General features: G+C 36.8%; 11 protein-coding genes across 11 annotated transcripts; 5 read left to right on the top strand and 6 right to left on the bottom strand.

The window, feature by feature from the left end:
* Positions 1 to 804: 804 nt before the first annotated feature.
* On the bottom strand, positions 805 to 2,397 carry BJY04DRAFT_196653 (putative zinc-containing alcohol dehydrogenase). The gene is made up of 3 exons (XM_073712372.1): positions 1,443 to 2,397; positions 1,289 to 1,384; positions 805 to 1,219 (listed from the first exon to the last, which is right to left on the bottom strand). Exons 1-3 carry the CDS (start codon positions 2,314 to 2,316, stop codon positions 1,056 to 1,058), a joined length of 1,134 nt encoding a protein of 377 aa, XP_073567872.1. The 5' UTR covers positions 2,317 to 2,397; the 3' UTR covers positions 805 to 1,055.
* A 3,812-nt stretch (positions 2,398 to 6,209) lies between these two features.
* On the bottom strand, positions 6,210 to 6,746 carry BJY04DRAFT_221414 (uncharacterized protein; the record flags this gene model as incomplete). The annotated part of the gene is made up of 2 exons (XM_073717111.1): positions 6,210 to 6,477; positions 6,571 to 6,746. The coding sequence occupies 2 exons, from the start codon at positions 6,744 to 6,746 to the stop codon at positions 6,210 to 6,212; spliced, it is 444 nt and encodes a 147-aa protein (XP_073567871.1).
* Positions 6,747 to 7,783: 1,037 nt separating this feature from the next.
* On the bottom strand, positions 7,784 to 10,595 carry BJY04DRAFT_229960 (P-loop containing nucleoside triphosphate hydrolase protein; the record flags this gene model as incomplete). The annotated part of the gene is made up of 6 exons (XM_073719171.1): positions 7,784 to 8,134; positions 8,194 to 8,667; positions 8,738 to 8,959; positions 9,019 to 9,340; positions 9,405 to 10,070; positions 10,110 to 10,595. The coding sequence occupies 6 exons, from the start codon at positions 10,593 to 10,595 to the stop codon at positions 7,971 to 7,973; spliced, it is 2,334 nt and encodes a 777-aa protein (XP_073567870.1). The 3' UTR covers positions 7,784 to 7,970.
* A 20,362-nt stretch (positions 10,596 to 30,957) lies between these two features.
* On the bottom strand, positions 30,958 to 34,534 carry BJY04DRAFT_221411 (cytochrome P450; the record flags this gene model as incomplete). Its single annotated transcript, XM_073717110.1, has 5 exons — positions 30,958 to 30,984; positions 32,759 to 32,914; positions 32,980 to 33,999; positions 34,069 to 34,134; positions 34,196 to 34,534. 5 exons carry the CDS (start codon positions 34,532 to 34,534, stop codon positions 30,958 to 30,960), a joined length of 1,608 nt encoding a protein of 535 aa, XP_073567869.1.
* A 2,675-nt stretch (positions 34,535 to 37,209) lies between these two features.
* Positions 37,210 to 38,790, top strand: BJY04DRAFT_221410 (fungal specific transcription factor domain-containing protein; the record flags this gene model as incomplete). Its single annotated transcript, XM_073717109.1, has 3 exons — positions 37,210 to 37,572; positions 37,634 to 37,885; positions 37,960 to 38,790. The coding sequence occupies 3 exons, from the start codon at positions 37,210 to 37,212 to the stop codon at positions 38,788 to 38,790; spliced, it is 1,446 nt and encodes a 481-aa protein (XP_073567868.1).
* A 579-nt stretch (positions 38,791 to 39,369) lies between these two features.
* BJY04DRAFT_229958 (carotenoid oxygenase family protein) lies at positions 39,370 to 41,025 on the top strand (the record flags this gene model as incomplete). The annotated part of the gene is made up of 1 exon (XM_073719170.1): positions 39,370 to 41,025. The coding sequence occupies one exon, from the start codon at positions 39,370 to 39,372 to the stop codon at positions 41,023 to 41,025; it is 1,656 nt and encodes a 551-aa protein (XP_073567867.1).
* Positions 41,026 to 44,540: 3,515 nt separating this feature from the next.
* Positions 44,541 to 46,289, bottom strand: BJY04DRAFT_209457 (cytochrome P450; the record flags this gene model as incomplete). The annotated part of the gene is made up of 4 exons (XM_073714130.1): positions 44,541 to 44,940; positions 45,011 to 45,809; positions 45,869 to 46,123; positions 46,187 to 46,289. 4 exons carry the CDS (start codon positions 46,287 to 46,289, stop codon positions 44,541 to 44,543), a joined length of 1,557 nt encoding a protein of 518 aa, XP_073567866.1.
* A 250-nt stretch (positions 46,290 to 46,539) lies between these two features.
* Positions 46,540 to 48,204, top strand: BJY04DRAFT_229954 (cytochrome P450; the record flags this gene model as incomplete). The annotated part of the gene is made up of 4 exons (XM_073719169.1): positions 46,540 to 46,744; positions 46,791 to 47,142; positions 47,193 to 48,042; positions 48,112 to 48,204. 4 exons carry the CDS (start codon positions 46,540 to 46,542, stop codon positions 48,202 to 48,204), a joined length of 1,500 nt encoding a protein of 499 aa, XP_073567865.1.
* Positions 48,205 to 51,365: 3,161 nt separating this feature from the next.
* BJY04DRAFT_115693 (CocE/NonD family hydrolase) lies at positions 51,366 to 53,570 on the bottom strand. The gene is made up of 3 exons (XM_073708242.1): positions 52,964 to 53,570; positions 52,773 to 52,896; positions 51,366 to 52,724 (listed from the first exon to the last, which is right to left on the bottom strand). Exons 1-3 carry the CDS (start codon positions 53,270 to 53,272, stop codon positions 51,439 to 51,441), a joined length of 1,719 nt encoding a protein of 572 aa, XP_073567864.1. The 5' UTR covers positions 53,273 to 53,570; the 3' UTR covers positions 51,366 to 51,438.
* A 17-nt stretch (positions 53,571 to 53,587) lies between these two features.
* On the top strand, positions 53,588 to 54,692 carry BJY04DRAFT_196639 (uncharacterized protein). The gene is made up of 2 exons (XM_073712371.1): positions 53,588 to 54,484; positions 54,567 to 54,692. The coding sequence occupies exon 1, from the start codon at positions 53,870 to 53,872 to the stop codon at positions 54,212 to 54,214; it is 345 nt and encodes a 114-aa protein (XP_073567863.1). The 5' UTR covers positions 53,588 to 53,869; the 3' UTR covers positions 54,215 to 54,484; positions 54,567 to 54,692.
* BJY04DRAFT_115697 (galactose-binding domain-like protein) lies at positions 54,658 to 56,049 on the top strand. Its single transcript, XM_073708243.1, has 2 exons — positions 54,658 to 54,947; positions 55,019 to 56,049. The coding sequence occupies exons 1-2, from the start codon at positions 54,862 to 54,864 to the stop codon at positions 55,893 to 55,895; spliced, it is 963 nt and encodes a 320-aa protein (XP_073567862.1). The 5' UTR covers positions 54,658 to 54,861; the 3' UTR covers positions 55,896 to 56,049.
* Positions 56,050 to 70,982: the final 14,933 nt, after the last annotated feature.

The following is a 70,982-nucleotide window of genomic DNA, read 5'->3' as shown; positions in this document are numbered from 1 at the left end:
GTCAAAGCTACTCACTCTATTGATTGATGTCAAACAGCCATATTACCTTGGAAATAGCAGGTCGAGGAATGAATCAGAAGAGGTCGGAACACAAGTCTATGTCCCCCGAGCGAGTTTTGGAAAAATATAATCCCATGTCATTGTCATTACCCAGTGTGAATAAAACTCCTTATAGCCCAAGCATGTACGGAGGGTGAATGAGGAATTCCAGAGTTTCATGATCAAGAAGCAGTGCGATACGCACGACCTCACATAATCTGGTGACTTTGGTGTCTTGTTGGCCTTTTGGCAGGATGGAAACTGCTGCACGTACAGCAAGGAGGAAACCAGTGTAGACAGGACTGGAGGGTGTCAGAACACGGAGAAGATATTCAACAGAGTCACTCAGGCTGTTGCGCAGCTTACATTCCGCATGATATCACATCAATGTTTAAGAGAAACAGAACTGCAAAGGAGCAATCAAAGAGTCTGATCTCACCAATAAGGAGGGATGGTGTAATGTTAGGGGCGTCACGGAGCAATATCAGAGTTGGAGCTTTACCATTAACTGTGGCTGGAAGGGCCTGTCAATAGCAAGGCGAATACCGTCATTATAAAGACATATACGGATGTCGGTTGCTGTACTTGAAAGAGCGAGACTGCAATTGGTATTGCAGACACTTGCCACAATGCTCCCGACAATGGAATTGCGAATTGGTGCTGGCTCCTCGCGGAATGGGGATATTCTAGCGCTCTATTTTGAGAAGGACTGCATGAGGGATCTAAACTACTTTGAACTGCCTGCAGTGCTTGTGGATTTATGTGCTGCTACTGGGGGCGTAATCACCAGCAGGCGCCTGGTTAAACCTTGAGTTGGCTACAACCCGAAAGGCACAAAATCGCTGCGGCCGGTAGACCGCATTGAAAGAATAGAGCGAAAGTGGGAGAATGGACTACTTCTCGACAATACAATCGTGCTGTCACAAATGTATAAATCAATATCGCAAAGCTTCCTCGCTCCGTAAGGCATAGGATAGTCTCGTTTTAACGTGAAATAAAAGGTTGCAGGTCAACAACTACGAATGCAAGTGCTGCGAGCATCCATTCACAGACGACCAATTCCCGTTCATACCAGACACAGAGTCCGAACCCGGCATGGAGACAACAACCTTTAAGCTGCCGTGTTTAGACGACTTTTCAAACGCCTCGTACGCGCTTTCGATATTATCAAAGGCAAAACCTGGAGGGAGAGGAAGTTAGCGCACGGCCAACATGTATACCTGGCAAAGTAAAACCAGTGGGAACGCACGATGTGTGACCAGGAAACTCGGGTCAATGCCTCCTTCCTCTACCATATGCAGTAGATCGATTGTCGACACGGCGTCTATGAGCCGTGTGCGTAGGCCTAAATGGGGGAGCACTCAACATCAGCAGCGATAGATGCAAACATAAAGACGACGTACAGATGTTGCGATGCCACAGTTTCTCCAAGCGCAGTTCGCACGAACACCCAAAGACTCCGAGCGAGGCAATCGTGCCACCGGGCCCAACAAGTCCCTGCGCCATCTCGAACGACTCTGTATTGCCCACGGCCTCAATAACAACATCGAATCCCCGACCGCCTGTAGAGACCGCCATGGCGTCTTCGACAACCTTCTCCGCGCCGCCCTCGCCCAGCACACTAAACGCATGGTCCGCACCCATCTCCTTCGCCATTTCAACCCTCCTCATCCCACGCCCAACAACAACGACAACACTCGGGCAAAACATCTTCCTGCTCATCTGCAAACACATCAGGCCGATCGGGCCTGTCCCGATAATAGCAACGTTAGAACCCGGCGCAATTTCCCCGTTCAGAATCCCGCACTCGTACGCCGTCGGCACCGTGTCGGACAGCGTGACCGCCACCCGCTCGTCGATCACACGGGGTAGCAGATGCAGCGAGAACGCCGCATGCGGAACGCGCACAAACTCCGCCTGCGTGCCGTCGATCGTGTTCCCAAGTATCCACCCCCCGTCAGCGCACTGCGACGGCATGCGCCTCTGCCGGCAGTAATAGCATGTCCCGCACGAGGTGATGCAGGAAATAAGGACCTTGTGCCCGACGGAGAAATTGTGCACGGCGGCGCCGAGCGAGTCGATAATCCCAACGCCCTCGTGGCCGAGGATTCGCCCCGGTGTTGCGGTTGCGACGTCACCGGCGAGGATGTGTAGGTCTGTTCCGCAGATTGTTGTGTGTAGGATGCGGATTATCGCGTCGGTCGGGTGTATGATTGTTGGCTTGGGCCGCTCCTCAATGGAGATTTGGTTTGGGGATCTGTAGATGACGGCTTTCATTGTGCTCGTAGACAATGGATTGAATGTAAGTGTATCAGGGGGGGAACTGGACGGATGAAAGGGGAAGACCAAAACTGGGGATGGGGGATAGACGTACGAGAGGAGACCTGGGTCAGGTTTGATTTATACACCGGCGGTCCTTGGATCAGATGCACAAGGAACCGAAAAGAGAGATACGACTTTGGCAGAGCGATAGTCCTGAGACAACTGAGCAGCGGAAAATAAAGCCGGTGGCAACAGGCCTGATTGGCGCTGTCGGTAGTACATGCAGCTAGGGCAAGGCCGACAAGGTTGAATGCGAATCAGGCAGTATTATCAGCGGCGGAGAGGCTGTCAGTATGCATGATAGTGGGCCGGGAGAAGCCTGTCATACTGTAGGCCGTATCCTAAGTAGTCCGCTAAGCAGTGGCTGCTAGATGAAGAATGGTTCAGCCTGTCTGTGATTTTCAGACGATCCTAGGGGTCCCTCGTGCAACTTGACTGCCATATCGCCTTCATGTTGTTCATCCTGTGCATTGCACTGGAGCTCCGAATCTGGATAGCCATGACAAGGTGCACTGGACATGTGGCCCAGCGACGGTGGAATCCAAATATTACCGAACATGTCTTTGCTTGCGAGTACCTATGGGAGAGCTTCTGCTCATGTTAGGCCGAGTACTATCCAAGCAAGACCCATTCATCCACCCGGCTCCTGCCATTATCAGCACTCTGCAGCTGCCGGCTATTTTGTCCTCTTTTGCATACCCTAGTTCGCTTCTGGTTTTCCACCAACCAGGTGTTTATTCTGCATGCCAAGAAACAGAGAAGGCAACGGAGCGTACATCCGCACTAGGGCGAAATGACAGAAAAGGGGTCGAGGCCCTGGCGGCTGCTGCGCCCCGATGAACTGTTCGCCGGGATTAGCCGGATCATCGAGCAGCCGCCAATGGATTGGGTAGAATCCAGCAAGACATGCATGCATATGCGTGTTTGTTCAGGTAGCCACTGCACTGCAATTTGTTGTCGGTAATTCCGCGGCTTTTCGACTTTGCTGGCTGGCTATTACAGTGGAAAAGTATTCAAATCTGGTACAGATACATCGACAAATCTTGGAGTCTTGAGCTTATCATGCGGTAACATGAAGCTAGTAACTAATACCATATCCCTTTCATCGAGCGCTTCATTTCCAATTCGCGCTTGCAAATTGCCCCTTTTCGAGTAGCTGATAGATCTTTGATTTGAAGAAGCCTCAGCTGCGCCTCAACCCCCGCGGTCCGCTAGGGAGACGTATCTACCCCGCAGCTGTGTTTGCCATCGTCTCCCCTTTCCTTTCGTGCTTGTAGACCTCTTGCAACGGAATATCATAGTGGGTACCAGAGAATAACAGCTACGCATCCCTATTCCTTGAGGTCAGACCTTTGTCAACACTATACTCTCTTGTTTTGGATTCAGCTGAATCACTCGGTGTTCCGGACCTGGGGAAACCAATATTAGTAACACTCGCATATTCGCATTATGAGGATAAAAAGCCTGAACTTCGGCTTGAAACTAAAAAGACAGGCTAGAGGTTGTTGGAAACAACATCTGCAAATAGGCACTGTACCTGTTTCTTATAATATTGAGCTGAAACTAGACCCTCTCTGCAGGGCTGACTCGTAGCTTTGCCCCAGTCTAAACCTCAGAGACCACTCATCATGAAGCCGGCCATGCGCGCCGGAGGTAACACGGACATTGCAAATTGTATGCAGGGATTAACCTATCTGATCATTATCGGCTGAATGTCACAAGAAAATTTACTCGTATATTATGAACCCGGCACTTACGGAATACCTGAACACCCTGTGCCACTGCATCGACTAACAGGAGCTACGGTACACAGGTCAAAACAAAGGTATACTGTCATGATAAAGTTCTATGGTCTCTTACACTACAGTAGACACACAGCATATTCATGTTTCCCTTAACCCGGAAAGTGAGGCCTGAGTCCTGGCGAATTGATGATAAGGGCTTGATTTCATCTACAGGGAGCTCACTAACGGTCAAACATTACTCAATTGCTACTGGGATGATCATAAGGACTCATAAAGATGAAATACGCAGGCAGCTATATGGCATTATTCTGTCTTTACGTCAATTGGTCCAGGGGTCCGACAAATACTCTGGTATGAATGCTGTTCAGCCGTACGCTTCGCTATGCTGTCACTTTCACGGCTCTAGAAATTGCCAGAAATTCCCAGAATACGTCTTCCAAACCCTATCCGAAGCGGAGCCATTTGAAAGTACCAAGGACTTCAATGACTGGTTCTCGTCCCTGCCGCAACCACGCCTTCTCAAATATCCAAAGTATCAATATTCTTACCAAAATTTAATAACTCGACGTTGGAGAATTTATATTGACCGACGCTGACCTGCACCGAGGCAACATCATGGTCTCCGAAAATGCACCTTACAGAATGTTTGGTATCGTAGACTGGGGCCAGGCCAGTAAAGTAGGTTGGCCAGCCCTCAACCCTGACGGCGTCCGGCAGGCTGCAATCCAATTTCATGGCATGGTGAGTCGCGCTTGGCCTGTGCGATGTTGATAGCATCCGTGCCACTCAACCTTTCTGTAACAATGTGGCAGACATGTTTCATAGTCCATTCTTGGCATCGTATACTAGTGGTCTATAAAAGGCTCCATGTTAATATCTAGTCAAAAGCACAGGGTGGCAATAGCTTTCTTTCTTACATCGTTCACGGGCGCCATAAGGTTCCCACTGTCCCTGGGAGGTTGGACCTAGCTAGCTGCAATCTCGATATTACCCATATGTACCCTGTCGATGGCCGGCTCGTTGGCTGTGGAATCGCGAATGCTGGCAGAGTCAACTTGGCCAATCGTAAATATCTGGTACTGCTGGCAGGTTACGGCAGGGCAGTGGTTGTGATTGAAGTCAAGAATGTATCCGGTCATGGGTGCACCAACAACATTGATCAAAGTGCCTTTTGTGTGGTCACCTCTGAGGGGACAAAGACAAAGAAGTGGGCACGCTCAGAGGGAGCATAGCGAGAAGAAATAAGATAGGTCCTTCTAGGAGCAATGGTGTTGTTGGTGTCTTTTGTTTAGAATTTGGTGTCAAACGCGAGGACATAGAATGTGAATTGATCATGGTCTTAAAGCTGAACCAGAGACGGTCATCCTTACATACTTAGAGAGCGTGCAAGGCACTTGCTCTGATCCCTTCCGGTATATTGCTTGATCATGACCGGTGATGGCAGGTAAGATCTGGAAAGGGCGTGCAAGTTAGCCTAACAAATCAACGTAGGTACCTTAATTTCCAGTGAACAGCTGAGAATAGCAACGTGTTTAGGTACAGATATATGTCACAAGGAGCTCGGCTGGCAGAGCGTAAATGAAAACATACAGCTGCCTGTGCAGCAGCTAGTGGCCACTGTCCACAAGGAGTACAGCCCGACTCATTTGTGTTCATTTAGTAGTGAGATCAGGGGTCGTTTTTTTCTTTTTTCTGTCTTTTGTGGTACCATTGAAGTCCACGAAACCCGGTTGCTAAATATGGCCACATAGACTAAAAGTTCAAAAAGAAGAAGAATGATTATTTGATTGCAAAAGGATTCATATTTTGGTGGAAGCGAATAACCATGAGGAAAAGGCATCATTGCCAGAATGTTGATGTTTAAAAGAAAGAAGAAGTTACTCTGTGCTGATTGCACCTCCAACTTTATTGCTTGCCTTACAAGTTCGGAATCAGTTCAGTAGTAAGGGTACACCCTATTTTCGGTTATTTGCAGCCTGGACGTGATTAACTTCACCACAGCTAGCAATCTTACAAATAGACACAGACATGGACCCTAGCCAACCCAAATCAACACCTACGCACTCGATCCGAAGCCCCACACAACCCCTTAGGCCCATCTATCTAGCAAATAGGTAGGTTGGGCCAGTAGTACTTGCTGAAGATAGGTCCCGCATTGCCACAGTCAGTACCACTGTAGTGGCAGACAGTGCTCGACCCACCGATGTCCTCCGCGGCCTGATTCCATGAAGACCCGCCCTCAACATCAACGTAGTCCAAGTGAGGTACACCATCGCCCCAGGAGAGGGCGACCGTATGTCCGCAAATGTCGTTCAAGATGCGTGGGCCGGTGTTTGTAAGGAGGTCCTCGAGGTCGGTGTATGTGCCGGTACTATGTTAGAAGAATATCGTTAGCTTGGCTCAGTGCTCATGGACCAAGTGCGAGCGGGCAATGTCTTAACGGCGGGGGGTGAAGGGTGCGTACCGGATTTCCGCTGTTCCGGGGCCACAGACGTCAACGCCAGGAGACCACATCTGGTACCAGCCGCATGATGCACCCTGGTCTGGAGGCGCGAGGGTGCAGGCCTCTGAGAGGCAGAGGTCTCCTGCCAGGGCAAGGGGAACGGTCGCAAGGAGGGCGCCGAGGATGGTGGTCATCATTTTGAGAATGAATCTTGTGAGTAGTCGAGCTGCTTGAAGAAGGAACTGATATGCGAGGATTTGTCTCTGCATTTATACATTTTCTTCTTGGTTTACAGTTTACACCGACACGGCGACACCGAGTATTTCCCCTCCGCAGGCTAGTTCATTGCTGGTAGTCGACCCTGTAGATCCGGAAATAACTTGGAAGATTGAGACAACTGACGACAGCCAAGTGTTGTGCACTTTTGACTTGGCTCTTGGTGCCTAACATCTGGGCAATCAGCTTTGTTCACATACTTCACTGGTGACTGCACTACTCCCGGCGATACCGTACTCAGTGCCTCACCAGGCTAGACGCCCCATTTTGGCCCCAGGGACTTGTACCTTGGCTACTTGGCTCTGTGGAGTTCAAATGGGGCAGAGGGTCTTTGCCGCGATCAAGCAGGGGTTGACAACAAGGGCAAGCGAAGTCCAAGCCTGGGGGCTAAAAGCTAATCACGGTGGCACCACGCCGCGCGACCCTGGTGGCGTACGGTTCTTTCAGTTTGGCTCTTTTGGAATTTGACTTCTTCAAGAAACAGCAAATTGCCTTGAGATTGACCTTGTGACGTACCCGACTGTGACGGCGGACACTAGAGAAGGTCGTCCACTGTGCACCACATACACGAGGCATCGATGGGCTATTGGTTAAACCAATTGAATCTGCACAAGACCCCTTCAGTCAGCAATCTCCTTAGCTTTAAGTTACATCTGCCTAGAGATTGATGCTGTCATGTTCACATCCATTGGGTAGTCAAACCCCCTTGCCACGCATTGGCAAGACAAGCATAGGGACGCTCTGCATATAACCCACTTACCCTCTTACATACACACTGTAGCTGAAATGGCTACTTTGAAACATCATCTAAAGTGTAGGCCAGGCTCTAATTATCTCTTCTACCTCACTGCACCATAGGCCTTGTCCCCGATGGCGTAACTAATTACAACTCCACGAGCTCCACTTGTTTACAGGAGCTCAAATGATGGCCAACATGACTACCAGAAGTTGTACATTGTCAACTATTGTACGATAAGACTGATAAAATGAAATCAACTCATTCTATGATGGTAACATTCTAGCCATCCCCGACAATCTGGGTTCCACGTCCCTAGCCATCTATCGAATGACGGGCTACCTGATCCAACGTCGTCCCCAACGCCATACACATGCACGATATACAACCAAGCGCCTTGATCAGACCGTCAGAGGTAGATCCAATCAATCCATTCGTTCTCTCTATGCATGTAGTTGTTAAAGTTCAGCGACATGCTCACCACCTGCCGGAGGTGCTCCTCGGTCAGTACAGGAATGTGATCCTCCTTGGGCCCAACCTGAGAGCATGCGAGGGTCAAGGCGGTTTCAAACGCTGTGATCGCAGTGTCAACGCCTCATAAATCATCTGAATCGATTCTGTAACAAACCCACCCTTTCGAATTTCATGACCATTCCATCTTAGACCTTGCAAGTCCGTGGACTTTCGCACGAACTCCTTGGCGCCGTCGGAGACACGGATCTCAAGGTCGTGAGTTTCCTTATTCCGCGATAGGTTCTCAAAGTGGTTATTCCAGATCTGTTGCCGCGAGTCCTCTTCTAGCGGGTCATATCCGATCCGGAGGTGAATCCGGGACATGAGTGCCCTGTCAAATTTTGCGATGCGGGTTGTGGTAATGATGAGCAGCCCTTCGAATGCGTCTAGGGCTTGCAGGAAGCCTGCCTGTTGGGAGCACCCGGTAGTAGCTTCGATGAGATCGTCAGCGTTGTCGAGCAGGACGATTGCGTTCCACCTCTTCGCGGTCCGGAAGTATCCAAGCAGATTTGTCTTTACTTCTTGTGACCCGTGGCCTAGCGATGCTGTGGTGAGTCTTAAGAGGGGCCGTGCCGTATACTCGGCTACCGATTCTGTTGAAAATAAATCAAAAGGGATCAGTACTGCGCAGATGGGGTCGTGTTTGGGGGGGGACTTAGGTACCGGCAGTGAGAGTCTTTCCCGATCCTGGCAGGCCATGGAGGAGTATGGTCTGCCCTTCCCCTTTGCCTCGGCCATAGTCCGAGGAGAAGGGCTGCGAGTACGATGCGCGGTAGAGGTCGCAGATTGCCTTGAGCATTTGCTTGTTTTCGGTCTTCATGACCAGCATGTCAATGAGATTTGCCTGGATCCGAGGCGGCTCCAGACGGTCAACCTCAAAGATATCTTCATGATAGTCAGCAAAACAACCTAAGGAACATGGGAAAGGGAAGGGGAACACCCACCCCAGATGTTGTCTTTCACAATGACCCCGTAGACATGCGATGGGCAGAGCATGTACTGGTGGTCGGTCAAAATGGCTGTGCGTTGCAGGTCAATCTCGTCGTAGTTGTCGAACATGCGACGTGCCAGGCCGGAGTCCTGTTTCCGCGCATCCTTCTCGTCGCATGTTTCGCACGCGCATCTCGGTATCCTGATATATTCATCTAACTCTACGCCGGGGACAGATGAGACAGGGGTGAAGACCACCCCTTCAGAGGCTTCCTGGACATTGTCCAAAGTCCACGGCTGGCTGGCATGGTCAACGACAGCCCGCGCTTTGTTGTACTGATGTAAACTCGTTTAGTACTTGCAAAATGGCTAAGGCAGGCAAGACGGAAGGCTCACTCACATCCCTTATACCATTCAACTTGCTCGGGCCAGTGTACTCGTGCAATGAAGGCTGTTTGACCATGTCAACGAATCTTTTGCCGCGGTCGACGAGTTTCTGGCCAAAGGACTTGTCGTCGTGGTATTCGACAGGGAAAACAGGCAGCGACCGAATGTCGCACTGTCCAGCAAATCCAGGAATGCTGATTTCCTTAACCGACCGCGTTAGATGCCGTCCGTCGAAGTTGAGATTCCACACATACACGCGGTACGGCGCGAGTGAGCCTTCATCCGAGTTCCACGAGAATGTACTGGAGTACCGGCTAGAATCGACCACATAGGCGTTGAGCTTTCCATCCTCTCGTGCATAGACATCGGATCCGGGCCTGAAGAGGTACCACAGCGTTCGTAAAGTGGTCTTGGGGCTGGCATGGCCCAACATGCGGGGCACGTCCTTCAGGATAGTCGCCGCCTGGTCGTCGAGATATTCAAGCAGGGTGTCGAGATGTTGCTGGCAGGTCTCACTGTAGACCGCATCATGGGATTCCCTGACTTCCCCCCGATATTCTCGCAATCTTTCCCGGATATGATACAGGTCTCTGAATGGGTAGACGAACTGTCCGTTTCTAAAACAGCTTTTTATAGAGCTTGCATTCCATTCCTTGCGCTCGAGCCGGTCCGGGCCGGACTGGAAGGTAATCAGTGCCTTGAGAGCATTCAGGAGGACTGGTGACAGGATGCGGAGCACTGGGAGCCCAGAGTCATCCACTCGGTCGCGCAGAGGCTGAGTGTCGTTGTCCTTGCTACAGCTGAGCTCGCGGTGCTCCTCGAGAACTGATGCCATATGGTTGGGAAGCCCTCTGTCCTTCAGGTTAGTGGCAACAGTTGGTCGCTCCTGGAACGCCTGCTCAGACTGGAATTTCAGGTCCCCGTCTTTGTCCGGGAGTAGAAACTTTGCGACATAGAGGATATTGCTCGTTTTGGGTATAGACTCCCCACTGGATTCGTCTTTGGGCTCTGTGATGGACTTTGCGGACTCCTCGACAGCCTCACCCGCAGGCTCTTTAGCAGATTCTTCAGCTGTCTCTTTAGTAGGCTCTTCAGCCGTCTCTCCAGCATTCCCTCCAGCATTCTCTCCAGCAGACCCCGCGACAGACAGACCTCTAAATAGATTCCTCGGTAGACTTCTCAGTATACTATCCATTAAACTCATTGACGGTGTTTTATTGTCGGTAGACTTCTCGGTAAACTGAGCAAGCGACTCATTGACGGGGTTTTGTTCGGCCCTTTCTGTCGAGACAATGTGTTCTTGGTCAATCTTCGTGTCTCCAGCATTCGAGGGGCTCTTGGGCTGAACAGGCGCATCATTCGAGGACAGATCCGGTTCTGCCCTAAGATCCCTCAGTTGACCGCCGCTCTCAGTCGGAGCGATTTGCAAGGCTTGGATGGTGGCTTCTCACTGCGGTTAGCTTGGCTCACTGGATTTACCCTTACAGGGGTACATACTACTACCACTACCCTTCTCCGCATTCTCCATCCGTGTTCGGGCAGTGAGTTCAGGATCCATGTTTCGACAGGTAATCCACCACGAGCGGAGGGAGAAGAAGAATAAGAAGAAGAAGAAAAAGTCGGGTCTTAACCATCTTACAGGCACTGACACGTCACGGTCGGGGCCCAGTCTTGTCGCCGCTTGAGTTTCTGCCGACGAGGCTGAAAATGCTTGTGGCGCCAATCATACTCGCGGCAGGCTGCATCATGCATGGATTGCACATTGACCAAAGGCTGACTTTCAGCTGCGGCGTCAGCCTGCGCTCCGCCTCGCAAGCAGGTGATGTTCTCGATCCAGAGGTGACTCACGTAGTCATCGCTCGCTGTCATCTGCCTACACACAAACTCCTGGTGGATCTATATCATGCTGCAGTCCAGTTCATCCCCGACGACATGACCTTAACTCCCAAATCATGATTGTTAACTAGTTATTGGTCCACTGCTGATTAAACCCCCTGAATGATGACTAACGAACTAACCTAGCCGACCAAGCAACATTACCAACTACCTAAAGCAGCGCTGAACCCCAACCTCACCCCGCATCAGTCATGGACCAGCATACAAGTAAAGCGCACAAACCGAGACGCCGCACGGCCAAGCAGCTAGAGCGAAAAAGGGTGCTCGACAAGGAGCTGCAGCGCTCCAAGCGCGAGTCCGACCGTGAGCGCCTGCAGCGGATGCAGAGCGAGATCGACCAGATACACGAGACAATGGATTATTTCAAGTCGACCAGCAAAGTGATCCTTAAGACGGTAACCGCATGTTCTGAGCGCCTCTCCTGGCCGTCAGGGGTAGTTGCCACGGACCAGCTGGAGTCGACTTCAAGTCCGAGTTCTGTCGCCGCCGCGAACTCGAGCCCCCCCCCCACTGTCCAAGCCGGCAGCCCACTGCCTCTGCCAACCGCGATTTCACGACACATATGCCGAATGCTTTGAGCAGACAGTCTACACGGCCCTGATCAGCGCGCACTACCCGTCGCCGCTCCCGACCTTCCCTTCTGGTCCCACTATTCCTCGACTCCCGTCTGTCTCGGACGTCCTGTTCCTCGGACCAGGAGAAAACCCTGTTTCACGCATTATTATCAAGATGCTGCAACGGCCGGGATTCAAAGATCTCGTCAATACGGTGGCTGCCTTCTCCTGGTCTACTGGGTCCTCCGCGTTCGTCTGGCCTTCCTTTTCCCCGCGCAATCACCCCGTATCTAAGCAGCTCTACTGACACCTAACTATATTCCGGCACGATAGGGGGGGGAGGGGTACTCACCAAAGAGAAGTCTTGGCAAGGGGGGGGGGTATTAAGTTTTAATAATACCCCCCTACAAAATCCTGAATCTTAAATATCTTTTAAGAATTTTTATATATTCAGAATCCTTAGGGTTTAAAGAGTAATGATATTTTAAAAAATTCTAAAATTTCCTAATAAGAAAGGAGATATAGTAGGGCTTGAAATAAGGGGAAATTTTTATTAAGGTTTAGCTTAGCAGGCTAATTATAGGTAGTCTAGTCCTAATTAAGCTAATCCACTGCCTAACTATATTCTAGCACGGACCTGGGGGGTGGTCTTATTAAAGAAAAAAGTCTTAGCAAGGGGGGGGAATCTAAGTTTAAATAGACCCCCCTAAAAATCCTAATAATTTAATATTTTCTAACTTTTTTAATATGTTTAGAATCCTTGAGCTTCAAAGAGTAATAATATTTTTAAAAATTTTAAGATTTTCTAATAAGGAAGAAGATATCATAAAGCTTAGGGTAAAAAGAAATTTTTTATTAGGGTTTAGCTTAGCAAGTTAATTATAAGTAATCTAGTTGTTATAGAAGAATAGACCTCTCTGTATCTTCCTAACCCTAGTAACTTCTTATAAGCTTGTAATACTTAACTTAACTTATTTAATCCTTTTTCTAAATAGCTTCTTATTTAATTAGTATAAAGACTAGTTATAGTTAGGGTTAAGCTTAGTTAAAATAAAAAGACTAAGTATCTTATATATAAAATACTTATAAAGTAGTTTATATAAGTATATTACTATCCTAAAGATAACTCTAAAATAATAATTTATATTAATTATAAAGAATAAGTAAGACTAGATATAGTAGTAATAAGTATTCTTAAATATTTATATTAGTATACTATCCCTCTACCTTCCTAGGGTATACTAAGTAATATACCTAATAGGGATACTTTTTTATTTATTATTTTTTTACTAGTTCCTAGTCCGCTAGATAATATATATACGTGATTTTCTTTATAAGTATATTACTAGGTAACTTTTATTATATAATATTTAGTATCTATCTATACTTATTAGTATTATTAGTTTTATTCTAATATTAAAGGTAGTTAATATATTAAGAGCCTAAATATTATAATAATATAATCTTCCGTGGCTAATAATATTTCTTCCTTAATAATAGTATCCTAGGATATTATTATCTTATTATAATATTACTAGCTTGTACTATTCTGCCGTGTAGATTATTTTAGCTAGGTTTGTAATATTATCTTCCTTTTTTCTTGCTTTTTATCCTAGAAAGTATAAGTATTATAGATTCCCTGCATACCCGTGAGTTTTAACTTTTTTTTCCTCTTTTTTTAAAATAGCTTATTATATTTTTTAAGTATAACTATCTTGCTAATTATATTACCTAGTCTAAAAATATTATCTAAAATAGCCTCCTTATCTTAAACTCTTATAAATACTACTTTACTTATAGTATTATATATATTATAAACTTAAAAAGTATGAGAAAGGGGTTTCTTATAGGCTTGGTTAAATCAGCGTATTTAAGACTCGGGAACCTAATAAGGAAATAAGGGCTGTTTTTAAGGATCGCGAAAATAGTATAGATTAACACTAAGGTTCAGAATCTTGCTTTATAAGAATTCTAAAGTTAGTATATACTTAGTTAGCCCGCGGCTAAGTTAGTACTAGTAGAATATTCGCGTGTTTTTATAATTACTCTCCCCCTTCGCAGGCCTTAGTCCCTAAAGCTAAGGGTTCTTATTATTTAATCTAGATATATATTTAGTAAGTACTAGTAAAAACCTTATATAGCTAGTAAAATTTCTTCGTGGAGGGAAAAGTTATTATAAAAAAAGAAAAGGCTTTCTCGCGGGTAACTAGCTACTATATAATAGTATATAAACTCCTATCCTTCACGGATAATATAGTTATATTAGTCTATTTCGCGAGCAGTCTTTATAACTAGTATAGCCCCGCGAAGTATTTATAAAGTAAAGTAAAGTATAAAGTAAATATTAGGTAAAGTATTACTTTATAAGGGTTTTATAAGGGTAGTATATACTTTATAAGTATATATATATAAGGTAAAGCTTGCTTAAGTATCTTTATTAAGTAATTATATAGGTGAAGTTTAACTTTACCTTATTTTTAGAAGGAATAATATTTATATAAAATCTTTTCCTCTCTAACTTTTCTTTTCTCTTCTTTTTTTTTATAACCTCGCGTACTAAACTAAATAGTAAGTACATGTTCTTTATTAATTCTTTTTATAATTTATTAATCTTTTATTAATTCTTTATCTTGTGTTGCTTGCCTGCTATATAAGTATTATTTTTATCGCTCGCGAGTAATACCTTACTTATTTCCTAGTAATCACCTTGCTTCTGCGATTACCCTGCCTGTTTCTTAGTAATCACCTCGCCTGTTTCTTAGTAATCACCTCGCCTGTTTCTTAGCGATCACCTCGCCTGTTTCTTAGCGATCACCTCGCTTCTGCGATTACCTTGCCTGTTTCTTGGCGATTACCTCGCCTGTTTCTCAGTGATCACCTCGCCTGTTTCTTAGCGATTACCTTGCCTGTTTCTTAGTGATTACCTTGCTTGTTTCTTGCTTTACAAAGGTATTAGCTAACTTTAAGTAATCCGCGAATATAATAATAGCTGCTCCTGCTCTTATCTTCCCTATCTTTAGTGTCTCTCCTACTATTTAATAAAGGCTAAATCTTTTAAATAGCCTGTTAACTCTTAAGTATAGCTATTTAGTAATATAACCGCGAGCTAATACTAATAATTACTTTTCTCCCTAGACTATAACGCGCGGGATACTTATAATTATTATAATAAGTATTTATTACTAGCCTGTAGCTCTAGTAAGTACTTTATTAGGCTTTATAAAGCTTTATAAAAAAAATTTTAATAAATAAAACTAACTTTTAACTAGCTACCTATTAATTTTCTTATTATAATTTTCTCTAGCCCCGCAGGCTTATTTCTAAGAATTACCTAGGATATACTACTTCTAATAGCTATATTTATTAATAACTAGGTTATAGCTTAGCTTATTAATTATTCTAGTATATAAGATAACTAGCTACAGGTTATACTACCTAGTTTAATACTTATTATTATAGTTATACTACTAGGTCTAGCTTCTTAAATAAGACTTAAGCCCTTATCTCTCTAGAAACACGCGTGGATTTTTGCCCTAGTATATGAATATATTTACTTTTATAGTAAATTATTTACTAACTAGCTTATTAAATAGTATTAAACTCGCGAGGCTATTCTTGATTTTATTATTCGCGGGTATTACAAGGCGTAAGCCTGTATTCGCGGAATATATTTTTAATAGGATTAGGTAGAAGTATAATAACTATTTTTATTATAGTACTCCCTGCTTGCTTGTATAGTAAGAACTAGGTATTAGTCTAACTTTGCCTAGGTATTATATAGGCTTATTAATATATTTTTAATTAAGAGTAGTTTAATAAGAGGAGCCTTGCTTCCACGGATAAAGCTTTATTATTAGATTTAGGTATCTTATATACTATACCTCTTATTAAAACACGCGATAGGCCTGTAATATTTCTTAAGCTTATAATAATACTAGCCGCTAACTTACTAGCATAATTATATATAATAATAATACCTTACCCTGCTTATGCTTTTTATTTTTAAGTATTTATTTATAGAGTTTATTTTAGGCTAGGTATATATATATCCTTAGCAGCCTAGTTTTTATTCTTTTATAATATTATTATTATAAAATTTAAAGGTTTTTCTACTACTTTAACTTTTTTTATAAATTTCTTAAATATTAATAAATATCTTAAGTAGCTCGCAGGCTCTTATATAATATTATTCTTACCTAGCTTATACTTTTTTTATTTAACTTAGTATAGCTATTTATAACTATTCTTATCTCTTTTCCTTGTAAGAATAGTTTTAGGTATATAGCAACCGCTATCTACCTTTATAAGGTATATAGGGAATTATTTTATAAAATTAATTCCTTCTATTTCCTAATACTTGTAAAATATTAAAATATAAAAGATATTATAAATATCTAGCCTCGCGGGTAAGTCTAAATAATACGTGTTTTATTTAATATATTTAATAACTTGCTAAGCTCTATAAAATAATATATTTAGCTTGCGAGATAGTTGTGCTAAAAACTAGTTTTTTATGCTAACTTATATATACTTGCTAATCTTAAAGGTTTTAGTAATACACTTCTTATTATAATACTTTTTTTAATACTCGCGGGCCTTTTCTAAAGCCTTAATAGCGCTTTTATAGATCTCTTATAACTAAGCTATATAATTTATAGTACTTTTTTCTATAATATCCTAGATATTTAGTTAGGTATCTAGTATAAGCACGTGAGGGTGCTTACCTATCTTTATATAAAATAAAATAGTATTTATTAATACTTGCGCCGAGTTATTATATATAAACTCTGCAAGTAATAAGAAATTAACTTAGTTATCCTAGTTAAAGTTAATATAATTTTATAAGTATTATTCTAAGATACTATTTAGGTATTCTGTTTAGCTATCTATTTATAGATAATATATAGTACTTAATAACTACTTAATCTTAAGATAGTATATTAAGTTAGATTAGAACCCTAGTACAAAAACTAATCTATAGTCTATTATAATATTTGCGGGTACTTTATACAAGTAAATTACCTCGCGAAGTATTATCTTTATAAGTTATACTCTTTTAATTATTTTGCGAATAAGGATAAAATAAGTTATCTTACTTAAATAATTAATAATAATAAGAATTATATTATATAGCTACTAGTTAGGATCTATAATCCTTATACTAGCTAGTAGATTAGTAATAAAATTTATACTAATTTATTTTTATATTCTTACAGGGACTAGTAAGGGCTATAATAAGCCTTATTACTTATTATACTTAATCCTCGCGCTTAAGTATATTATATAGCTCTAATAATATTTCTTAATAAACTTATATATATACGGCTACTAGAATTACTAATAAACAAGCTCTTAGGTTTTTTTTAAAATAAAATATCTTACTAAAGGATTATTATAGAGCTTTGCGAGTATTTTAAAATATAGGAAATACTAGTCTAGGATATATATTTTTCCTTTATAATAAAGTATATTATTCTTATTTAATTAGAGGCTTAGCTATAATCTACTTTTTTTAAGTATAATATACTTAATATTAGGATTTGCTAGGCCTTTACAGATATCTTATATAATAAGATTATTTTCTAGTAGTATTAGAAGCTTCTCTAGTAACTTAATAAAAAAATCCTTGTGAAATAATTTTTTATTATACAAGATATACTAGGCTATTACCCGCGTAGTCTAATATTACCTAGTATTAAATTTATTAATTATCGCGATCCTTATAACTAGTCCCTTACCTAACTTTTATAATATAAGTATTTATTCTAAAGCTAGTATTATAGTTATAGCCTGCTTCGCGGATAAGCTAAGCTAATTTTATAACTTATTAAAAGCACGCTCTTAGTACTCTAGCTTATCTTTATAATAAGTAGATTTTATATAATTTATTTTATATAATAGGTTATTTACTAGGTTAAGCTTACCTATATAGTAAACTATCCTAAATCTAAATCCTGCTAAGAACTAGGATTAATAAATTTATATTCGCGAGAGAGCTTTAGTCCGTGATTAAAAGTTCTATAATACTTTATAATTTATAATAATTTTTATTTCCTTGTAATTATCCTCTAGGTAGTACTACTACTCGCGAAATAATTTTATAATAGCTAGAAGTTCTTGCTTACTAATATTATAATTATACTTAATAGTAGTTATTTTCCTAGAAAAAAATATTACTAGATATTATATACTATTCTTTTATAGCTAGGTTAATATATTATAAACTACCTGGCTAGAAATATTACTTTCTAATTATATAAAAAGGAACTTATTCTAATAAGTTAGCTTTACTATCTTATAAAAAGCTTTCTTAATTTTCTAGAATAATTCGCGAGCTTTATTTATTATAATATTTTTAGGACTTTTAATAGATTATAAGGTATCTTACTTACTAGGCTTTCTTAATAAATTTATAAGTAAAGCTATAAGATAAGAGTATTTCTTTATAAAATATTAGTACTAATTCGCGAAACTAATAAATATAAGAATATTATAAATAGTCCTAGGTATAAGTTACTTTATAATAGTACTTACCCGCGAGGGTTTTATCTTAATATCTTCTAGTATAATTATATACTTAAGGAAGTTAATTTTAGTTATTATAAAGCTATATTTACTTTGCTTATAATATAAACTTACTTTATATAATTTACTAAGAACTTTTTTTACTTATTAATAATATTCCTTTAATATCTGTGAGAACATAATTATATTATGTAGGTACATAATAATATATATATCTAGGATATCACGGAATATCTAGTTTGCAAACCCTTAGAATATTATAAGGATGTTTATTAAACTAAATAATATTACCTAGTATTTATATAACCTGTATTTTATCTAGAAAGCTATTTTCTACTCGTGCCTATAAGTAATATAAATCTAATTAAATATATCACGGAGGTTAAATTAATTAAACTACTTAGCCCTACTAAATCTCCTAATTATCTTATTTATTAATAATAATAAATACCAATTCTTAATAGTAATAGTATTTAGCCTATAATAATCCGCGTATATATAAATACTATTATTTTTTTTTAGTATGTAAAGTAATAATACTCCTGTAGGCAACTTAAATAATTAGATTTACTTTTTTATAAGTATTATTAAGATATACTTGTAAATAGCTAGTACTTTATAGGGGGAGTAATTATATAAGGGGCTAAATAGTAGTTTCTTACCTTTTTCTAGTTTAATCTATAAGTTAACTCCTTTATAATATAAAGGTAATTTCTTTAATTCACGGTTTAAAGAAATATCTATAAATTTATAATATTACTTAAAAATATCTTTTACTAATAATTTATTTATTTAGATCGCGTTAACCTAGAGAACTTATATTTATAATAGATTATAAGTAGTACTTATCTCTTTCATAGTAACTATAAAAATATTTGAAAGTTTAGGATCTTGTCTACCTAGCAGGTCTTTAAATCGCGGAGTTTTATTTAAATAATACTTAAGAAAGGCTCTAAAATATCTAGTAAAAATATAACTAGCTTATAAAAGACTTTCTAAACTTTATAAAAATTCTTAAATTTTATCTTAGCTTTTATTATTTCTTTATTCTAGAGTTCCTAGTTATTTACTATTAATATATAAACCTATCACAGTAATATTTTCTAGCCTACTTACTTTACTAGCGTCGCGGGTATAGTATTTATTATATTACTACTATCTACAAATACTTGTATAATATAAATAATATTATTACTAAGCTTAACTAAGGTAGGAAGCTATTTTTACTCCGCGAATAGCTTAGTACTAGCAGGTAAAACTTTAGGTTTCTATATTAAGATATTAATTATAGCTACCTCTAGCAGAGAAGCCTAGTAAAAATATTTAATAAAAAAAGTACTAAAATACTTTTATAAAGGATTAATTATAGCTACCTTTAATAATAGAGCTTAGTAAAAATACTTGCTTAAGACTTTCTTAAACTTTTAGTCTTCCGCGTAAGTATAAATAATAAGATCTTTTTATATAAAGGATTAACTTTTTCTCTACGCGGGGTAATCCCTTGCCTAGTACCTACTCTTATAATACTTATAATAAGTATTTTAATCCTTAAACCTTTTTTTATAAGATCCTACCTAGTTAGCGAGTAATTTAAAATATTTATTTTATAAACCTTAGTTCCTAGTAAGACTATTAGATAGCCCTTGCAGATACTCTCCTAAGGAGTAAAAATTATTATATTTATAGTTATTATTCTACCCTCTCGCGGGGCTAGAACTACTATTATTTAATTTTTATAAGTTATTATTAATACTAGCACGGATTAGAGGTTAAAGCTTAATAACTATATTTATAAGATCTTATTATTTATATAATATTTCTAGTTATTTATAAAGTTACTATTAAGTCTTGTAAGGTAATAATTTATAGAATATATAAAGCTAAATTAGCTTAGAATCCTTTATATCCTTACTTAATTTACTAATTATCTTATTAAACTATTTAAAATATATAAATTTAGTTTTTTTTATTAGGCTTTATACAAGCGCGGAGAATAGTAAATTATAATTCCTGAAGTCTATTTTACGGGTTTCCTAGTTACTTTTTAAGAAAGTCGCATAAATTATCTTAACCTTTTTTATAGTATTCGCGCGAGTTTTTATCTTCTTATAAGATAGTAAGCATATTATCTAGGTAGAGTATTATATAATCTACCTTATTTTCTTTATTAAACTAGTTTATTTTCACGAGTATTTTTATCTAGTCGCGGAATATCTAGTAATTAGCATAATTAATAATTAAGTAAAATATATTTTTTAATAGTAGATAAACTCTAAGTAAATATTTTTTTATAAGGCCCTTATAAATTATCTTAGATAATTAATAAGTATACTTATAAGATTTAAGTATATTAAGCTTAGCAAGTTATTTACAAGTAGTAAGCTTATATTTAAGTATTATAATATATTATTTTTTAATAGTTAGCGGTTCCTCGCCGGCTATTTATAACTTAAGAATAAAAATCTTACTAGGTATAAGCCCCTCTACTAGGGAAGTACTTATAATAGAACTATCTTATTTTATAAGGGGTACTTAACTTATTTCCTTAGGGGTTTAAGCTAACTATAAAAATCTCCTTAATTTTTCTAATATTATAAATAAGCTAATTCGCGGGGGTAGAATATTAAAATTATAAGAAAAGGGTTTCTTATAGGCTTAGTTAAATTAGTATATTCAAGACTTAGAAACTTAATAAAGAAATAAGGGTTATTTTTAAGGATCACGGAAATAGTATAAATTAATACTAAGGTTCAGAATCTTGCTTCATAAAGATTCTGAAGTTAGTATACGCTTAGTCAGCCCGCGGCTAAGTCAGCACTAGCAGGATATTCGCGTGTCCTTACAAAAAGCTAGAATTATATATTATATACCTATCGCGGTTAAAAGTATAAGAAATAATTTTATAGTAAAAAATAATAGTCTAACTTAAAATATAATTAAAAATAAATAAAATATAAGATAGCTAAGGCTAAAGAGGCTTCTGCTTGTCTATTCACGAAACTATCTTATTTTTAAAAATAATAGAAATTCCTAAAAAAGTATAATATCAAGATATTAAATTATAATATAATAGTAATAGATTAGTTAGATAAGAAGGATCCCTTAACTACTAAGGATTATTCTAAGCTTAAGTACTTAGCTAATAAATATAATGTTATAATTACTTAGCTAGCTATAATATTAGACTAAACTAGTTTATCTTAAATAATTAGGTTCCTAATATTCTAGTAAAATATAAACTTTTTTATTTTTAAGATTTCTAGTAGTACTCCTAAACCTTCTTCTAGTAACTTATTAGGTTCTTAATAAGTTCTTAAGTATTTTTAGAAATATTATATTTTTTTTATTTTACTAGGTATCGCGTCTTGCTGCTAACTTGCTTGTAGTCCAGAATCTTTCTAACTTTATATTCTGCTTTATTTATTTCTTTAATTTCTATATATTTAGCAAGTTCGGCGTTATGTAAGGACACGCGAACGTCCTGCTAGTGCTGACTTAGCCGCGCGCTGACTAAGCGTACACTAACTTCAGAATCCTTATAGAGCGGGATTCTGAACCTTAACATTAATCTTCACTATTTCCGCGATCCTTGAAAACAGCCCTTATTTCCTTATTAGGTTCCCGAGTCTTAAATACGCCGATTCAACTAAGCCTATAAGAAACCCCTTTCTCACATGTTAACAGGTGCTAGTTCTAATAATAAGATATAAAAAACTAGGTATATGTGTTTTATAAAAGCTAGTAGCTTTAGTTAATAATTAACTAGTCCTAGTTATTTCTTAATTTTAAATAGTCCCAAGCAGACGTGGTCTAGCTTTATACTTAGTTATTTTATCTTAATATTTTATTATAAAAAAAAGATATTTCTCCCTTCTTCTAGATCTGGTCCCTTAGATTTTTTCCTATTATAATATACTATTATTTGCATGTTAATAAATTCTAAGTCTCTTAATAATTAAGCTTAGATTATTTTTAATTTATTTATAAAGAGTCTAGCATTTTTAGCTACTAGCTCTTTTTATATTAGTTCTTTATATATATTTAAGTAATATATATAATTAGCTTTAAAAAGTTTTATACTAATTATATTATAAACTAAATTATTATATATAAACTAGGCTATTAGCAAGTTTTCTTGCTAGTTATCCTACATATAGTTTATATAGTATTATAGATACTACTTAATAATTTGGTTTATTCTCTTGGTTTGTCTATTAGATTATAGTTAATATATAGTAGTTATTTATAACTTAATTCTTATTTAGTCTATAAGTAATTTCTAGAATTTTATAGTAAATAGTTTATCTTTATTTAATATAATATAAATTAGTATACTATAATTTATAATAATAATATTAATAAATAGGCGACCTATATCTCTTATAGTTATAATTATTATTATTAGTACTAGGTAGATATATTTTATAAGTTAATTTATAATAATTATAAGATAGTCCCTTCCTAATATTATAATTAGTAAAGGACTTATAAAGTTAACTATAATCTATTCTTATAGTTTTATTAGTACTTTAGGGTTTTATAATTTCTTATATAAAATATACCTTATAGGTTTATTCTTAATATAGCTTTTATATTTGCTATTATATTTTTTAACCTTTTTCTTTATATTTTTAATATAATAATTTCTTGTGATATTTGCGTATATCTTATTAATTCTGAAGTATCCTTCTATTAGACTATTATAATATAATAAAATAATCTTATTAATTAGTATTAGTAGGATATAGATTAGTCCCTTAATTTAAATTATATTCTTTTAATATTTAATACTGTGATTTAATACTTTTAAGATCTATTATATAAGTTTATTATTTTTTAAGACTTTTTTAACCTTATCTAGGACCTCTAGTCTACTAACTTTTATTATTATAGCTAGGATTATTAGATTATTTCTAAGTATTTTATTTTTATTAACTTATAGGATTACTAGTTTTAGACTTTTTTTCTTATTTTTATAGTCTAGTCTTTAGCTAAGAGTATCTGCTTGCGCGTTTTTAATCTTTTTATAATATATTATTTTATAATTAAACTATAATAGTAGTTTAGCTTATCTAGCCTGTTTTTTTATTAACTTTTTAATTATTATAAAATAAGTTAGATTCTTGTAGTTAGACCTGATTATAACTTAGTACCTTATATCTTCTAGATAAACTCTTTAATATTTAAATACTATTATAATAGCTAGCAGTTCCTTATTATTAATATTATAATTTACTTTTAATAATATAAACTTTTTTAAGTAACAAGCTACTAATCTTTTCTTATTATGTAAGGACACGCGAACGTCCTGCCAGTGCTGACTCAGCCGCGGGCTGACTAAGCGTACACTGACTTCAGAATCCTCGTGGAGCGAGATTCTGAACCTCAGCGTTAAATCTACACTATTTACGTGATCTTTGAAAACAGGCCTTATTTCCTTATTAAGCCTCTAAATCCTGAATACGCTGATTCCACTAAGCACACGAGAACCCCTGTTCTCACATATTATCAATTCTAGTTTAAGTTATAATAGTCCTTAAAGCATAGTCTAATATATTTATTTTTATTATTATATATAGAGTAGGATTATATTATTTCTAAATTAATAAGTTAGTTAGGTTTTCTTTAGCTCTCTTAAAAGCCTGTTATTACTTATTTATTTATTTATATAAAATATCTTTTTTTAATAGCTTAAATAAGGGTTTTATTTTATAGGTATACTTCTTATTATAATATTAGTAGTAGTTTAGTAGACTAATAAATTATTATAATTCTTTAAGATTCTTAGGCGTAGGCTATTCTTAGATTATTTTAACCTTTAATACTTCCGCCTAGATACTATCCTTAGTAATCTAGTACTCTAGGAACTCTTTCCTTGATATTAAACTTATATTTCTTAAGCTTATATTTAAGTTTTGCTTTTTATAGCTTTACTAATATTTCTTATATATTTAGTATATATTACTTAAAGGTTTTAAATAAATAATAATATTATTAATATATATATATGTATACCTTAGTAGAACCTTTTAGAGGACTTCTTTAATATATTATTAGAATAATACTAGTGTGTTAGTTAGCCTAAATAATATAACCTAGTATTTATAAAAACCTTATTTTATTTTAAAAATAGTTTTCTATTCTTCTCCTTCCTTAATCCTAATATAATAATACATATTAATTATATTAAGTTTTATAAACTATTTTACCCTGTATAATTTATCTTAGATATTATTAATTAAGGGTAAAAGATACTAATCTTTAATTATTATATTATTAAGTAGTTAGTAATTAATATAAAGTTACTTGTCTTCTCTTTTTTTTAGGATAAATAAAACCCCGTATCTTATTAAAGACTTTAATTTTTAGATACTCTTAATAGGTTCTTTAGTATTAATATATTCCTTTAGTAACCTATTATATTTATTATTTAGTAGGATTATTTATTAATAATTTAATACTTTTCCTTCCTAAATAAATATAGTATAATTATAAGGCCCGTGTGGTAGTAGTACCAGGTTCTTAGGTTTCCTAAAAATATCTAACTATATTCCGGCACGATAGGAGGGGGAGGTATTCACCAAAAAAAAGTCTTGGCAAGGGGGGAGGTATCGACTTTTTACGATACCACCCCCTAAAATCCTGAATATCTAATAAGTTTTAATATTCTTTATATATTCAGAATCCTTAGGGTTCAAAGAATAATAATATATTAGAATAGTTCGAAATTTCCTAATAGGGAAGAAGCTAGAGTAGGGCTTAGGGTAAGGGCAAAATTTTGTTAGGGTTTAGCTTAGCAAGCTAATTACGGGTAGTCTAGTCCTAATTAAGCTACCCTACTACATTAGGGTTTAATATAGATACCTGTATCATGCCTTGGGCAGGAATAGATGCTTAAAATCTTAGGTTTCTTATTTTTTTTATTAAATTTATTATGAGTTCTTATATATTTTTTATTACTAATTAGTATTCTAAGTAGAAGATAGTAATATTATCAATATTTTTTATTTTTTTCATAAATATATTATAATCACCAGGAACTATAGGGCAAGATATGTATATTTTAAAGATAATATTCAGGAAATTAAGAAAAATATATAAAAAATATATAAAAAATATATAAAAAATATATAAAAAATATATAAAAAATATATAAAAAATATATAAAAATGAAAAAATAAAAAAAATAGATAAGGTCTAATAACCTAACCCTAATACAGAGACTTTTAGGGCCAGGTGCTTTGAAAATATAAAAAATAATAAAGAACCCTGAATAATTTCAGTATCTAATTCCCATTGCCAATTCAGAAAGGCTGAATTTGTATAGGAACTAGATAAAAATTTAATTTTTAATAGTTTAGATTCCTGATTAGTAATTTCATGATGAAACTGTTTAATCAGCAACCAAAATCTCAAACTAAATTCTGATTTAAACAAGGTTCTAAATTATTCCCTAATTTTAAAACACCCCTGCAGACCCTAGTATTAAGAACCTAACAAAGCAGAGTCGCAAGGTAAAAATAGGGATAGCTATTCTAGCTAGGACAGCTAAGAAAAGAAGGATAGCAGGTTAGTCAGGACTATAGTCACAGGAGGATAATAATCTAGAAAGAATAAGAGCCCTAGAAAGATAATAATCTATAAAAAACTACTACTAAAAAAAGATAGCAGCCTGTAAAAGACTACTATTAAGAAAAGATAGTAATTATAAGATAATAGCTATTACCCTCGGATAGTAGTCTAGTATACTTTAATAATAAGTTACTAGGTAAGTAGAAGAGAGCTAAGATAAGCTGCAGGTTATATAAGACTATTATAGAAATTACTTAGGGTATAATAGTTAAGAAAATAATTACTAAGAACTACTATAGGAACTACTAGAGGGGTAAGTAGTTAAGATAATGATTAAAATAAAAAATATATAAGAATACTTATTATTATATCTAGTCTTACTTATTTTTCGTAATTAATATATAATTATTATCTTAGAATTACCTTTAGAATAGTAATATACTTGTACGAACTACTTTATAAGTATTTTATATATAGGATACTTAGCTTTGCTTACTTTAACTAAGCTTAACTTTAATTATAACTAGTTTTTATACTAGTTAAATATAAAGCTATTTAAAGAAAAGATTAAGTAAGTTAAGTTAAGTATTATAAGCTTATAAGAGGTTACTAGGGTAAGGAAGAAGCTAGAGATTAGTTCTTTTATAATATATTAATTAATAGTTAACACGAGTATCTTGCCTTAACTTAAAATAACTATTATTATAGCTTTTATTAGAAATTAGCAAGCTAAGTAACCCTTTATTAATATAAAGTAACTTTAGTCTATTATTTATATTATATAAGAGTAGCTTAATAACTAAGCTATAATTATTAATAGCTTAACTAATAACCTTAATTAATATAATACTTGTTAAGAACCCAGCCAAAGCAGTCTACACGGCAGAATAACACGAACCAGTAACGTTACAACAAGATAATAGTATCCCAGGACACTATTATCAAGGAAGAAATATTATTAGCCACGGAAGATTATATTATTATAATATTCGGGCTTTTAATATATTAACTACCTTTAGTATTAAAATAGACCTAGTAATATTAACAGGCGCGGACAGATACAAACTATTATATAATAGAAGTTACCTAGTAATACGCCCACAAAGGAAATCACGTATGTATATTATCCAGCAGACCAGGAACTAGTAAAGAAATAATAAATAAGAAAGTATCCTTATTAAGTATACTACTTAGTATACCTTAAAAAGGTATACAAGTAATATATAACGCGAAGGATATTTAAGAACGCTTGTTACTACTATATCTAGTCTTACTTATTCTTTATAATTAATAATCTATTATTATTTAGAGTTACCTTTAGAAATAATAATATACTTGTACGAACTACTCTATAGGTATTTTATATATAAGATACTTAGCCTTGCCTACTTTAACTAAGCTTAACCTTAATTATAACTAGTCCTTATACTAGTTAGATATAAAACTATTAGGAGAAAAGAATTAAGCAAGTTAAGTTAAGTATTACGAGCTTATAAGAGGTTACTAGGGTCAGGAAGACGCAGAGAGGTCTGTTCTTCCGTAACAATACTATTCTTACTAGTAATATATAAGGAATAATTAAATAGCTCTAGGAGCAGATCCTTAAACTTAATAATAAACTTACTATAAAAATTATAAAGCTTAAAATCCTTAAATTTTTTAATAGTACTTAATCTAAGCTTAAGTACTAGTAAACCTAGATAAATACTTATTTTAATATTAATAAGGATAAGTTTATAGGATAAAAAGATAAAATCGTTTTTATTTTTACTTATCTTACTAAGGCAGCTTATAAATAGTTTAAACCCTTTATAAGGGAATACTAAACTACTAATATAGATAATATAATTAATAATACTAAGAAAATCTTTGCAGACTATAGTATTTTTAAAAATTATTTAAAAAATACTTTTAGTAATATTAATACTACTTAAAATATTAAAAGGGAGATAAGATAACTAAGGTAAATAAGTAATATATTTTATTATATATCTAAGTTCGCGTAATTATAATCACGTATATTTTAGGATAATAAGGCCTTTATAGGATAATTTAAAAAAGAACTTAAGTAAGAAATCCTTAAGAAAATAGCTATTATAGATAAACCTAAGATTATTAAAAAAATAATTAAGTAAGTAATATAAATTAATAACTAACTCTAAGACTTATAAGTAAGGAAAAAAGACTATTATTAGTACTAGTATAATAAATACTAAGTACTATATTTTTTATTAATCTAGTAGGACCAGGGGAAACCATGCTAATACTAGATAATAATTTTAATTAAGAAATTAGGGATATAATAATCCTTATAAACCTTAATTAATAAATCTTAATATAATACTTTTTAAGAAGGAAAGGGAATAGTACTAAAAAAAGAATTTATATTTTACTTATAATAGATTAGGCTATAAAATAATAGATTACTTTTAGAGAAAAAAGCAGGGCTAGAAAAATTATAAAAATTTAAGATAAAGAAAATAACTAAATACTACTGTAGAGCTAATAATATTTAATATAACTAAGGAAGAAAATCTTTTTACTATATTACTAGAAGAAGTAAAGTATGTAGAAAATATAAGTATACCTCTAGCTTATAAAAAAGCTATAAGAATTACCCGGGAAATAGAAGAACTAGTTAGGTATATATTATACTAATCTAGGGAGTTAAGAATAAGGGAACGCCTAAGTAACTTATACTTAAATTAGAGTAAATAAAATAAATAGGCCCTTAATATTATAATTAATATAAAGCTAGAAGCTTATATATATATCTAGGCTAGAAAATATAATATTAATTATAATAGCAAGGCCTATAGGTTCACACGTAAGTATTATATAAAAGAATATTAACTTTAATAAATCTTATAAAATAACTAAGTTAAGAAGTTAGATAGGACTTATAAAAATAAATTTATTATTAAACTAGTTTAAGAAAAAGAGCACAGAAAATTCCTAGCTATTATATAAGACTTTAATCCCTTTAATAAATAATTTAATACTTAAGTAAAAAGCCCTAAGCCTAATAAGAAAAAACTTATTAAGGTACTTAAAACCTTAATAAAAAACCTTATTAAAAAAGGATTTAAGGACCTTTTTAGACTACTAGGTAATAGAAAAAGGCCTGACTTTATAAAATAAAATTACTAAGAATATAGGAAAATTAAATATAAGTAAGAATAATAATAATAACTTGAATAATAAATTATATTTTAGTATTATTATATCTAGCTAATATACTAGAAAGTAACATACGAGGATTAGGCAGAATATAATAAGTATATAATAAATACCTAAGATTCTGCGAAACATGCGGGCGAGATAACCAGGACTATTATAATAGCCTAAAAATATTAGAGAAAAATAACTAAGTACTTCTAACTATAAATACTACTATTATAAATAATATAATTATAACTATTATACTAAGTACCTAGAGCATGAATAATAATTATAAGTAACCTATTATAATTAGACATGCCTAGTACTATAGTATAATATCTTAAAAAAAATAATAGGCTATAAACTAACTATACTTAAATATATTTATTATAATATTAAATACCTATGCTACTAGATAAAGTATTTATATAAAAGGTATAAATAATACCTAGGCCATGCGCTTAAGCCTTAGATTAGATATTTTAAGATGTCTTGTATTTACTATAATATAAAGAAGAAAGAAGTAAGAATAGTACTCATATTTATACTATATTAAATAATACCTAAGTAAGAGCTAGAATTACTAGATAGTAATAAACTAGCTTTGCTAGAATTCCTAGTAATAATATAGTAAGGATAATACCTTAAATTATTAATCTAGGTTAATAAATAGCCAGCAAATACTATAATTAACTTAAGAGTAACTAGTAACTTTATAAATCCGGTTAATAAATAGCCAGCAAATACTATAATTAACTTAAGAGTAACAAGTAACTTTATAAATCCTAGATTTATAAACTTTTATAAATTACTAAGTATAAGAAAAAAAGTACTTATACTAATTAATAGATTAAATAGCAAGAACCTAGGAATTCTCGAACTAATAATTAAATTAATACTACTACTTATAGTAGTATATAAGAAATACTATAAACTAAGTTTTAATATAACCTCTTTAGGTAAGTATAATATAATATTAGGGATCCCGTAGCTTGAGGATTATAACCTAGATATTAACTAGAATAAGAAAATATTTTAATAAAGAATTAGGAAGGAAAAGTACTAGATTATTAATAGATAATCTTATTAAATAATAAATATAATAGGTTACTAAAAGAATATATTAATACTAAAGAACTTATTAGGATTATTTAGAAATTAAAATCTCTAATAAGATATAAGGTCTTATTTATCTTAAAAAAAGGGGAAAAATAACTTTATATTAATTATTAACTACTTAGTAATATAATAATTAAGGATTAGTACTGTTTACTCTTAATTAATAATATTTAAAACTAATTACGCAGAGTAAAATAGTTTATAAAACTTAATATAACTAATATATATTATTATATTAGGATTAAAAAGAGAGAAAAATAAAAGACTACTTTTAAAATACTAGGTTATATTATTCAGGCTAACTAACGCACTAGTATTATTCTAGTAATATATTAAAAAAGTATTATAAAAAGTTCTACTAAGGTATACATGTGTGTATATTAATAATATTATTATTTATTTAGAAACCTTTAAGTAATATATACTAGATATATAAGAAGTACTAGTAGAACTATAAAAAGTAAATCTTAAATATAAGTTTAAGAAATATAAGTTCTATATTAAGGAAACGGAATTCTTAGGGTACTAGATTACTAATGATAGTATCTAGGCAGAAGTATTAAAAATTAAGATAATTTAGGAATAGCCTATGCCTAAGAACCTTAAAAAACTATAATAATTTATTAGTTTATTAAACTATTACTAATACTTGTTAAGACACAGCCAGCCTCGGGAGCCTGACAGCCTATCAAGTCCACTGCTAACAGGAAAGGCCCCGACCACACCAACAAAAACTAATTAGAAGAAAGAACCTTTGTCGCCCTGCTAAGATATTTAGTATATAGGGTAGTATATGGATAGTAGGGCCAGGAGTAGATAGTATACCAAACCATCTACCACTAATATACTAAATAATATATTATAAAAGATATTTAAAGATGCTTATTACTACTATATCTAGTTTTACTTGTTCTTCGTGATTAATTATAATTATTATCTTAGAGTTACCTTTAAAATAGTAATATACTCATACAAACTACTTTACAAGTATTTTATATATAAGATACTTAGCCTTGCCTACTTTAACTAAGCTCAACCCGACCGTGGCTAGTCTTTATACTAGTCGGGCGATAAGCTAAGGAGAAAGGATTAAGTAAGTTAAGTCAAACACTGCGAGCTTACAAGAGGTTACCAGGGTTAGGAAGAAGCCAGAGGTTGGTTCTTCCGTAACAATAATCTTATTAATTAGTATTAATAGGGTATAGATTAATCCCTAGCTTTAAATATATTATCTTAATATTTAATCCTATTATTTAATAGTTTTAATAGTTTTAATATTATTATATAAGTTTATTATTTTTTAAGACTTTTTTAGCCTTGTCCAGGACTTCTAGCCTGCTAACTCTTGATATTATAATCAGGATTATAAAGTTGTTCCTAACTATTCTATCTTTATTTATTTATTTACAAGTTTTAGACTTCTTTTCTTATTCTTATAATCTAGTCTTTTACTGAGAATATCTATTTATATTTTGTTAATACTTTTATATTATATAATGCTATAATTACACTATAATAATAGTTTAGCTCATCTAGCTTATCTCCTTATTAACTTTTTATTATTATAAAGTAAGTAAGAATCTTATAATTAGACTTGATTATAATTTAATATTATATATCTTTTAGGTAGATCTTCTAGTACTTAAGTACTATTATAATAACTAGTAATTCTTTATTATAGATATTCTAATTTAACCTGGCGCGCGGATAATGTAACCCGAGGGCGCGGCCGCAGGCTGCTAGGCCCGGTCGCGCGTGCCTATTATAGAAAGAAAATATGGGAACCCGAGTTAAGCTAACCACGACCTTGACTACTGCCTGAGCCGGGGTCTAGGTAATAAAACCTTAGTAATAGGAGATCATATTAACTACTAACTAGTCAGCCTTGGCAAAGGTAGTTAGTGGTTAATTACCAGGGCAACTACTATAAATTAGTAGTTGAGATAGTAGTTAACATAGAGGATATTTAAGGATACTTATTACTACTATATCTAGTCTTACTTATTCTTTATTATCAATATTATATTATTATTTAATGGAACCTTTAGAATAGTAGAATAGTAATATACTTATATAAAATACTTTATAAGTATTTTATATATAGGATACTTAGCCTTAATTACTTTAACTAAGCTTAACCTTAATTATGATCAGTCTTAATACTAGTTAAATATAATAGTTATTTAGAAAAAAGATTAAGTAAGTTAAGTTAAACATTACAAGCTTATACAAGATCACCAGGGTTGGGAAAAAGCCAAGGGTTAGTTCTTCCGTAACAACTATTATCACACCCTAGTATTATTAACTTGTGGCATTATGCCCTGCCAACCGCCCTGGCTGGGCTTTTAACAATACTGTGTAGCACCTAGCAAAACTAGGGAGTAGCCTGCTTATACTTAATCATGAATATGGCGCATATATAGCTGTTCACTTCACTTGCATGAGGTATCTACTTACTGTGCTTGGGATATGTTTGAATACTGATCCAAAGCAAAGTAAACTACATCTTTGTGGCCCTCTGCCTGAGCCGTATAATCACATTGTGGATCTCAGCAAACCACATTGCGTGCACAGCCCACTCTTTCTTCCCGGTGCACAATTCAACCTGGTAACGGGACAGTAGCTGCGCGACAAATTTGAACAGCTCAAACATTGCCAGATTCCGACCGATGCAGGTACGCGAGCCGTACCCAAACTGTAGCTTAACAGTTAGCGCTTGGATTAGACTGGGGCCAAAGAGAAAGACAATAGATATCTCACCGTAGCAAGTTGTTTATTCATCTCTTTTATCTGCTCCCCGGAGCTACCTTCACCCTCAATCCATCGCTCGGGACGGTATTCATCAGCATCCTCGCCAAAGATAGACCGACAACGGTTCTGCGCGACAGGGCTCATTGAAACCGTGGCCGAAGGATGGATATAGTATCCCTCGATTGTAATTCCACCTTCAGGAGCTTTCCGCGGCAGTTGATATACAATACTCGGATGCAAACGTAAACCCTCCTTAATACAGGCGTCCAAGAATGGAAGCTCTTTCAGGTTACTGAATGAGAGATTTCCTGCACTGGCGTTATTCAAACCAGACCTTTCATGAGCATCATCAATCTCCCTCTGCAGCCTTTGATAGCGCAGCGGATCTTCCAAAATCGGACACAGGACGGCTTTAATAGCCACAGATGTGGTGTCCGCCCCGGCAGCGACCAGACTACCCACCTCAATAGATATATCCCTTATCGAAGCCGGGCCGCCCTTCTCGTCTTTCATGCCCACGAAGTAGTCCAGCATATCACGTTGCTTTGTTTTACCGGGGTCCCCTCCTTCTTCTCTGCACTCCTGCATCCTTTGCGGAATTTGATCAACGGAAAAGCCTGCAAAGAGTTTGGCGAAGTCCGTGATCTGGATACCTATTTTGGGGCCCAGCCAGGTTATCAAGGGATTCGCATACCACGCACTCCGCCCGGGTAGAGCCCCCATATTTGCCGCCCAGGAAGTGATCTTGTGAATTGTGGGAATCAAGCTATTTTTGTCGTGACCGGCAGCAATGAAACCCAGCGGCTCCCCGAGAGAAAGCTTACCGACGATGTCGTATGTAAAGAATGACGCCCACAGGCTTAGATTCACGGGGGTGTTTGTGCTTGCAAGCTGTTCAAACTGATTCCAGAGTGAGTCCAGGATTGTCTGGATCAGTGGCTCCATGGAGACTATCGTGGACATGCTGTATGCAGCGGAGACACGGCGGCGCAGGAAGCTGTGGTGTTTCACGTCTGTGACAGTGAATGTCTACGTGAGGGTAAACAATCAGCCTAGGCAATAAGGGGTTTATAGTGTCTGAACTCGGGTAGCACATACTGAGCGTGGCGCATCGGTGCGGGTTGCGTCCCCCGTAAGCCCCAACCAAGTATCATACCATGCTGTCTGTTACTCCTAGCATTAGTATTTGAGCTTAACAGGCCTGCTGATATGTTCAGAGTTATACTTTGGGTGTGCCTCCCGAGTGACTGAATATCGTCTTGATCAAGTCGGAACTGACAACGCTGACCTCGTTTGGCGCAATCCTTACGACAGGGCCGTACACGCGATGTAGTGCTGCAACATCGTAGAACCACCCACCCTTGAAATATTGCCATGTACGCCAGAGCTCGGTGATCTGAGCGAGTCGTGGTCCAGGTATTTTTCTCAAAGGGTGGAAGTGCGCGCGATAAAGGGAACGAAGCAGAATGAATACGACCACAGCACCAAGACTGAGGACAGCAAAGGAATATTTGCCATTGTCCCTGATTGTAACAAGGGGAACAGCCATAATGAGATTCGCCATGTTGGTTCAGTGATCAGCCTGTTTTACCCACGCCGATTCCACGTGCATCTCTGGCAGCTATCTTATAATTCTCTACCATACCACCTGAGTTGGGACCCCGTGATACAGGGTGGTCCTCGAGTTACCGAGTAGCATTCTCTAACTCACTTTGCGGGATAGTCCAGAGCTCTCTGTGGGGGATACGAATTGTCCCTCCCCCACTTGACATTATCCTTAGTTTTGGGGCTTCTCCGATCATCGCTAAAGCGTACATGACCATGAAGTTTGGCTTTTTCTGCCCGGCCAGTAGGAATCATACCGCGGAAACACCTACGTAGAAGTTCAAGTGGCAGACAGAGCAGTGAGGAAGCATGTGTTGCTAAGCTCTTATTATCAACGCATGACGTGCACGGTCAAGGATGTATCCTAGGGTATCGGGTGGGCAGTCATATTGGAACAAAGAAATCTGAATAGGCTGCATTAGACGAGATGAACACTCCCAATCAAACAGCCCATTCCGACTGGCTGGGTTGACAGATGCTTGCGGGCACCAACAACATTCCGCTTCCGCGGTGTTACATAGAGCACGGAATATCCTTCGATCAAATGGGTCCGAGTGTTAAGTTCACCATAACGGGCTTCATTTTCTGTCATTGTCCCATCTAGTCCACGTGTCGCAAGAACACTAGATACTAGTCCCCAATTGAATAGAAAAAAATATATTCCGAGTATAGGACTCTGTGGTATTGTCCATAAAATCAGTTGTGTTGAATACTGCATCTACTGTGACTGAGCTTTCAGCTCTCTTGTTTGGGTTAAGAACGGTTAAATCCCGTCTCTGATGAAAGAACATTATCGTTTGCTCGTTTTGATATACTGGGTTCAATAGGACATCGCGTATATATTCTAGAAGCTCTAGTTAGTAATAACCGCCCTTCCCGCTATTCCTTCGTGTATATTCAGAACTATTGCCCTCGGGCACTTTTGCAAATCTTCACTTACCAGATTTATCATTTTCTGCACCCCGGAAATCTGAAGCTGCAATTTCCCCGGACGTTTGGCTTTGTGGGGAAGAGCCCTGTGCTAGGAACGACCAATGGGTCTGGAAACAAGCGCCCAAGCCCCCGCAGGATTGTTACCACGGCCATGCGTAATCTCCTTGGTAATACGAGGTAGCCTCCAAGATTCTCGGCTTTTTGCCTCCCTCTAGAAAGCCCTTGGTGGGAGTGGTCTCCCCCCCCCATCAAATTCTGCTCCTTTCTTGATTTCTAGTAAATGACTCCTCTGTGTAGGCCGCCAAGGTCGCGCCATAGCCAATTAGGGCAGGCCACCTTGAATTCCGAATCGACAACCGAGTAGGAAGGAAGGCTGGACATACGTAGATATCTATTAAATCAAGATGCCCTGCAGTGATACACGGGGTACTGCTACTTGAGCATTTTCATCCGCATCGACCCGTAAAGAAATAATCGACTTTCCGAGAAGACCATCAGTCAGGGTAATTTAGGCCAAATTATGCCAATGCATATGTTACTATTGTGCATAAATTCTATAATGCCGGATGCTACCATGCTATGCCGATATAATAGATTTCTTGTGATGTCTTGGGCCTGCTGGATGAGGGGAAAGACTGTTTCTGCGACAATCATCATGAATCCTTACGTACAGTAGGAGACCGCCGATCTATTTTGCCCCGCAACGAACTAAAGGTAAGCGACAGCATGACCAGTCAAGCAAGTGTCTTATGTCATGTGGCCATAAATCAAACCAACCATGGCTCCCTAGGATCTGCCCCTTCAGCCAATGAAAATCGCCCATGAAAGGAGCAGAAGCTGCAGCCAATGACCATGCTGTGTACCCTGTGTGAGGTCACATGCGCTGGAGCCTCCGGCATTACAACGCGGAGTATTTGCCGAAGATAGCGTGTTCTGGTTAACACGGGCCTGGTCGTGGTCCTCCAATGACGAGCCTAGTTAATGCCTCGACAATTGCGGGGTGATGCGGGGAAGACCCACTAAGGATGAGCGCGGAAAGAGATAGTTCTCATGTTATCTTACTTTTACACCCCCAGTTTTCGATAGTTCCCTGAGTGCAGTGTCATATCCACATGGAGAGCATCTGTCCACAAAGCCGGTCTCAACCGGTCTCATCACCCAAAAACTTCAAACCGCGAGACTTCCATCCTCGAAAGCGACAGAAGTACGCCAAAATGGCCTGGTAGGGAACCAATTTAGTTATTGCCCTAAGACATCGTTGAGGAACTCGTGAACCTGTTCTAATGTGCCATAGCGCGCCGTGTAAAGCCCGTAAAGTGAGATGCAGTGGAACCCAGCCTTGTTCTCGTTGCCAGGAGCTGGGATCTGAATGTCTCTATGCTGAGCAACAGCGACAGAATGATGAGTACGTGCTGTAATGGCACCGATGAATGTTTACTGACGGAACTCCTGGACAGGAATCGCCTTGTTCATACTGTCGAGCCGATGACCCAACATCCGGAACACGCCTTTGAACAAACGCAGCATAAACTACCAATCCGGCCTGAAAAGATGATCCTTCACCCTGCAGAGTTCATGGCAAGTTTGCACCTTGCTGAGAGAATGTTGAAAAAGAGAGGGCTGCTATTAAGCCTGGACTCCGACAGAGACCATACCGCGCCTGCAGCCATACCAACAAGGCCAATAAGTACAGTCATCAACATGCTGCAGGGGGCGCAGGCTGTGATAGATGTCGGATATGAGAGTATCAGCCAACTCATCCGCACCTTTATCAGCGAGGTATATCCTCTGTATCCGTGTATCGATCTGGAACGCATCCAGATAAAAGTTAACTCGCTTTTTGACCTGCTGTCAAATTTTGGCGGCCGGACGACTGCAGATGTTGATCTAGATATCATTGATATCGAAATCATGAAGGCTACTGTAGCAGTAGCGCAGTGTGTTAGTGGAGAGACTCAAAGCTCCTTGGCTTGCGATCTTGAAAGTAAGCTTTCATGGAGTGTACAATCAACCCTTGATCAGGAACACTGCGGCATTGAGGATATTGCTATGGCTACTCTGGTAGTAAGTCCATGGATTTCCTATAGTCAACAAAGAAACCAACACATACTAATGAAGGGGAAAGTCCATATATTTAGATATCAGAGATTTGCCGGTCCGGGCGTGGAGAATGTCAAGTTATGCGGCGAAGCTGTGTCTCGAGCTAGGTATTCATCAGCGAAGTTTCTATGAGGCTTGTGGGCTACCACCATCAGGAATTGTATTCCACAAGAGGATGTTTGCCTGCGTCTACAGCTTGAATATGAAATGCAGCTTCTATACTGCGCTCCCCTGGACCCTAGATAGCCGCCACGTCGATGACAGGCTTCTTGATCTTGTATGTCACACCCGCATCGTAAAGATATACAGAAAAGGCACCCGCATAACTAATGTTAAATTCATTGCACGCAGCCCGAGCACTCTTATCATTCCTTGAACATCCCCTTGTGCAAGATTACATCTGAAGTATGGGACCTGGAAAACTACAAGTCGTCGAATAGAACAAACTCTTGCGATCGCGCCGACTTTTTGACCTTTCAGCTCGAAAGAGTCGTTGATAAAATGCCAATGGGAAACTTCGTCCCGCTCGAGCCAGACGTTACACCCCCTAGTTGGCTGAATACTTCCCTGAAGCATCTTATCCAGCTCCGCGTCAACCATGCCAAGATGCTCGTCTTTGTACAGACATTTTCTTCATTAGAGGAGATGCTCTCCCACCCTCAGTATACAACCTCCCTCATCTCTCTAGCCAAATCCTCTATCGAAGTGCAGAAAGAGATCATGGGCTTACCTAAAACTGGGAGCTCGCCACTTCTCTTTCCAAGTACAATAACCCTTCTTCTCTCCTCTCTCTCCTTCCTTCTTCTCGCAATTTCATACTCCCCACAGGTGTATAACACACCATGCAACGAGGCCGTTTATACAGCCATGGATATACTGGCGAAATCATACCCATGGGTAAAGGCACCTGGGCGCGAGTCTTGGGGAAGTCTCGGAGATCTTAAAAGCATGTTGATGACCGCCCAGACGCCACCTGAAAGAACGATAGAGCCCGCAATGCAAGATACAATCAAAGAGAGCAGCGCGAGCTTTCAAACCGAGTTTCCCCCGAATGGGACCATACATGCGTCGTGTCCCTCGGATCAAGACATTCTTCCAATGCTGGAAGGGGTTGATACTGCTGATCTGATGTATTTGGAACAGTGGCCGGGTGGAGGTGGCTTTGTTGGGTCATCCTTCTAGGTAGCTAACAAGGCTTTGACAATTTTATGATGTACCTAGCTCTTTATGTTTATGGCAAAACAGCTAAATTCGTCTTACTATTCTATGGTTGCACCCATTACAGAAATGAAGAAACCCGCTGCATTTTTGGCTTGTAATATACAGCACTGGCCTAAGGGGCATAGTTACGGGGTTCTACGCGGGATGATTCCGCATCGGATCGTGCCCCATATCGGAGACCAGATGAAAGTAGGATACCTACCCTATTACCCCGAAAAAAATAAGACTGTACTATTTCTGTCCACGGTGTCAGGATGGCTCGGCCGTAGTTTCTCCACACTATTTCCGCGGTATGACTCTGTTTCGCTGAGCTATCTTGAACGGAAAAGCGAGGGTGTAAGCAATGCAACTACAATAAACACTATCAAAATACCTAGCCAACTATAGATAAGTAGAGTAGTCTAGTTCCGCGGAGTAACCACCATAGGGCGGAACAGAATATAAAAGAGAAGCACAAAAGATGCAACAAGTCCTGATACAGCGCTTCAAGCCTTCTCCAATAAATACCTGCTCTACCCGTCGAGTTCTATAAAGCCCAACATGTCTCCGAAGACCTCACGAAGTGCAAGTCTTTCTCATGGCGATGCAACCCAGCCCCGAACAGACTATCAAAAGGAAGAAACCGCTCAGCCCACTCACGAAAACCATTTCAACCTCCACTCACCATGGGAAACACGCTATTCACCTATCGATGCAGTCGCACAAGGACGATTCGAGGCCGAGATGGATGATCTAGTCGTTTTCGGAAAAATCCCCACAGCAATCGAGGGCACCTGGTACCGCGTCCACGCAGACAACGTCCAACTCCCCCCAGTAGACGTACCCTTCGTTGAAGGTGACGGTTTGATCAGCGCGTACCGTTTCTCCGGTGGGCGGGTTTCGATGAAGATGAAGTACGTGGAGACCGAGCGGTACTTGCTCGAGCGGAAGGCCAAAAAGAGATTATTTGGGCGGTACCGAAATCCTTGGGACAACCATCCTTGTGTACGGCTGGCGAATGACGCCGCGGCAAATATCAATATCCTGTACTGGGCTGGAGATCTTCTTGCCATGTCTGAACGGTCGCTTCCATACGCGGTGCACCCGGATACCCTGGAAACACGTATATACGATCCGTACGGTGGCCAGATTGCGTCCCGGGCTTTTACCGCGCATCCGAAGATAGACCCCTTTCAGAATGAGCTATTGGCTTGGGGAACTAGAGCAAAGGGTCTGCAAAGTTCAGATATCGTGACATACTCGCTAGATACAACGGGTCGCGCTAAGAATGAATTCTGGTTTAGCGATCCGAATATCCCGGGTTGGTGCCATGATGCCTGGGTGACAGACAATTGGATTGTTCTCTCTAGCGCGCCATTCAGGGCAAGGACAGACAAGGAGCTCCAGGTCCCCAACACGGACTACTGGGAATACGTCCCTGACAAGTCCCAGGAGCTCGTGGTTATCCCTCGTTATCCTGATAGCCCACTGCACGGCTGGGCGCGGGGGGAATACCGCCGGTATCTCGCGGAAACCGGGTTGATTGTACACACAGGCGGGGGCTGGGAGGAAGCCGACGGAACTCTCACGCTTGATTGCCCATTTTTAACTTACAACAACATCTTTCCGTTCTGGAACCCGCCGCATCACAAACCAGATAGTGCCCCCACGGGCGATTACGTCCGCTTCAAGCTCGACCCCAGGCAGCCTACAGGGACGAAACTACCCCTTCCAACAAGTCTCTCGAACCACGGTCTGACCGACTTTCCCGTAATCGATGATCGCTACTTGACCCGCAAAACCACGATAGTCTACCTCAGCGGGATCACCGCAACCCCCGAGGGGGGCGTCCTCTTCAGCAGTATCATCAAGCTCAATACCGATACAGGAGAATCAGCAGTATTCAGTGGTGCTCCTGGAGGTAACTTTGCAGAAGCCGTCTTTATCCCTCGCTCCGACAATGCGCCAGAGGGGGACGGTTACATATTATTTGCAAGCACGCGAGCCAACGTGTCCAAGACCGAGCTCCTCCTCCTCGATACGGAAGACTTTTCACGTCCTATTGCGGTCATTCAACTCCCGTTTTTGACTCGCAATCAGGTACACGGAAACTGGGTACCTAATCCGAATGCCGGGACGCCGTTGCCCCAGCTGGGAAAGCCCATTAAGGACGTTATTGCGACCACGAGGTTTGGACCGCTGGCAAAGGGGTGGTGATATCGGCGATTCTAGTAACGCTAAGGATACGATGGACGCGCGAGTGTTCCGTTTGGTGGAACTGCTGGTTTACCTTGAATATGACGTAAACCCGGGCGGTCGGTGCGTCCCGGGCGGATGATAGTTTTCCTAACAATTATACTGCTTTTAACTAGTACAACTCTATTAATTCTTATGTAAATAAAATGATTTAAAAAAATTTATAAGTATATTATCCTATTTTTTATAACTATATGCTTTATATTGTAAGTAAGTTAGTGGAGCACGTCTAAGTTTATTAAAAACTAAAAGAGTACTAGTACTAGACCCCTCTTTCTGGCTTTAACCTTATTCTTTCTTGATGAAAAAATATCCTGTACCTAATAAAATACTTTTTATCAGACTTATTAAGTATTTAGAATAACTCTTTTTTAGTATCATATTTATAATAAGACTAAGGATCCTTGTTTTCTTGTACTAGTAATCTAGTACTATAAATAATTATTTTGTAGTCTTGTATAACCTTATCTAGTACTTATTTAAATAGAATTAAGAGATGTTTAAAGTCATTTCTTAAAAGCTTTTTAATAAGGTTTTTCAATATACCTGGCAGAATATATAAGGTATATAAGACCATAAAAAAAGAATTAAAGCATTAACTTTACTTAAAAAGGGTATAGGAGTTAATAGCTTTAATTATAGTTTATCTATTATTATAATGAGGAAATATAAAAGAACCCTATCTATTTTAAGCTTATTTTAGATATTTTTGAAGACCTTTTTACATATCTATAGCTAGGCTTTAAGAGTCCTAGCTTATTAATATTATTATATTCTAGTTATATTTTCTGTTTGACTAACGATCATAGATTTTTTAAGGCTTAAAATAACTAACATCTAAAGGTTATAAAAATAAAATAAATTAAAAAGTATATAAATAGCTATAATATTATGTTTCATATAAGTAATATTAAAGATAGGTATTAAATAACTTCTATAATTATCTAGAATTAGTAGTACTTTCCCCATCCTTTATTACTTTTATATAACTAGAATAAAGTATTTTTCAGAGCTGTTACGGAAGAACCAACCTCTGGCTTCTTCCTAACCCTGGTAACCTCTCGTAAGCTCGCAACGCTTGACTTAACTCACTTAATCCTTTCTCTAAACAGCCTCACGTCCAACTAGTATAAAGACTAGTCACGGTCGGGGTTGAGCTTAGTCGAAGTAGGCAGGGCCAAGTATCCTACGTATAGAATACCTGTAAAGTAGTTTATACGAGTGTGTTGCTATTCTAAAGGTAACTCTAAGATAACAATTTGTATTGATCACGAAGAACAAGTAAGACTAGATATAGTAGTAAGGAGCGTCCTTAAATATCCTTTACGAGTATACCCTCCGTATACCTTTCCGAGGTATACCAAGTGGTATACCTAATAGGGATACTTCCTTACCTACTATTTCCCTACCAGTTCCTGGTCCGCTGGATGGTATACGCACGTGACTTCCTTCGTGGGCATACCGCTAGGTAACTCCCGTTATATAACGGTTAGTATCCGTCCGTGCCTGTTGGTGTTGCTAGGTCCGTCCTAACACCGAAGGTGTTTAATATATTGAGAGCCCAAATATTGTAACAGCGTAATCTTCCGTGGCCGATAATATTCCTTCCTCGATAATAGTGTCCTGGGATACTATTATCTCGTCACAACGTTACTGGTCCGTATTATTCTGCCGTGTAGACCGCCTTGGCTGGGTTCTTAACAAGAGCTAGTAAAAGCCTATCTTATTTATTATTTTTTGTTTAGTAGTAATCTTAATTATTTAGTTATATAATGTAAAGAACGTCTTAAACCAGCCCTTTAAATGATACTTTCCTTTAGATATAATAGTTAAGGGTACTAACTACCTAGTTAAGTTAATATATTTTAATAGTCGAACCTACTTTTGAGTTTTTAATATAACAAGCCATGATTTCCTAGGTATTTTTACCTTTTAACACTATTACTATTAATATAATTAGCCCTATAGTAAATTTAGTTTCATAAATTAAGGATATCTTTATCTTATATGCTATGCTTAGCTTTAATTTCCTATAACTTTTGAAAAGAAGAAATTAATAAGCTTAGGAAATTTACACAGAGCTTTTTAGTAACTAATTTTTAGGCTATTCGACTCTTAATCTTAATATATTTTTACAACATGGTCTGTTATCTAGTCCTTTCTAACAGTTATATTCTATAATAAGGCCTTCTTTAGAATAATTTTAGTTATCTTATCAATATCTAAATATCTGGGAGGTACTTTATATACATTAAGTAATACTATCTATCCTACTTAAATATCTACTTAAAGTAAGGATAGTATAAGGACACGTGAATATCCTGCCAGTGCTGACTTAGCCGCGGGCTGACTAAGCATATACTAACTTTAGAATCCTTATAAAGTAAGATTCTAAACCTTAGTATTAATCTATACTATTTATATAATCTTTAAAAATAGCCCTTATTTCCTTATTAAGTCTCTAAATCCTGAATACGCTGATTCAACCAAGCACATAAGAACCCCTGTTCTCATATTTATCTGCTTTAAATAATATCTTAGTAAAGAAAGCAAGTATCTAAGCATGCTACTTTAATAATTTTAATATTATTATCCTTACCTATATAAGATAATAATAAGTAAGTCTTAACTACTTGTTATTTATTTACTAAGTATTTATAATAATCTAGGTCTATTTATTTTACCTAGCTAGATTTTTAATAAGTTACTTTTATAAGTATTATATTTCTTAAGTAAAAAAACAAGAACTTAAGATTTAGCAGATAAAAGCAGCTATTAAGACTTAGGAAAAACAAACTTATACTAAATAAATTATTAATAAGATAGTAGACCTAAACCTACTAAGAAATAAAAGAAGTTATAAAAAAAGGTAAGTAATTAATAACTACTCAACTAGGAGTTAGTTTTCTAAACTAGTTTTTTAGATTATAATCCTTATAGTAGGAAAGTAGTTGCTAAGCAGTTATAATATAGTTAAAGTTACTTAATAACTAGGACTACAATATATATATATATGTATCTATATTATATACCGTATGTATAGTAATAATACTCCCTTTACTACCAGCAAGTTTAATAATACTATTTTAAAATAAGCTAGTAGTAACTATAATATAATATAGACTATTAAATACTTATATAGTTATTTTAGAAGTGGTTGAGTCTTATAAGACTTATAATTATTAATAGGATATTTATTAATTAACAAATTGCCAACACTAAATGCCCCACTTTGGCACAACCGACCAAAATATCAACCTCAGCTTACCTGATCTCTCTCTTAAATATGAACTCTACGATCTGCTGCCACACATACTCAGTTCACAATGTAAATATACGCTACAACAGCACAAGCCTAAAAAATAGGGTTATCGATATAATATCTACCTACAAGCGGTGATAAACACTGCATGTACTTGATTAGCAGCTTAATAAACCACATCACGTTCATGACTAAACGGCAGTACCAAATTGAACTAGGCAGGGCGCGTCGCCCGTGCCTGGCGTAGAGCTTCAAACACCGCGTCATAGCGCTCAGGAGACCGCGCGGCGAAATCAAACTCAAAGTGCTCCGGCTGCGTGTTGAAGCCCTTGGTATAACTGTAAAGTGGAGGTGGTGGAAACTGTTTGCCGTCTGCATTTCTCTTCCTCATAATATTCCCGGCCCAGGCGATGCGAGCCGTTAATATATGCAGCGAGCGCTCGGCTATATTCTGCCCGGGGCAAATCCGACGGCCAAACCCGAAACAGCTAAAATTCTGGAGATTCGGATACTTCGATAAGGGTTCGTGGTAGGTGGGGAACTGAGGCTCCAGCCATCTTTCGGGACGGAAGTTTTCTGCGTCGGGATATAAACCTGGATCTCTGTGGATGGCCCTATGGAGTTTTTGATATATGATTAATATCTGCGATCTCGGGTCTCGAGTGAGTGGGAAATTAGGCTCACCATTGATTCGGGTGGAAAATAGTGCCGTTTTTGAAAAAGTAGCCCTCGTACTCGTCATCGGTGGTCAACTGGTGAGGGAAACCACCAGCTGTGACAGGACGCCAGCGTAGAACCTCCTTGATAACAGCACGGACGGTAGGTAGATTCGGAATGTCTGTAAACTCGGGCATCCGGGAGCCAACGTGAATGTCCAGTTCATCTTGCATTTTCTTCTGCCAGTCCGGGAAATGACACATGGCGAGGCAGAACGACATCATAGCAGCTGCAGTCGTGCCGCTGCCAGCTTCAAAGAGCGTTCCGATAACATAAGCCCCTTCATCATCAGATAATCGGTAGATCTCCTGATTTTCCAGAAACGTCCTAGTGAACGACTTGAGGTAAGCCTTGGTACCCCTTTGCAGTTCATTCCTTACGTCCGCCTGTAACTCTCGAAATAGCCCTAGTTCTTCCTCGTGCAACCTCCGGCCTTCCCGTTTGAATGGCGCAAGAAACTCAGGCAGATGTGCTAATATTGGGAATGAATCAACAAGATAAGCCCCCGGAGACGCGACACGCTCTAGATTATGGTTAACCCGAATAATCCTCTCAATTTGATCGGCACTCTCTAGCCATTTCCCGAACCCAACACGCAGGATAACGCCAGAAGCGTACTGCTCAAACCACTTCTCGTACCCCGCGGGGTCCTGAAGCAACGATACCAGGAGCTTTTTGGATTCGTAATCCTGCACCGGCTGGTAAGAGTCCGCAGCAACGGGCATTGTTAATTGATGCATAAGCCTTCGGCCGCGGCGCCAGCGATCTTCATTTTTCCTCTCTATTAGCTATGCTTGCGTGTTTTTGGAGCAAAGTAACACATACCGTTGTACGGGAGAAGCAGTGGCCTCAGCTCGCGGGACAGTATACCAGATGCCATTGGTAAATACTCTCTGGACGAATAATATGTCCCTCGCTCGCGTAGCAGGTCATTGGCTGCCTTTTCTGTTGACAGCACCACGTGTTGCCTGCCTCCCAGGTTAAGTCGGAAGATAGGGCCGTATTCATCCGCCCAGTCCTTGAACTTCAGCCAGGAATGGTGCGGTGGGATATCAAGCAGGTTGCCGACGAGGGGTTTTCCTTATTCTATTAGCCGTGAAATAAAGAGGAAACATGTTTCTAGGCGGGAGCTAGCGTGCCTACCTGGTGGACCGGGGAGAATGCGTTTGTCGTGTTTGGCACGAGGAGTGAACCTAGCCAGCAACCATGCAATGGCCGAAATGGCAACAACCCACGTAAGCAGCATTTTGTTGACATTCACGTCGACAAGAAGGTAGGAGGAAGGGCAGACCGCACAGAGAGACGAGCTGACACTTTCTTTAATCGACGTCCACGCGGAATTGCTCCGCGGTAATGGGGAGATGTGGGGGAACGAGGCATGGGTGCGAGCCGGGTGGGGAAATACCCCCTTGCCATCCATCCATCATACATACACTGTTGGCACTGCTTGAATCGGCTGGACAAGTCGCCTTCTTCAAGTTCAACAACAATCTACGATGGGTTTTCTTACTGATGGCCCACTGTCGTGGCTTGCGCCAGCAGGTCCATATTTCCTCCCCTTCGCGGTCATACTCCTAGCCTTGTATTTTCTGTCCACTAAATACGATCGAAACATTAGCGACATCCCAGGTCCATTTTGGGCAGGATTTTCCAACATTTGGAGAACCCTGGACACGTATAAAGGGCGATCTCAATATACAGGTAAACGCATTACCATTTTGCTGTCGTTCAACACTGATTTGATTAGCAATTGCCCTCCATCGACAGTATGGCCCTCTAGTTCGGGTAGGTCCGAAACACATATCCGTGGGCGATCCGGCAGCCATCAAGACGATCTACGCCATAAACAACGGCTTTACAAAAACAGCCTTCTATCCAATTCAAGCAGCGCGGTACGACAAAAAGCCGATGATGAACCTTTTCGCCACGCGGGATGAGACGTATCATAGTCGCATCAAACGGCCGGTTGCGCATTCCTATAGTATGGCTACGTTGGTGGAGCTGGAGCCCAAGATCGACCATGTCTCAAAAATCTTCATGCGGAAACTGATGGAGTCCGCGAGCGACAATAGACTGATTGACTTGGGGGAATGGCTTCAGTATAATCCCACTGCCATCCATAGTTCTCAATACTGACTGTGGTTTTCAGGTGGTACGCCTTCGATGTAATCATCAACCTCACTTTTTCTCAAACACCGGGATTCCTAGAGGAGCTGAGAGATGTAGACAACATGATTTCATCCATCGGGGCTTTTTTCCTCTACGCCGCTGTTATCGGGCAGGTCCCCTGGCTCCATAAGCTGCTTGCGGGCAATCCACTATTACCGGTAGTTATGCCGGCGATCGAGACGTTTAACCCAGCTGTGATGTTTGCAAACAAATGCATGAACGAGATGAAGACCGGAGACACAGCCAAGGGACGGGATGACTTTCTTATGCGATTTCAGCAGCTCGTGGAGAACGGAACCCGGGGCGGTATGGACGGCGGCGCCTTCAAGGCCGCTGATATTGTGAACCATACCAGCACCAATGTCCTTGCTGGGAGCGACACCACGGCCATCGCATTGCGTTCCATCATCCACAATGTAATCACCACGCCAATCTGCTACAGCCGGCTTCTTGCTGAGATTGATGAGTGGAACGATGCTGGCAGGCTCTCTGATCCCGTGAAGGAGAGCGAAGCGAGACAGATGCCATATCTGCAGGCCGTCATTAAAGAGGCGATGCGGCTTCATCCGAGCGTGGGAATGCTCATGGAACGACATGTGCCCAAGGGCGGTTCTACTATCTGCGGCAAGTTTATCCCAGAGGGTTACGTGGTGGGTATTAACCCTTGGGTCGCCGGGCGCGACAAGGGCGTCTACGGTGAGGACGCAGACGAGTTCCACCCCGAGCGATGGCTCGATGCAGGAGAGGACCAACTCAAACAAATGGAGCGGACGTCGCTTGCATTTGGCGCAGGGAGTCGTATTTGCATTGGAAAAAACATTTCCATGATGGTAGTAAAAGAACCCTTTTTCATCTTTGATAAAGACCTTCACAACTAATAGTTGACTTTACACAAGCAGGAAATGTCTAAGGTGATTCCCCAACTGTTTCGAGAATTTGATATCACTCTGGCAGCGCCACGCAAGGATTTGGAAATACTTAACTACTGGTAGGCTGCTAAGCCAGTCTTTTTCTAGGGAATCCTGCTGATCAAGAATTGGAAAACAGGTTTCCGGTTCAGAAGGGATTGGTATGTCGTTTACAGCGCAGGCAGAAGCAGTGCGTAGGTTGATTGAGCTGAAGGGTAATTCACTGGAACCACAATGTATAGTCTGCTTTTGTTTTTGTCTTTAGTTGAAGCAGGGGTTTTTACAGGGCTACGGCTGCTGCTTGAGCCAAACGATTGCGTCCTCAATAGGGGCTGCCGTACTCCCCATCCATTTCCTAATGTGCAACGCTTTGATATAAAGGTCAAGGGTTGTCGCCAAGCTACGTAGACGAAAGTGGAATTCAGATATTGGTATGTTATCAATGGGGCTATTTTAAAATCGTTCTCGGAACTACCCTTCAACTCCAGTATATCGTAGCTCTTAAATCATCGATACTGTACCTACTTGAGCGCCTGCTGCCTAATCCTACCTAACGCCCGATTTCGCCTACTGATACCCTTCAAAAATAAAGCTGTATCTTACTATATAATAGAAGATATGACCTGGTTTTTTAGTATTATATTATATAATAATAAATAAAGTTATTCAAGTTTTTTCTTTATAATTAATACTTTTATAAGCGCTTAATTTACCTGCCTAAATATTTGTTGAGAACCCAACAGGGCGGAGTCGCGAGGCAGAAACACGGACAGCTGTCCGGGGTAGGACCGTGCGGGAAATGCTTCGCACCGGTCACAACTAACCGTCAGTTTCTATGTAGTCCAGACCATCTGTGCAGCCCGAGACAGGCAAACCACGATTGAGGGGCCCAAATGAGAGTGTAAAGCTCGAACATTAAGGTATTCCTATCTTAAAGGCTGAATGCACAACATGCCAAAGTGCGCCCTGTGCCTGTGTGGCTTTCGCCCACAGCTAGATCTGCGACTCAAAATCGCGAAGTAGAGAAAGACTATATGTCGTGGTTTCAAGCCATCGACTAGCTTCTGAATAACTTCGAAGCACGCGTATAAGCGAGGAGATGACATATGGCACTAAATAGAGGCAGTGAACTACAAACAGGCCTTGGGATGCTGGTCGTACAGCCGTCCATTGCTCTCGTAAACTTGTTCCACTATAGAGCGCCAGGATTTCAGGTATGATTCCCAGCGTTCACGATCGGAGCTTCCCACCATACCTTGGTACAGCTCCCTTGTGATACAACCGGGTGAGATCTCAAATCCTGGGTGACCCGTGCCTCTTTCCATAGCTGAAACTGCATTACACACATTGCGAGTTCAACATCCTCAGGCAGAGTAAATGGTACGCCAGGTTCTGTGACTTTAGATGAGTGAAACGGGTACAGCGATGCTAAAGTTTGATCCTCTCTGCCTGGTGGTGCCTGTGCCAGTGCCGTTTGCCATTCTCCAACTGTCATTGCATTCCATGCGGCTTCTGAGCAGGGCAGACGTAGACAGAGATTGGCCAGACGTATTGACGGGGAATATCCACGCTGGAGGTTGAAGTAGCAGTCGAGGCGAAAGACTGAGACTCCGAGTCTAGATGATGTTAGCGGTGTACTCTGTCTGGGTACCTTGATTCCTGCCTTTTCTTCTGCTCGCCGATTAGCCATCGATTAATGTTACTGGCGGCTCGCTCGTCCTTCCCCACGGCTTCTATCCCATGGAAGTATCCTAATTCGTGGACCCAAGTTGTCAGAATTGGCAGAGCAGTGAAAGCCGTGTCCAACAAGTCCTTCTCCTGAAACAGTATATCAACAAAAGCTAACGAAAGCAATCTCCTTAGACTCCCTACTCACCCCTGCATACCAAGCGAACAGAATATTTAACAGCAGCGCCTGCAGGTGCTGCAGAATCACGGTGTCGCTGGCCTGTCGCATGAAGGTTTGCCACTATTAATCGACCGTCAGTTTGAAGGCTATAAACTAGTGTCAACATGATATTACCTCCGTTTCTCCGAGCAGGTGCTGTGAGAGCCACTTGTGCACTTTTCTACATTCATAGTGCAGATTGGAATCATTCCCAACGAGGGCGCCGAGCATCGAAATAGCAAGCCGGAGCCGAAATGTGCATTGGGCTTGATCGAAGCTCGGTTTGTGAAGAAAAGGCCAGTGGCAATGAAAATCCGAAAAGTACCTGTCGATAATCTCTTTCTTCAATAAGGCTGTACTAAAAACATTGAGATCCAGTGGGCAGTCCTCCGTAAAACCCATGCGCGGGTATGTTTGTGTTCGACAGGACTCGAGATCCGGCTGTGCTGTAGGCGAAACCGGGGCAGTATACCTCCCGTTATATTGTTCCATGTTGCTGTCAATCAGAGGCGCGCAGCTCTGCCGACTTCCGCCGAATAAAGGGGTAGCGCCATCGTTGAAACTTTCCTTGGTTGTCACTGTTGCAGCTGTAGCTATGCTTTCGATATCCAACAGCGGCGGGAGGAGGATGTCGGTATTTGTTCCTTCACCATGGCTCCTGTCGCCTCTCGGACGGTGATGAGAACTTACAGTCATATCGCTATTCCTCTTTGGATCGCTGCGGTAGTTTCTCGAGCCAGACGATCCGCCTGTGGGAGAATTTAACGCTGCGTGTGTATACCGTCCTTGTTCATGCGCATTGTTGGTCTGCTGTGTTCGGGTCCGGTGACAGGTAACGTTGATTTCACGGCACTTTGCACATTCTGGTTCGTCGTCACATCTTATTTTGCGATCATGGCATAGATCGCACGCGTTGCTGGTGCGTCCTTTCGGCCGGTATTTGCCATGGTGCTTGATATGTCGTTTCAGGGCGTCACTACAAACGACAATTTATCAGTCACCCCAGATACACTAAATGGATGTTCCTTGCGACTCAGCTTGTAGACTGACCTTCTTGAAAACGAACGACCACAGGGGTGACAGGAGAACGGCTTCACATTGGAATGCTTGCGTTCGTGCCGCACAAGATGCTCGCGCCGCTTGAACCGCATCCCGCAGCCCGGCTCTGCGCAAAAAAAGGAGCACATGGTAGTTCTTTACCTGTCGTCCATCCACCTAGCTCCATGGAAACGACTCTCACTTATACCATACGTAATGCCGTAGATCTTGAGGGGCTAGCGCCGCTGGTGCGGGGAAGCCTAAGCGACTTGGAATGCTTCCGCGGAATTACCAAGAAGAACGTATAGAAATAAGATAAGCTGGTTTAGCTCATTCAGTGTATAACTGTGGTTGGTTGATAAAGCTAAGCTAAATGAAGGCGTGATAATAGCTCATCTTGTAACACAGGGTAGTACCAGCCTGCTTCCAACAAAAAACCGGTTGTACCCTCCGAAACGGGTCTCATCACGCTCGCCACCTTCATGCTGCATAATAGGCATCAGACTATCGCTGTCTTTAGCAGATAACTCAATTCGGATTCGATGGCCCCTTTCAAAAATCATGCTGCTCGGCCGCACCGGGACCTTTGTTGTGTATCGCCTCCCCGATTCCACCACCGCCGGTCTTTTCTGGCTTAGGAAGGGCAAATGTGCCGTCGAGTACTTGGGATCAAGCTCTCTGTGTGACAGGCGAAAGTACCCTCTGGTGACCGCATCTGTCGTCTCATCGTGATTTCCAACAAACTGTAACGCCTCCCCATCAGGCCCAATATTGGTGATGGTGATGAAAAGATCTAGATCCTTTGCATTTGTGGATACCTCCAGGACAAGGTACGGAAAGCCGAGGAGCTCAACCTCTCTATTGAGTGGCTCCGTCTGAAAATGGGCTTTGCCGGTCAACCCGGGATATTCGCACACTAACTGATTTTCGTCCCACGCCGGATTGGAGCCTTTGTTAGTCAAGCCTCCTTCCGGCGTCAGCACGTACTCTGTGTACTCAGTATCCGGTGGTGGGAAGTCCTCCTCTGCCCGGCGGAACTGCTCTCTCCCCTTTCGAATGACAAGGTCCACTCTAGGCGCTTCGGTAAGACCGTTGTCATGTTTGTCGAACAGGAAATAGTCCAGGAACCGTCGCTGTTTCTCGATTAGGTCACGACAATAATATGCATCGATATGGGTTCCAATATGCATCTCCAGGAATTTGAATTCCGACGATGCTCTCATATACCCCAATATATTCCCTGGGCAGTGAAGCTCTGTGTCCATCCAATTACCCGCCGAGTAGAACGGGACTTCAATTTTTGCGGCAGATCTATGTCGGTCAAAATATACCCAAGGTCCGTCGCCCCGGTATTCAGCCTCCGTAATCAGTTTCAGGTAGTCCACACGCTGGGTCTTCAGGATCTCCTCCGGAACACCCTCGCGACGACCGTGCTGGTATGGCAGCACCGCATTATTCCACCAGTGCGTGTGAAACCGAGTGTTCGCAATGCCCCCGGGGCGGATTCTCTGCGAGTAGAAATCATTGGCAGCTTCCCAGGGAATAACCGCCTTGAGTGACGGCGGTTTCTGCTGTGCTGCCGTCCAGCCCACCATACCCAGGTAACTGATGCCGGTCATCCCGACCCTCCCATTGCACCAGGGTTGCTTTGATATCCACTCAATCACATCATACAGGTCTAAACATCGCATTAGTGGCTGGCGACGGCATGGGAAGATCCACCTACCGTTTCCCTCGGCATCTGCATCAATCTCTTGAGATCTCGCTAGTCCGCAAGGGTCAAATATGCCAGGACTACCTCCGATGCCTCGTACGTCCACCCGTGCCAGAGCGTATCCGAATTCCCTAGTCTGTGGCGTGTCAGCGCCATTGTGGTCATGAGTATGGGGTTGTGGATTCCCTGGGAGCTTAACTTACCCACACTAGCGGGTCTACATGCTCCATGCAGGCGTCCGGTCCCAGGGGCTTGATCTTAGCGTTCATCTTGCTGTAAATATCTGTTCGTGGCAGCCCCCACTCGAGGGCATGCACATCCTTCCCATACGGCCCCATTGAGAGCAGGCAGGGGACAGCGATATTTTCTGCACAGTCTCGAGGCAGGAAGATGTCTGCGCAAAGCTCTGCGCTATCTCTCATTTGGATATAGATGTCTTGGATCTTGCTGTATCCCTCACTGCGTTCAATGCGTACGGTTTCCCTCTTGGGTAGAGGCAGTTTCGGCGCCATCACGTGTCAAATAGGCCTGTAAACAAACAGCGGAGGTGTGAAATCTAGAAAAATATAGTATAACTGGATTTTTAGCTGTTAAAATTTGGAGGGTTCCCACTTATATCCATCGCCGTACTGACAATGCGAGCTGGACGAGCCGGGTACAAGATTACCCCACCAGTGCTCTGTCTTCGTTCGTTGGATTACGCCCCGAGCCGGGAGGGGATCATCTTATGATCCAAATACGTCATAGCCATCATGTGTGACTCGGAATTATGTTGACCGTTGGTATATCACTACCTACTTCTCCACTCGGCTGGCAAGTGCTCCACCCCCACACACTTCCGGTTACTCCAGGAGGAACTTCAATTCTAGTTTGATGTATAGATCACATACCATAAGCAACCTCCCTATGCGGGATCAAATTCCAGCCCCCCTCATTTCCACCACGATGCCTGAGGATTCCGCGGAATCATCACTGCTAGCGAACATATCTTCGAGTCTATAAGTTCTGCCCCATTTATGCCCTAACAGTCAGGCTTAATGCTATATTCTGTCAAGAGAACATCAAAGTCTTTTTCGAAGCTACTCACACACCACATTCACTCTTAAACCATGCTTACTCTCCGCGACGGTACCCAGGTCCCCTTTACGGACACACGCCGTGAGCAAGCGCGAGTCTGGCAGAGGTTTGACCCTGCCACAGTTGTCCTCCCCCAGGGATGGACGCGAGAAGAGGGATATCGCCCTCTCCCAGTAAGTGTGATTTGGCACAGAGACAAAGGGATTCCCATGCGCGACGGGAAGATTCTTTACGCAGACATCTTTCGTCCAGAAAACTTGAACCTCACGCCTTTACCTGCGATTATTTCCTACTCTCCGTATGGAAAGACGGACAAGGGTTTGTGGCGTCTCCCCTTTCCGTCTCGTCTTCAGCTAACCGGCGAAAGGGATCCATAATTCCATCGCTCTTAATGTTGGGGTTAGTCGGGATCGACTCAGTGGGCTTGAGTCGTTCGAGGGCTTGGATCCGGCAGAATGGTGCCAGAGGGGTTATGTGATTGTCAACGTTGATGCGCGTGGCATTTTTGAGTCCGAGGGTGATTTTCCAAATCATGGAACGCAGGAGGGGCAGGATGGGTACGATGTTATTGAGTGGATTGCGCAGCAGCCTTGGTCCAATGGCGCCGTCGGTATGGCTGGGAATTCATGGCTTGCTGGTTCACAATGGTGCGCCTGTTCACCCTCCCACCCATCGTGAATGATAGAAGAGAAAGGAACCAAAAAGCTAACTCGGATTTTGCGGTTCCAGGCCAATTGCTATGCAGAAGCCTCCCCATCTGAAAGCCCTGGCACCATGGGAAGGTGCCACTGACACTCGGCGGCATGTCGTGTCCCGCGGAGGTATTGGACATCTCCCCTTTGTGAAGTTCCAGTATGGCAACTTTACAGGTAGGCTTCCACCGAGGGTTTACTTGAGCGAGAATCCTAAGTGATTGATAGGCAAGAATAAACGAGAAGACACTGTCAAGGTTCTGGAGGATTCTCCACTCTGGAATGACTACTGGGAAGACAAGACTACCGATTATGACAGTCTGGACCTGCCAATGTACATTGTAGCGTCCTACTCCACTGGACTGCACGCAGAAGGGTCGGTGAAAGCTTTCAACTACTCACGCTCAAAGGACAAGTGGTACGTTTCTTGCCCGACAGTCCCCTTTTAAAGTAAACCCCGCTGACGTCAAGTTATGATCGCCACGACAGGCTTCGGATCCACCCAACACAGGAATGGCACGATTTGTATATTCATGACAACGCAGATGACCTGCAGAGATTTTTCGACAGATATCTCCTCGACAAGAGAAACGACTGGGAGGCAACTCCCAGAGTCCGTATCTCTCTTATCCGCTACAATGCACCCCCCATCGTTAGCAAGCCTGAATTTTCCTACCCCCCGGCTCGGATCCAGTATCGGTCCTTTTATCTCGACGCAAGGGAGCACACCATTCTCCCAGATCGCATGCCATCCACACCAGGAAGCGTGACATATTCCGGCGTAGACGGTGACAGCGGCGCTCAATTCACGCATGTTTTCAAGAAACGAACGGAGATGATCGGGTTCGCCAGAGCTATTCTCTACATGTCCACTGATGCTGGAGACGACTTCGATGTCTTCCTTGTCATCCGCAAGCTAGACGTCACCGGCAAAGCATTGTACCACATGAACATCCCCCTTAAGGATATGGGCCTCGCCAAGGAGGACGATGTGCCGAATACTAATCTACACAAGTTTATAGGGCCTAATGGCCAGCTGCGGGCATCATGGAGGCATACACTACCCGAAGAGCCGGGGTTGTCGTCCGAGGCACGAAAGTTGACTACGCCTGGTGAGGTTACACTCTCTTTCACGAAAGAGGAGAAGGTCCAGCCGGGGCAAATTGTTAAAATGGATATTCAGATCTGGCCTGCGGGTGTGGTCTACGAGGCGGGGGAAAGCCTCCGGTTGGATGTCAAGGGCAGCGAGGTGCTCTTCAGGGAGACGAACTTTGTCACATTGAGGGAGAATCCGAACAAGGGGAACCATACCATCTATGCCTCGGAAGAATACCCGAGTCGTTTGATTGTTCCGTTGTCTGATTAGGGCGGCTGTCTGACTAGCGGAGCACAACACGCCGAGTTACCTAGCTGAATATTGGATATTTCGAATTTTGTAGGACAGTATGCTTTGTCATAAATCAGGATTTTTCTTAGGCAGAGCAAGAAAGCACGAATTGATGCCTAGATATTGTATGGTCTTTTCTTCACCTGCTGTGATTGATAGGTTGGAACGAAGCCCATATTTAACTGTTATAGACATCGGCAAAATAATAACCCCCAGTTGGCCTAAATCAGAGCTTCTAGCCACCGCAATGTAATCAGAAGTTTTTTTCAATCGTTGATTCTCCAGCCTGTTTGGATTTAGCTGAGCAGAAGATTGATCACTCTGGTATGTCAACATAGGTTCCGGCTATTTCATTCTCAACTAACTATGTTATCGAAGATTCCAATAACGAGCACCAGAGTAACCTTTGCCAACGCAACCCAGTGGTGCCTAAACACACCCACAACACGGAATCCCCCCTTCATTTCATTTAACATGAGCAGAGACTGCCAGTCCTTGTAACTCGTCGTGATACCAATCATCCACCACAGACCATTGAGAATAGCCTGAGTCTTCCGCCATCTACAGCGTCGCCGCTGCCGCATCTGGGTTTTCTGCACAAATTGAATAAGAATATCTCCTTAAATACAACTGCACAAATCTCAGCATACTGCGTAGAATTTTGCTAATGCTAAGATTTTTACCGATATATCGTGGTAGGTCCTCGAAAGTGAATAAGAGGAATCCTAGAGAGAGTCCAGGATTCGTAACCAATTCAGAGGGTGGGAGTGACTTTGGTCTGAATGATAAAGGAGCAACTGACGCCAGTTTTGTTGAGAGCCAATACACTCTACCGCAAGCCAAGCACAAGCTGAGAGCACGTACACCGAAAATGACACAATACGCAGTGTCGGTGCATAGGATCTACAAATGGCTAGGTACAAAGCGGGTCGAACCAGCCAAAGAAAAGGGTGCATCAGGATGGGATGACGTTCTAAAGCAAATTTTCAAGAGTGCTTTCCATCCTAAAACACTCCGAAAATCTACCAAAAAAGCAGATGTGTAGAGTGATCCACAGTCAAGATCTTCGTGTACTTTGTATAGTGGGGCGAGTTGTATTTTTATTTAAGGGGGGTATAGGAGTTAATAGCTTTAATTATAGTTTATCTAATATTATAATAAGTAAAAATAAAAGAATCCTAGTTACCCTAAATCTATTTTAAGTATTTTTTTATAAAGATCTTTTTATAAGCTTCTAGATAAGCCTTTAAGAAATCTAGCTTATTAATAATATTATATCCTAACTATGCCTTTTACCTAACTTAGGATTTATATACTTATTTTAGAGGCCTAAAATAACTAATATCTAGAGGCTATATAAAGTAAAGTAAATAAAAAGGTATATAAATAGCTATAATATTATTCTCTTTATAAGTTATATTAAAGATAGATATAAAGTAGCTATTATACTTATTTAGAACTAGAAATACCTTCCCCCCCTTTTATTATTTTTATATAACTAGGATAAAATATATCTAAAGCTAGTAAAGGCCTATCTTATTTATTATTTATTTATTAGTATTAACTTTAATTTTTTAAATATATAATATAATAAATTCCTTAAACTATCCCTTTATATAGTACTTTTCTTTAAAAATAATAAATAAGGGTACTAACTATCTAGTTAAATTAATATATTTAATAGTAGTAACTTACTTCTAATTCCCTAGTATAATAAGCTATAATCTACCTAGTATTTTAGCTCTTAATATTACTTTTATTAATATAATTAGCCTTGTAGCAAAGCTAGTCCTATTAAAATTAAAGATATTTTTTATCTAATATACTATGCTCTACTTTAATCTTATATAATTTATTAAAAAATAAATAAATAATCTTAGGATTTTTATATAAAGCTCTTTAATACCTAATTTTTTAAGCTATCCTATTTTTGGTTCTAGGGTACCTTTTAATAAACTTTATTACCTCGTTTTTTTTAATAGTTATATCCTCTAAGGAGGACTTTTTTAAAATAATTTTAATTATCTTATAAATATATAAGTACCTGGGGGATACTTTATAGATATTAAGTCATACTATTTATCTTATTAAAATATCTTCTTAAAGCAGGAATAATTTATATTAGTAATTATATTATTTTACTTATACTTAAGCTTCTTTAATTTTTTCTTAGAGTATTTAATATAGTATTATAATTATATACTATAACTATAATTTTATTATATTTTCTGTTTTTATATTTTTTATTATATATTAGATCCTGCTCTTTTACTTAACTAATTCCTGTTTTAATTAATACCTATATAGTAGTATAGTTATTATTTAAAGTTAGTGGTTAAATATATATTAGGGAATTAAGGAAAACTATAGACTGCCCAGGACACACCAACCGCCCGGGATTTACGTTATCTAGATTTGTTTTTCTTAGATCTCCTTTAGGAGCTATATATATATATATAAGTGATAATTTTAAGATATCTTTATCTTACCTATTAAATAAATAATATTAATCATATCTTTTTTCAAAGTTATATAATAGATCTTAGTTATTAACCTTTTTTTATATTTTACTCTTTAGATCTATATAATAATTTAAAGGATTATTTATGAAGCAGGTACTAAAGTAGACAAGCCTTAAAAAACTAAATCCTATATAAAAAAAGCTAGAGATTAAGTTAGAGGCAGAGCTTTTTATATCAAAAATATTTATTTTTTATTTTATTAAAAGGTTAGGAGCCGGAGGTCAGGCTGGAACCAGAAATAAAATCTTATATATATAAGAAGTATTTATTCTTAAGGGCTAATGATCAGGATATATAAAAGGATAAGAAGCCTGATAAGGCTTAGGAGTCTTTAAAGAATCTGATTATAAAGGTAGTAAAAGATTAATAGCTTAATGTTAGACGTTAAAGAGAAGCATAAAGAAGAAAAGAAAAAATGAGAAGATAAGATTATTTATTATATGATTAATGAGGGTGCTGACTAATTTAACCTGAGGATAACGTAACGTAAATCCCGGGCGGTCGGTGCGTCCCGGGCAGTCTGTAGTTTTCCCAACAACTATACTGCTCTATAAACTTTTGATTAGAATAACTCTATTAATTCTTATTTAAATAAAATAATTTAGACATGTTTAAAAGCGTGATATACTATTTTTTTATAATCACGTACTCTATAGTCTAAGTAAGTTAGTAGGGCGCGCCTAAGTTTATTAGAAGTTAGAAGGGTACTAGTACTAGACCCTCCCTCTCTAGCTTTAACTTTATTATTTCTTAATAAAATTAAGATCCTGTGCCTCCTTAAATAAAATACCTTCTATAGGAGTTATTAAGCGCCTAGAATAACTCTTTTTTATTATTATATTTATAATAAAAGACTAGAGATCCTTATTTTCCTGCGCTAGTAGCCTAGTACTATAAATAGCTATCTTAATATAAACTTATCTAGTACTTATTTTAATAAAGTTAAGGGACTTCTAAAGCTGTTTTTTAAAAGTTTCTTAACTAATAAAGCTTTTTAATATACCTGGCGGACCGTGTGAGGTATATAAAGTTATAAGAAAAGAATTAAAGTAGTACCTCTGCTAGGGGGTAGTATAGGAGTTAATAACTTTAGTTATAATTTATTTAGTACTATAGCAGGTAAATATAGATAAATCCTAGTTACCCTAAATCTGCTTTAAATATTTTATATAATAAAGACTTTTTAGTGTGCCTCTAGATAGGCCTTTAAGAAATCTAGCTTATTAATAGTATTATATCCTAACTATGCCTTCTACTTAAGTAGGGATCTGTATACCTTTTTTAGTGGCCTAAAGTAACTAATATCTAGAGGCTGTAAGAGGTAAAATAAATAAAAAGGCATGTAAATAGCTATAATATTATTCTTTTTATAAGTAATATTAAAGGCAGGCGTAAGGTAGCTATTATACTTATTTAGAACTAGGAATACTTTCCCCCCTCTCTACCGCCTTTATATAAATAGGATAAAGTATTTTTAAAGCTAGTAAAGGCTTATATTATTTATTATTTATTTATTAGTACTAACTTTAATTCTCTAAATAAATAATATAGTAAATTCCTTAAACTATCTCTTTATATAGCGCTTTCTTTTAAAAATAATAATTAAGAGCACTAACTACCTAGTTAAATTAATATATTTAATAGTAGTAACCTACTCCTAATTCCCTAGTATAATAAGTTATAATCTACCTAGTATTTTAGCTCTTAATAATACTTTTATTAATAAAATTAGGCCTATAATAAAGCTAGTTTTATTAAAATTAAAAATATCTTTATCTAATATACTATACTTAACTTTAATCTTATATAGCTTATTAAAAAATAAATAAATAATCTTAGAATCTTTATATAAAGTTTTTTTAATAACTAATCTTTTAAGCTATCCTACTTTTAATTTTAGGGCGTCTTTTAGTAAACTTTATTACCTAATTCTTTCTAATAGTTATATCCTCTAAGAAGGACTCTTTTAGGATAATTTTAGCTATCTTATAAATATATAAGTATTTAGGGGGCTGCTCTACAAATATTAAGTAATATTATTTATCTTATTAAAATATTTTCTTAAAATAGGGATAGCCTATGCTAGTAATTATATTATTTTACTTATACTTAGGCTCCTTAAATTCTTTCTTAGAGAGTATTTAATAGAATATTATATTTATATGCTATAATTATAATTATTATAAATCTTTTGTTTTTAAAATCTTTTTTTTATATATTAGATCCTGCCCTCTTACTTAACTAATTCTTGTTTTGATTTACACCTGTATGGTAGTATGGTTATTATTAAAAGTTAGTACTTAAATACGCGTTAGGGAATTAGGGAAAACTACAGACTGCCCGGGACGCACTGACCGCCCGGGATTTACGTTAATTCCCGGGCGGCTGGTGCATCCCGGGCGGCTGGTGTTTTTCTCTACCACCCCTAATATATATTCTACCCTTAACTTTTAACAGTCACTCTACTACTATTTAGGTATAAATTAAAATAAGAATTAATTAACTAGGAAGATAGGATTTAATATATAACTTAAAATATTAAAAATAGAAATATATAAAAATTATACCTATAATATATTATTATAATATTTATCTAAATATACTTATAAGAAGACTTTATAATGTTTAATTACAAGTAGAATTTTATAACTATTAATATAAGTTATCCCTAACTTAAGAGAATATCTTAATAATATAAATAATATTTCTTAATATTTATAAAGCCCCCCCTAAGCTCTTATATATTTATAAGATAATAGAAATTATCCTGAAAGAGTATAATTTAGTTTATATATTTATTAGATAAAACTAGGTAATAGGCTTTACTAAAAGGTACCCTAATATTAAAATCTAGATAACTTAAAAAATTAGTTATTAAAAAGTTATATATAAAGATCCTAAAGTAATTAACCTATTTTTTAAAGAGTTAAAGAAGATTAAAGATAAGTATAGTATTCTAGATAAAATAATTTTTAATTTTAATAAAACTAGCTTTGTTATAGGCCTAATTATATTAATAAAAGTTATATTAAAAACTAAAATACTAAATAAGCTATAGCTTATTATACTATGGAACTAAGAATAAACTATTATTAAATATATTAATTTAGCTAGCTAGTTAGTATTAACTATTATTATCTTTAAAAGTAATTATTATATTAAGAGCTGGTTTAAGGGATTTACTACTCTACTAGGCTAGAGAGTTAAAGTTAGTATTAATAAATAAATCATAAAATACATCTTTACTAGTGTTAAGAACCCAGCAAGGCGGGGTCGCAAGGCAGAAACAGGGATAGCTATTCTAGTTAGGATAGCTGGGAAAGAAAGACAGCAGGTTAGTCAGGACCGCAGTCACGGGAGGATAGTAGTCTAGAAAAGATAAGAACCCTAAAAAAATAGTAGTTTATAAAGAACTACTACTAGGGGAGGATAATAATTTATAAGGGACTACTATTAAAAAAAGAACTACTATTAGGTAAGAATAGTAGTCATGGAATAATAATTATTAACCTAGGATAATAGTCTAGTATACTCTAATAATAAGTTACTAAGTAAGTAAGAAAGAGCTAAGATAAGCTATAGGTTATATAAGACTATTATAAGGACTATTATAAGGTATAGTAGTTAAGAAGGTAATTATTAAGAACTACTATAAGGACTATTATAAAAATTAATAGTTAGGATAATAGTTAAGATAAAAAATATTTAAGAACGCTTATTACTACTATATCTAGTCTTACTTATTCTTTATAATTAATATAAATTATTATCTTAGAGTTACTTTTAGAAATAGTAATATACTTGTACGAAATACTTTACAAGTATTTTATATATAAGATACTTAGCCTTACTTACTTTAACTAAGCTTAATCTTAATTATAACTAGTCTTTATACTAGTTAGATATAAAGCTATTTAAAAAAAAAATTAAGTAAGTTAAGTTAAGTATTATAAGCTTATAAAAGGTTACTAGGGTTAGGAAGAAGTAAAGAGGTCTATTTTTTTATAATATATTAATTACTAGTTAATATAAGTATCTTATCTTAACTTAAAATAAATATTACTATAGCTTCTATAGGAAACTAGTAAGCTAACTAACCCTCTACTAATATAAAGTAACTTTAATCTATAATTTATACTATATAAGAGTAGCTTAATAATTAAGCTGTAATTATTAATAACTTAACAACTAATAACCTTAATTAATATAATATTACTCTTACTAGTAAGGCCTAAGAAATAATTAAATAGCTCTAGGAGCAGGTTTTTAAACTTAGTAACTAGCTTATTATAAAAATTATAAAGCTTAAGACTCCTAAGCCTTTTAATAATACTTAATCTAAGCTTAAGTACTAGTAAATTTAGATAAATACTTATCTTAATATTAATAAAGATAAGTTTACAGGATAAGGAAACAAAGTTTTTTTTATTTTTATTTATTTTACTAGGGCGGCTTATAAATAATTTAAACCTTTTATAAAAGAATATTAAATTACTAATATAGATAAGATAACTAATAATACTAAGGAAATCTTTATAGACTATAATATCTTTAAAAGGTACTTAAAAAATACCTTTAGTAATGTTAATACTACTTAAAATACTAAATAAGAGATAAGATAACTAAGGTAGATAGGTAATATATTTTACTATATATTTAAATTCGCGTAATTATAGTCACGTATATTTTAAGATAACAAGGCCTTTATTAAGTAATTTAAGGAAAGACTTAAGTAAAAGATTCTTAAAAAGATAGCTATTATAAATAGATCTAAGACTATTAAAAAAATAGTTAAGTATAAGGACGCACGTCAGGTACGTGGTGCGGTCACGTGGTCGCTTACATAACCCGTTTGCGCTACTTAGTTAAAGTCTAGGGTGCTCGCAGCTAGCCTGCGAGTAATATAGTCTTTTAGTCAAGCATCGCCCTCCATGCTAACCTATTTAGGATTTGTATCACATGAACCCCTAGATTCACGCGTCTTATAATTTGCTCGCAGGCTATAGTAGGATAGTTCCTAAGTTTAATCCCGGGCAGACGTGAAATAATATTTTTAGTCGCGGGGTATACTTAGTAAGCCTGAAAACCCTGCTAATAATGCCCTAATAAGCTAGCCTGTTCTAGTATTACGCTTGCCTAAAAAAAGTAACTAGGGGCTATTAACTAAGCTAATTTAGTTACTAGTAATATAGGGTCTAGCATGCGCGTAGTAGTCTAAACATGTAATTAGAGCAGGGCTCTTATATAACACGTGATTAGAGCAAGGCTCTTATATAGTAATAAAAAGCCTAAGGCCTTGGTTCCGCCTATTATATAACTCCTTGCAGGGCTTTAGGATAAAGCCCTAGAAGAAGGGAAAGTAATTATAAGGATGCATATCAGGCACGTGGTGCAGTTACGTGGTTACTTACATAACCTATTTGCGCTACTTAGTTAAAGTCTAGGGTGCTCGTAGCTAGCCTGCGAGTAATATAATCTTTTAGTTAAGTATCGCCCTCCGCGCTAACCTATTTAGGATTTGTATCACGTGAACCCCCAGATTCACGCGTCTTACATTAAGTAAGTAGTATAAATTAATAACTAACTCTAAGACCTGCGGGTAAGAAAAGAAGATTATTATTAGTAATAGCGTAATAAGTACTAAGTACCATGTTTCTATTAATCTAGCAGGACTAGGGGAAACCGCGCTAATACTAAATAATAATTTTAACTAAGAAATTAAGGATATAATAATTTTTATAGACCTTAATTAATAAACCTTAATATAATACTTTCTAAGAAGAAAAGGGAATAGTATTAAAAAAAGATTTATACTTTATTTATAGTAAATCAGGCTATAAAATAGTAGACTACTCTTAAAGAAAGAAGCAGGGCTAGAAAAACTATAAAAGTTCTAGATAAAGGAAATAATTAAACGCTATTATAAAGCTAATAATACTTAATATAATAAGGGAAATTATCCTTATTAAAAAGATCCTAGAAATAAAGACTAACTTACCTCTAACCTATAAAGAAGCTATAAGGATTACCTAGGAAATAAAAAAACTAGTTAGGTATCTATTATATTAAGCTAGGGAGTTAAGAGTAAGGGGATACCTAAGTAACTTATTTTTAAACTAGAGTAAATAAGATAAATAAGCCCTTAATAGCATAACTAATATAAAGCTAGAAACTTATATATATATCTAGGCTAGAAAATATAATACTAGTTATAATAGCAAGGCCTGTAGGCTTATATATAAATATTATATAAAAAAATATTAACTCTAATAAATTTTATAAAATAACTAAGTTAAGAGGTTAGACAGGACTTATAAAGATAAATCTATTACTAAGCTAGTTTAAGAAAAAGAGCATAGTAAATTCCTAGTTATTATATAAGATTTTAACTCTCTTAATAAATAATTTAGTACTTAAGTAAAAGGCCCTAATCCTAGTAAGGAGGAACCTATTAAGGTACTTAAAACCCTAATTAAAAACCTTACTTAAAAAAGATTTAAAAATCTTTTTAAATTATTAGGTAATAAAAAAAGGCCTAACTTTATAAAATAAAATTACTAAAAGCACAGGAAAATTAAAATTAAGTAAGAGTAATAATAACTCTAGTAATAAATTATATTTTAATATTACTATATCTAGTTAATATACTAGGATAAGACTAATAAGAATTAGGTAGTATATAAGTAGTTTTATAATAAATACTTATAATTCTGTGGAGCCTGCGGGCGAGATAACCAAGATTATTATAATAATTTAAAAAAAACTAGTAGGAAGTAAAAAAGCCTACTTAACTATAAATATTATTATTATTAATAATATAATTATAAGTACTATATTAAATACCTTAAATATAATTAGTAACCATAGGTTACCTATTATAAATAAAAGTATCTAATACTATAATATAATACCCTAAAGGACCTAGTAGAGTATAGCCTGGTTATATCTAGGTATATAAAAAATAATATAAAGTACTTATACTAGTAGATAAGCTACACGTGTAAGAGGTACAAGAGATACCTAGATTATATATTTAAAGTATAGCTCTACTATTATAAAATACTATATCTTTACTATAATATAAGAAAAAAAGAGGCAGGACTAGTACTAATATTATTATAATATAATAGGGTACCTAACTAGGAACTAGAATCTCTAAAAAGTAATAAACTAGCCTTACCAGGATTCTTAGTAATAATATAATAAAAATAAAAACTTAAGCTATTAATCTAGGTTAATAAATAGCTAGTAAATACTATAATAATTTAGGAGTAACTAGTAACTTTATAAATCCTAAATTTATAAATCTTTATAAATAACTAAGTATAAGGAAAAAAGTACTTATACTAATTAATAGATTAAATAGCAAGAACCTAAAAATTCTTAAACTAATAATTAAATTAGTACCGCTGCCTATAATAATATATAGGAAATATTATAAACTAAGTTTTAACATGACCCCTTTAGGCAAGTATAATATAATATTAGGGATCCCGTGGCTTGAGAATTATAACCTAAATATTAATTAAAGCAGAAAAATACTTTAATAAAAAAAGAGATACTTATAAATAAAAAAGAAGGTACTAGTTAGGGTAAGTAACTAGTAATATATTTAGAGTAAGGTTAGGCAGGTAGTTAAATAACCTGCAGGAAGGTTAATACCTAGAAATAATTATATAATCCTAGAAGGAAAAAGTCTAGTTATTTTTATTATTATAGTAATAAAGTAATTATTAGAGCAAGTATAGTTAATAAATCTTCCTAGTTAGGCTACTAGTAAAACGAGATAATATTATAAAATTATTAAAAATAAAGAAAGAGATAGGAAGGAGACTTAGTAACTAGTAGTAATTATAAGTAATATTAAGCTACTTTAAAAAATCCTAGAAGAGTATAATTAATTCTAAGATATTTTTAGGAAACCTAAGAACCTAGTATTACTATTATACAGGCCCTATAATTATACTATACTTATTTAAAAAAGAAAAGTATTAGATTATTAATAAATAATCTTACTAAATAATAAATATAATAAGTTACTAAAAGAATATATAAATACTAAAGAACTTATTAGGATTATCTAGAAGCTAAAGTCTCTAATAAGATATAAGGTCTTATTTATCCTAAAAAAGGGGGAAAAAAAGTAACTTTATATTAATTACTAACTACTTAATAATATAATAGTTAAGGATTAGTACCTCTTACCCTTAATTAATAATATCTAAAACTAGCTATGCGGGGTAAAATAGTTTACAAAACTTAATATAACTAACACGTATTATTATATTAGGATTAAGGAAAGTAAAGAATAAAAAACTACTTTTAAAATAAAATAAGGTCTTTATAAATACTAGGTTATATTATTCAGGCTAACTAATATATTAGTATTATTCTAATAATATATTAAAGAAGTACTCTGGAAGGTCCTACCAAGATATACATGCGTGTATATTAATAATATTATTATTTATTTAGAGACCTTCGAGTAATATATACTAGATATATAAGAAATACTAGTAGAGTTATAAAAAGCAAATCTTAAATATAAGCTTAAGAAATATAAGTTCTATATTAAGGAAATAAAGTTCTTAAGGTACTAGATTACTAAGGATAATATCTAGGCAGAAATATTAAAGGTTAAAATAATTTAAGAATAGCTTATACTTAAGCTTAAGAAACTATAATAATTTATTAGTCTGTTAAACTATTACTAATATTATATTAAAAAATATACTTATAAGATAAAACCCTTATTTAAACTACTAAAAAAGGATATCTTATATAAATAAATAAATAAATAATAATAAGTTTTTAAAGAAGCTAAAGAAAACCTAACTAATCTACTAGTTTAGAAATAGTATAATCCTACTTTACTTATAATAATAGAAATAAATATATTAAATTATATCTTAAAAGCTATTATAACCTAAACTAGAGCTAATAATAAGAAGAAATTAATAGCTTTTTACTTAAGAAAGTTTATATTACTAGAAGTAAATTATAATATTTATAATAAAGAACTACTAGCTATTATAATAGTATTTAAATACTAGAAAATCTACTTAAAAAATATAAGGTACTAAGTTATAATTAGGTTAGACTATAAGAACCTAACTTATTTTATAATAACTAAAAAGTTAATAAGAAGACAGGCTAGATAGGCCGAACTACTATTATAAAAGAATTAAGAACACGTAAGTAGATACTCTTAGTAAAAGACTAGACTATAAAAATAAAAAAAAAGTCTAAAACTAGCGATCCTACAAGTTAATAAAAATAAAATACTTAGAAATAACCTAATAATCCTAGCCGTGATAATAAAAGTTAGTAGACTAGAAATCCTAGACAAGGTTAAAAAAGCCCTAAAAAATAATAAGCTTGTATAATAAATCCTAAAAATATTAAATAATAAGATTAAATACTAAAATAATATAATTTAAATTAAGGGATTAATATATATCTTACTAACACTAATTGACAAGATTATTTTATTATATTATAATAGTCTAATAAAAGGATATTTTAGTATTAATAAAACATGCGAAAAAATCGCAAGAAACTATTATATTAAAAATATAAGAAAAAAAGTTAAAAAGTATATTAGCAAATATAAAAGCTATATTAAGAATAAGCCTGCGAGGCATATTCTATATAAGAAATTATAAAACCTAGAAATACTAATAAAACTATAAGAATAGATTATAATTAACTTTATAAGTCCCTTACTAGCTATAGTATTAAGAAAGGACTATTTTATAATTATTATAAATAAACTTATGAAATATATCTACCTAGTACTAATAATAATAACCATAACTATAAAAAATATAAGTTATCTATTTATTAATATTATTATTATAAATTATAACACGCTAAAATATATTATATTAAATAAAAATAAATTATTTACTATAAAATTCTAGAAATTAGTTATAGACTAAATAAGGATTAAGCTATAAATAACTACTATATACTAACTATAATCTAATAAATAAATAGAAAAAGTAAACTAAACTATTAAATAGTACTTATAATATTATATAAATTATATATAAGATAATTAAAAAGATAACCTACTAATAGCCTAGTTTATATATAATAATTTAGTTTATAATATAACTAGTATAATATTATTTAAAGCTAATTATAGGTATTACCTAAGTATATATAAGGAACTATTATAAAAAAAACTAATAACTAAGAAAGCTAACCTTTTTATAAATAAATTAAAGATAATCTAAGCCTAACTATTAAGAGACTTAGAATTTATTAATATATAGATAGTAACTTATTATAATAAAAAAAGCTCTAAGGGACTAGATCTAGAAAAAGGGGGGAAAGTCTTTTTCTTATAATAAAATATTAAAATAAAATAACTAAGTACAAAACTAGACCACGTCTGCTTAGAATTATTTAAAATTAAGAAATAACTAGAACTAGTTAATTATTAACTAAAGCTACTAGCTTTAATAAAATATATATACCTAGTTTTCTATATCTTATTATTAAAACTAGTAGTTATTAACACTAAACTTACTAAATATATAGAAATTAAAGAAATAAATAAAATAAAATATAAAATTAAAAAGATTCTAAATCACAAGCAAGTTAGCAGCAAAACTAGATACCTAGTAAAGTTAAAAAAATATAATACCTCTAAAAATACCTAGGAACCTATTAAGAACCTAATAGGTTACTAGAAGAAGGTTCAGGAGTATTACTAGAAATCTTAAAAGTAAAAAAAATCTATATTTTACTAGAATATTAAGGACCTAATTATCTAATTTAGACTAGTTAAGTCTAAAATTATAATAAGCTAAGTAGCCTTATACTTATTAGTAAGACGCTCTAGCTCCTAGTAATTTTTACTAATTAATAGATCTTTTTTTTTAAAGCTACTTAAGGAAAGTATTATTATAGGCTAGTATCTTAGCACCACGCTCCTTATTATATTTCTTTATATAGTATAGATACTTAATCTTTACTATTACTTGCTCTAACTTCTCTTCCACAGCGTCTAGCTTAATTAAGTTTTATTATTATTTTATTTTATTTTATTCTAGTCACGCTTGTTATAGAATTATTTTTTATACCTATAACTAAGGCGGGTATACTACATGTAGTTCTTGCCTGACAAACTTATAATATAAGAAGAACTAGTAAGAGCATAATATTTATAGGAATTATTAATAGGAGTACCTTTTTTCTTAATAAAGCTAGCCTAGAGCGCAAATTTGTTATAATAAGAATATTTAGCTTTTAAAGTCTTAGCAACTCGGGATATTATAAACTATTATAAAGGTAGAAGGAAAGAGGAAAACTTATTAATACTAAAAGACGGGAACCTATGCTACTTATGCTTCTTAGAATAAAAAGCAAAAAGAGGGGGAATAGTATTAAGAACCTAGCAAGGCGGGGTTATAAGGCAGAAATAAAGATAGCTATTCTAGTTAGGATAGCTAGGAAAAAGAAAATAGCAGGTTAGTTAAGACTATAGTTATAAAAGGATAGTAGTTTAGAAAGAATAAGAACTCTAAAAAAATAATAATTTATAAAGGACTGCTACTAGGGGAAGCTAGTAATTTATAAAAAACTACTATTAAGGGAAGGACTATTATTAGGGAAAGATAGTAATCACAGGATAATAACTATTACCCTAGGATAAAGTCTAGTATACTCTAGTAGTAAGCTACTAGGCAGGTAAAAGAAGCTAAAATAAGCCTTAAATTATATAAAACTATTATAGGGACTACTATAGGGGATAGTAGTTAGGAGGGTAGTTACTAAGAATTATTATAAAGACTATTATAAGGGTTAGTAGTTAAAATAGTAGTCAGGACAAAAAATATTTAAGAATACTTATTACTACTATATTTAGTCTTACTTATTCTTCATGATTAATAATCTATTATTTAGAGTTATTTTTAGGAAATAGCAATATACTTATATAAACTACTCTATAAGTATTCTATATATTAGATACTTGGCCTTGCCTACTTTAACTAAGCTTAACCCTAACCGTGACTAGTCCTTATACTAGTTAAATATAATATTATTTAAAGAAAGGATTAAGTAAGTTAAGTTAAGTATTACAAGCTTATAAGAGGTTACTTGGGTAAGGAAGACGCAGAGAGGTCTATTCTTCCGTAACAGAATAATTCTTATAGATCACCCTAGAAGGGAAAGGATTTACTTTTATATATAATTATAATAAAAATAAGTAAGCTATTAACCCTTAATAGGGAGTAGAAGTAGTTAACCCTAAGAAATCTATATATATAGATTTTTAAGAAAGATACCTAGGTTTATCTCTAGCTAGGCTAGCTTAATATTATACTAATTAATAAGTTTTTATATAAATAAAGCTATTAGCTAATATTATAAAGAATAAAAATATATAAAATAAAATAAAAGTATATAAAATAAAAATAGAAAAAAGATATACTAGTTCCTATATAAAGCTATTAGCATGCCTCTTATAATAGTTAAGAATTTAAAAAAAAGATATTTACTAGTTCCTAGAGGTATAAATATACTAGGGATA

Source organism: Aspergillus karnatakaensis (assembly GCF_047715665.1).
Source record: "Aspergillus karnatakaensis strain CBS 102800 unplaced genomic scaffold BJY04scaffold_49, whole genome shotgun sequence".
Lineage (NCBI taxonomy): Eukaryota > Fungi > Ascomycota > Eurotiomycetes > Eurotiales > Aspergillaceae > Aspergillus > Aspergillus karnatakaensis.
The sequence above is the reverse complement of the archived record's forward strand: the minus strand, read 5'-3'. Positions and strand labels throughout refer to the sequence as shown.

What these genes read in the sequence shown, in the direction of transcription:
- BJY04DRAFT_196639 (XM_073712371.1), top strand. Translation starts at nt 53,870, where the DNA reads ATGCTTACTCTCCGCGACGGTACCCAGGTCCCCTTTACGGACACACGC.
- BJY04DRAFT_115697 (XM_073708243.1), top strand. Translation starts at nt 54,862, where the DNA reads ATGTACATTGTAGCGTCCTACTCCACTGGACTGCACGCAGAAGGGTCG. An exon ending in TCACGCTCAAAGGACAAGTG is followed by an intron (nt 54,948 to 55,018) that starts GTACGTTTCTTG and finishes TCGCCACGACAG; the next exon opens with GCTTCGGATCCACCCAACAC.
- BJY04DRAFT_196653 (XM_073712372.1), bottom strand. Translation starts at nt 2,316, where the DNA reads ATGAAAGCCGTCATCTACAGATCCCCAAACCAAATCTCCATTGAGGAG. An exon ending in ACTGTGGCATCGCAACATCT is followed by an intron (nt 1,385 to 1,442) that starts GTACGTCGTCTT and finishes TCCCCCATTTAG; the next exon opens with GCCTACGCACACGGCTCATA. An exon ending in GAGTTTCCTGGTCACACATC is followed by an intron (nt 1,220 to 1,288) that starts GTGCGTTCCCAC and finishes CTCTCCCTCCAG; the next exon opens with GTTTTGCCTTTGATAATATC.
- BJY04DRAFT_115693 (XM_073708242.1), bottom strand. Translation starts at nt 53,272, where the DNA reads ATGGCGCCGAAACTGCCTCTACCCAAGAGGGAAACCGTACGCATTGAA. An exon ending in ATGTAGACCCGCTAGTGTGG is followed by an intron (nt 52,897 to 52,963) that starts GTAAGTTAAGCT and finishes GACACGCCACAG; the next exon opens with ACTAGGGAATTCGGATACGC. An exon ending in TGCAGATGCCGAGGGAAACG is followed by an intron (nt 52,725 to 52,772) that starts GTAGGTGGATCT and finishes TGCGATGTTTAG; the next exon opens with ACCTGTATGATGTGATTGAG.